The 60,948-nt window shown below is 41.5% G+C and overlaps 1 protein-coding gene across 1 annotated transcript; it reads right to left on the reverse strand.

Annotated features, from left to right (window-relative positions):
• Positions 1-19,719: 19,719 nt before the first annotated feature.
• Positions 19,720-51,959, reverse strand: TBX19 (T-box 19). The gene is made up of 8 exons (XM_025403566.1): positions 51,729-51,959; positions 41,561-41,825; positions 40,025-40,159; positions 35,341-35,402; positions 32,724-32,785; positions 28,397-28,585; positions 24,713-24,848; positions 19,720-20,917 (listed from the first exon to the last, which is right to left on the reverse strand). The coding sequence occupies exons 1-8, from the start codon at positions 51,929-51,931 to the stop codon at positions 20,623-20,625; spliced, it is 1,347 nt and encodes a 448-aa protein (XP_025259351.1). The 5' UTR covers positions 51,932-51,959; the 3' UTR covers positions 19,720-20,622.
• Between the last annotated feature and the right edge of the window lie 8,989 nt (positions 51,960-60,948).

The raw sequence follows: 60,948 nt of genomic DNA on the forward strand, positions 1-60,948 counted from the left end.
AGGGTAGGAAAGTATCTAAGTGAAAAATTTTTCAGAGTAAGAGAGAAGGATAAAAAGAAAATAAGAGTAGTGAGAGTTGTCAGGCAAGATATTATTTTTTCTGTTTCATCGAGTAGTTGCTTAAGCTTTTCATTTACCTTTTGTAAGGATTTTTTTGGAGGGGCAATTTTTGATTCATATGCCAATTTAAAAAAAGCATCCCATTGTTTCTGAGGAATTTTGAATCCTTTATTTTCTAATGTATCTCACAAGTGAACAATTTTAACTAGGTTAAAAATTCTTCAGTGTGGCCATTGTAACTCTTAAGTTGCCTTTGGTAAGGTCTATCCATTTTCCCTAGAAAAGCACAGGGCCTGAGTCCATAGTCCTCATACATGAGATTGGCTAGGGTTCCAGATGATGGAGTTCTAGACTCCTCGGATCCAGATGAACCCATGAGTCCCTGTCTCCTCATATTTTACCTACTAGAGGCCTCTCTTCTGGAACCAGTTTGGTTTTTATCATGACTTCCAGACCCAGCCCAGATTTAAAATGTTCAAATGAACTCAGAGAACTTGACAACAGTTGCAGAGCTTGTATACAAGAGCAATCTCCAAATGCACAGCAAGAAGCAGTGAGCACAAAGGGTTCAGTGAGGTACCTATGCCTGTTTACTCATTGCTCCCAGGAGTCATCATGGGCGGTGAGGGTAAACTCCTTCAGATTCTAGTTCTGACACCAAAACTGTTAAAAGAAAAACTTTAGACAAAATGAATTTTCAAAAATCTATTAAAGCAAAGAACAATTCATGAATTGGGCAGCACTCAGAACCAGTAGTTCGGAGAGCTCCACTGCAGCAGCATGGGCAGAAAGTTTTTATAGGCTGAATACAGAAGGAAGACAAAGAAAATATATTTGGCCGGGTATGGTGGTTCACACATAATCTCAGCACTTTGAGAGGCCAGAACTGGGGGATTACTTGAGGCCAAGAGTTTGAGACCAGTCTGGGCAAGATAGTGAGACCCCCATCTCTATTTAATAATAGAATATATTTAAATATTGTTGCAAATATTGAAATTGACATTTTAATATAAACATATAAATATATTTATATTTGAATATATTAAATATATATTATTGTATATTCATATATGATGTAAATAATATAATAAATATTAAATATATTTTATATTATAAATATTAAATATATTAAATATATTATATATAATATATATGGTTTTTGTTTTCGTTTTTGGCAATTTCTGATTGTTAAATTCTCTGGTTCTGTCTTACTGTTTACATGGGGCTTTGATTTGCTCAGTAGGAACAGAAAGCCCTGGAGCCACTCCAGCTTAATAGCCTCCCAACTTTAAAAAAATTTAACAGAACTTCCTAACAGAGTTGTTCAAGTCTACATTGCAAGAAAGTAGTGGGCCCACCATAGAGTTCATAAGGTCTAACACTGTAAGATGTCATAGAAATAATTCCTATCATGGGTTAGAGATTGGCCTAGAACACGCACATACACACACACACACACACACACACACACACACACACCCCTATAACATCTCTTTTTGGCTCAGCTACTTACCAGCTGTGTGACCTTAAGCAAGTTTCTTAACCTCTCTAAGCTTCTGTTTCCTTCTCTATAAGAAAGTAATGGAGCCTATGTCATGGAATGGTTGTAAGAACTAGACAGATAATACATGTACAGCATTTCATGCCTGGCACATTAGTAAATATTCAACAGATGTTAGATCTTACACTAACTCTCAGAGTTAATGATCTTAAGTTCCCCATAAGTTACAGAGAGGTGAACATAACACAGTAGGAAGGAGCATAGACTCTGGAGCCAGACTGCCTGGATTTCAAGCGCAGCTCTACCATGTAAATAATTTAACTTCTCTGTTTCTTGATTTTCTCATCTGTAAAATGGATATTATAATAATCCTTACTTCAAAGCTTGTTGTGAGGAGTAAATGAGCTAATATATGTCAAGTGCTTAGAAGTGTGCTTACTATATGTAAGTACAGTCATGCATCACTGAGAACAAGAATATATTCTGAGAAATGTGTTTTTAGGAGACTTTGTTGTGTGAACATCGTAGAGTATACTTACACAAACCTAGAGGCTATAGCCTACTACACACCTAAGCAATATGGTACAGCCTATGGCTTCTAGGCTACAAACCTACAACATGTTACTGTACCGAATACTGTATGCAATTATAACACGATGGTATTTGTGTATGGTTAGATATAACCATAGAAAAAATAGTAAAAATACCATGTAAAAAATAAAAAATGGTACACCTGTTTATGACATTTACCGTGAATAGAGTTTGCAGGACAGGAAGTTGCTCTGGACGAGTCAATGAGTGAGTGTGAGTGAACGTGAAGGCCTAGGACATTACTGTACACTCCTGTAGACTTAATCAACACTGTACACTTAACCTACACTAAATTCATTTTTAAAAGTATTTTTCTTTCTTTGATAATAAATTAATCTTAGCTTACTGTAACTTTTTTACTTTATAAACTTTGTAATGTTTTCAAATTTTTTTACTTTTATAAGAACAACTTAAGACACAAACACATTGTATATTTACACAAAATTATTTTCTTTCTCTCCATATTCTACAAGTTTTCCTATTTTAAAATTTTTATTTTATTTTTTACTTTTTACACATTTTTGTTAAAACCTAAAACAAACATACACGTTACCTAGGCCTACACAGGGTCAGGATCATCCATGTCACTGTCTTCCATCTGCACATCTTATCCCACTGGAAGGTCTTCAGGGGGATTAACATGAAGCTGTCATCTCCTATGATAACAATGCCTTCTTCTGGAATACCTCCTAATGGACCTGCCTGAGGCTGTCTTACAATTAACTTCTTCTTATTACGTATAAGGAGTACTGGGCACAGTGGCTCATGCCTGTAATCCCAGCACTTTGGGAGGCTGAGACGGGTGGATCACCTGAGGTCAGGAGTTCAAGACCAGCCTACCCAAAATGGTGAAACCTCGTCTCTACTAAAAATACAAAACATTAGCCGGGGCCTGTAATCGCAGCTACTTGGGAGGCTGAGGCAGGAGAACTGCTTGAACCCAGGAGGCAGAGCTTGCAGTGAGCTGAGCTCTGGCCACTGCACTCCAGCCTGGGCGACAGAGCGAGACTCCGTCTCAAAAAAAAAAAAAACTTCAGAAAAATTAAGTATAAGGAGTACACTTTAAAATAATGATAAATAGTACAGTAAATACATAAACCAGTAACCATAGTCATTTATTATCAAGTATTATGTACTATACATGATTGTATCTGCTATAATTTTATGTGCTGGCAGTACCCATAGGTCTGTTTATGCCAGCATCACCACAAACACATGAGTAATACATAGATGATTGATGGATAGATGACTGATAGATAGATAGATAGATAGATAGATAGATAGATAGATAGATAGATNATGGATAGATGATAGATAGATAGATAGATAGATAGATAGATAGATAGATAGATAGATAGATTTATTACAGGTATATGACCTTATGCAACTGGGGGAGATGGCTAAGCAGTTTCTGTAAAATTGTTGTCTTCATGTCTGGTGCTGGAACTTGAAGTCCTCAGGGCAAGCAGTTGGGAAGGGAAGGTGAGTGTACAGTGGAGAACAAGAATAAGCTAGAACCCATACACATGAGCCAAAACCCACACAGATAAATAAGTAATGTCAGTTCTTGTTGCCTCAACATGGATAGTATGAGCGTCCTACAGAAACCAGGTCCATCATCATTGGAACTAAACAGACACACCTGGCCCAGGAGTCAGAGAAGCTGAAGGAGGAGTCAGATAGGCTGGAGCAATTGCAGGCCCAGCCACTGCCTTGCTCCAATGGATAAGCGAGAACTTGTATGAGCTGAAAAGTGGATGGTGCTTCACTTCCCATAAGACTCTCTCTGGGGGATCCCCTAAGTGGCAATATATAAGAAAGAGATTCTGGGGAAATACAGTTCAGCCTAGCAAAATTCACACATGACAAAGCTACTACATTGAATCAGAGAATGCAGCTAAGACCTGAAGTCAAAATGAGGCTCTTGTCTCAACTCAGACCTTAGGCCAGGCCTGTGGCAATTGATCTGACCTAGAGAACAACAGAAAAGGGTGTGCAGCCTCCCTGCACACCGGAGGATGGCAGAGTATAAACAGGGGATTCGGTGGCTTTACCAGCGTGGTAGCACCAGAGACAGGATTATTACTAAGCTAAGGAGGTTTAAGTATCAGAGCTCTTACTTGCAAAGATCTGTCCAAGACGTTAGGGGGACACTATCAAATCAATAGTCATAATTTTTGCATTTCCAAAATTGTTCAATTTAAGTATGACATGACCTCGGTCCCTCCCTCAATCTCTGCTTAACGTGGACCAGTGGGCATCAGATTGTCGCTGAGTTCCCTATATGTTATTTCTTCTACCATGGAAGAAAGCAAGAGAAATGGAGAGGTGGCAGAATTTTTTGTCCCCAAAACTTCTTCTAGGGGAGAGAATCTCCTAAAGAGAAAGTTATATTGCCTAGAGTGTCTTTCTTTAAGGGTTGATAATGGAACGATGGGAAAAGAGGCAAATTATCACAATCTATAAAGAAACCAACCAGCTGGTCACCAAACTCATTTCCTCTTCTTCATGGGCACAGGCCTAGACATTTCCCACCCTCTCTCGTGGCCTGTGACAGATTTCTAATGGAATACGAAAGGAAGCAACAGGCACTGTTTCCAGCTTTGGCTGATGAGAATCATCCATATACAATTTGTCCATGTACTTTCTCCTGCTGGGTGAGGTAAAAGAGAGAAGACATCCACCACCACTACCACCAAGGGAAACCTGAGAGCTTGTGTTAAAAATGGAAGAGCCACGAAATGGCTTCTTCCATCCAGAAGCCGTGTCAGAATGTCACATAAGTAAAAACTGAAGTCTTACTGTGTGAATTCACTGAGATTCAGGGTTCTAATCTATTGCAGAAGCTAGGATCCTGTACAAAGACACATACCTATATAATTGTTTGTTTTTGGTTTTTGGGGGGTATTTTTGTTTTTGTTTTTGTTTTTGTTTGAGATGGAGTCTTGCTTTGCCGCCCAGGCTGGAGTGCAATGGCACAATCTCGGCTCACTGCAACCTCCACCTCCCGGAATCAAGCGATTCTCCTGCTTCAGCCTCCCAAGTAGCTGGGATTACAGGTGCACACCACTATGCCTGGCTAATTTTTGTATTTTTAGTAGAGACGGGGTCTCACCATATTGGTCAGGATGGCCTTGAACTCCTGACCTTGTGATCTGTCCACCTTGGCCTCCCAAAGTGCTGGGATTACAGATGTGAGCCACCGCACCTGGCCCAAATTAGCCATTTTCTTAAATCAAAAATAAGTATCATATGAACAATGAGGTAAAGAAACTTAAAGAGAGAAAGATCTGTTTTGTCAGCCATGAGAGCTCCATAGGGTAGATGGATCGTGTATTGGGCCTTCAAAGTTAAATGCGGTTTAATAGGAAAATATTAAAGAAAGCAGTTCCACATGGAGAAACAGTAAGAGCCAAAACTAAGATGTGGAAAGGATAATAGTAGATTGGCTAGAACATAAGTTTTATGTAAAAGAATAATGGGCAATTAAACTGGAATGGCATGTTGAGGTCAGTTTTGGAAGGTTTTCCATGGCAAGCTAAGGAAATTGGCTTTTACACTTATATTTCTAGTAGTGAGTCGTTGAAGATTCTTGAGCAGAGTGGTGACACAACCCAAATGGAACTTTAGGAAGATAGTGCTCATAGCAATTGTAAGATGGCCTAAAGACAGAGAGGGGAAACCACAGCCATAATCCAAAAATATGAGAATAAGAACCTGAATGAGAGCAGTGTTGTGAGACAGTTCCTTATGGACCTCTCACAGCTTAGTTGTCCAAATAATGTCAAAATGTATTGTAAGCTCTAAAGCATAATATAAATATCAATTATTATTTTTATTACCATTAACATTATTAAAGGAAAAGGAAGGGGATGAAATTTGGAGCCAATGTTTGCTGCTTAAACAAGCAATCCTCAATAAAGTTGGAGGTGGGAGACGACAGATTAAACTAATGGTTAAAGTGGGTTTTGGGAATTATTTGTAATTGTCAGTTTTTAAAATTCTCTCATTCTCCCCATTAATGTGGAAACTTCAGAGTCAATCATATCAGAACCAATGGGAAACATCTGATGAGGGATAGGAGAGAGACACAGAAAGATTATGCTGGGAATTGTTAAGAAGAAGATTCTTCCATGAATAATGGTAAGTTTCTCTTTAGTGATCATAAAATTTTTATTTAAAATGCATTTCTGTGTTGCTTATTTCTCCTAACTTCATTCATCTTCCACTCTTCATTTTTTGTATCCACAAGTCACACCAGCTTTGCTGAAGTGATAACTGATAGCACTCAGCCAGGATTGAGACTAAGCATAGCACATTATTGGAGGTTTCAGCCTTTTCACAGGACTTGCAATGTCAATAGAGCATACATTGATGGGAGGGAAGATGAAATTCGTACTTGCTTTTGTATTTGGATAGAAACAAGAATGTAAGCATCACTCCGTGGGGACCAGTATAGGGGAGATGCTCTTCTACCCTGGTACCTTTTAAGTGCATTACACTGAAATATTTATGCTTGTTGCATTGCAAATAAAAGGAATCCAATAAATGCTAAACTCATAACATTATTAATTTATTGGACATCTATGGTCCTGTACCTCCAGTAATCACAGGAAGTCTTCAAACAGCAAACAATTCTTTAAAAAGACAAAATAATGAGGTCAGCAGGAATAAATGGATACTCGTTAAAGGTCAGAAACGTGACATCAGAATAAAGGAAAGAGAGTTTCGTTCAGTTCAGAACCGCTCACTGAGCCCCTGCGATGTAATGGGCGTTTGTGTAAGTTGCCAGAAATACAAAGATGAAGGACACAGGGCTCGTCCTTGGGGAGCTTCAGCCAGTGAAGGAGAAAGAGGCCTAAAAATATAAAACTGAGGCAATTATAAAAATCAAGACCTTCAGATGTCTACATTGTCAATAAAAGATTGGACTTGGCAAAGTCCACCAACCGATACAAGAAGAATTATGTGGAAGGTTCTCCATTTTTGCCTAGGCTCTAGGAGGAAGAAAAATTTTTCCTTGATAGTTTAAAATCTCACACTGAGATCTCGAATTTAGGGGTGGATAGTTTAAAATCTTGAACTTGAGACTCTGGATTTAGGGTTGGTTCACCATGTGGAGACAAGAAAACCCCAAAGTAAGAAATTAACATTAAAATTGCTCCTGAACTGATCTGGTAGATTGTTTTGTTTGTTTTTTTCAAAAATGGCCATAAGAACATTTCCCATGCCACGTGCTCTTCTTACAAAATCCCTTTGACATACCGGCTATCAAAAGGTAGAGTCCACTTTCCCTCCCCCTTGAATCTGAGTGAGCCGCAACCATGACAGAAGTGATACCCTATGCTTTCCAAGGCTAGGTAATAAAAGGCAGGACAGCTTTTTTCTGGCTGTCTTCTGGATGCTCACTGTTAGAATCCAGCCCCATGCCATGAGCCCAGTCACTTCAAGAGGACACATGTAGGCTGTAGGCAATCCAGCCAACAGTTCCAGCTGAGGTCCCCGATAACATTCAGCATCAACCACCAGACATGTGAATGAAAGAGGCTTTATATGACTCAGTCCCCAGCCTTTGATTCTTCTCAGCTAAGGTCCCAGGTACCATGGAGCAGAGACCAGACATCCCCACTGTGCCCTTTTTGAAGTTTTGTCCAATAGACTCCATGAACTAATTAAATGGTGGTAGTTGTTTTGTGTCACTACACTTGAGGGGTTAGTTTTGCAGCAACAGCAACTAGAACAAATGGTGATATGTCAGAGGCACAGCATGAAAGCAAATATAAGCCTTCTTGAAAAAACACTCATGACTCAAATCACAGACAATGGGAGAGACAAAGACAGAGAGAGAAAGCCTCCAAAGAAGATGAGCTACCCATCAAAAATACAAATGTACAAAAAGAAATCATTCATGAGTGTGAGTCAATAGACACAATAAGCTGCAGAATTAGATCCCAAGAACTTGGAATAATAGTGTGATAATCAGACAAGCATATAAAATAAGTATATTTAAAATGATGTACATTTTTACAAAACAAAAGCCATTGTAAAACTTAGGAATAGTTTCACTGGTGCAAATAACACAAAACCCAAAATAATTTACTTACGATAGAAGGTTATTTTGTCTTATGTAAACAAACCCAGAAGTAAGAAGTCTAGCGCTGATATGATAGCTCAAAGAGTATGGTGAACTCATAGTCCTTCTATCCTATCTTGTGACTTCTACCTCATAGTTAACGATAATTTGGTTCTCAAATTATGGCTTCTACCTCATGGTCCAATATAACTACTCAAGCTCTAATTATTACATCTGCATTCTAGCCAACAAGCAAAGGGAATCCGGGCTAAGAAGTTCTCATCCCTGCCTTTAAGAACACTTCCCGGAAGTCACACCGTATTGGAGCGCATTATTTGTGGCTTCAGCCTTTTCACAGGACTTTCAATGTCTATAGAAGATAAATGTGAGGGAGGGAGGAAGGATAGAATTTGTATGCTCTTTTGTCTTTGCATAAAAACAAGAATGTAAATATCACCCCATGGAGGCACAGAACTGGGAAGATGCTTTTCTACCCTGGTACATTTTAAGTGCATTACACTGAATTATTTACATGGACAGTTTGCTTAAACTCTGTACTGGGTTGAATAGTGGCCCCCAAAATTCATATCCACCCAGAAACTCAGAATTTGACCTTTCTGGAAATAACATATTTGCAGGTATAATTAGTTAAAATGAGATCATACTGGATTAAGATGGGCCCTAATCCCGTGACTAGTGTCTTTATAAAAAGAGGAAACAGACAGACACACAGGGAGAATGCCATGTGGCAATGGAGGCAGAGATTGGAGTATGGTATCTACAAGCCATGGAATGCCAAAATTGCCAGCAGCCATCATCATAAGGTAGGAAAAGGCATGGAAGTAGCCCTCCCCTAGAATCTCACAAGCATGACCCTGCCAACACCTCGATTTGGGACTTCTGGCCTCCAGAACTGTGAAATAATGAATTTCTGTTGTTTTAAAACACACAGTTTGTCACAGCCCTAGGAAACTAATATATCCCCTACTGGCCAGAATTTAATTACATGGGCACACACATCTGTAGGAGAGATTGGGAGGTGCCTTGATTCTATGCTGCCAGAAATGACATAACAATTACATTCATTTAGTACCAATGTTTGTTAGCTATATATTCTGATTGCCTCATCATACAATGATTTTTGTAATATTATTTTCCATAGAGAAACTAGAAAACTAATTTAGTCTATCTCTAACATGACTAATCAAGATTTAGTGTGGTGGGATTTGGGGGGTATTAATATCTTAGAACAATTTCTTTCCACTTCACAAACAGTTGTTGCTAATTTCATGTATATTTCTAAAATTGTCAAATTTAGGGAAACTTGTATTAAATTTCCTTTATATCTGAGACATTACAAGTGTGTTTGTTGCTTATGGTGTTGCTAAGGGTTTCTGCCTTACAAACACAGGACTTCTAATACATACATTTTTAGAACCCCAATCAAAAAGAGAAATAAAGTATGGTATATTACCGGACATGGTGGCTCATACCTGTAATCCCTTTGGATTACTTTGGGAGGCCGAGGTGAAAGAAACACTTAATTAAGCCCAGGAGTTTGAGACCAGCCTGGTCAACATCATGAGGCCCTCGTCTCTACAAAAATAAAAAAGATTTGTTGGGCGTGGTGGGACACATCTGTGTTCTTAACTACTAGGGAGGATGAGGCAGGAGAATCGCTTAAGCCCTGGAGGTCAAGGCTGTAGTAAGCCGAGATCATGCCCCTGCACTCCACCCTGGATGACAGAGTAGGGCCCTGTCTCATTAAAAAAAAAAAAAAAAAAAAAAAGGCATGATGCATTTATGGTTGTATCTGTTTATTCCTGGCAGGAGATAACTTCCATTTTGACTAGATGTCACTGATTACTAAGTTCTCCACTTACAGATCTACATGTCTGACGACCGCATCAAATAAAATTTCACAGAGCAGCTTCTGGTTCTACACACTCCAATCTTGCTTCTCTTCCATTACCTGGACTCTTCTGATGCCATGTGCCACAGGACATGTTTATATGACAGTGCAACCTCTGGTACTTTATTTTCACATCACGAGCAGCAGGGGTATCCCTGGAAGACATTTCTTCAGTGGGAGAGCCAGAAATAACATGAAAAATGACTCAGAATCCCATAAATATATTTTATTAAATCCAAACTAAATGTATTCCCAACTGGGTTTTCCTTCAGTTTGATTCCAAAATGCCCAGCATCACCCTGCACAAAGAGAGATGTTATAGAAGGGAAGTAGGAGTGGAAAGAAAATTGGTCTTAACCAAACAGTGTTAAAATAGTTTATTTTTGCAAATTAAATACATATATATGATTGTGTAAACATATTGTGATGTCCCTTCCCAGGGCACTGAAAGAAGCCTGTCCAAGCAAGGGGCCCTAAAGCTAAGTTTCTTTAGCTTTACAGTAGATTCGCCTCTGCTAAAAAGAGATACCATCCAGAACCTGTTAAAAAAAAAAAAAAAAAGACAAATTAATGATAACAATTATGGGCATAAGAAATGAAAACACTTTTCATAAAAGAGAGAACACAAATGGCCATAAAACTATGAAAAGACATTCAACCTCACCTAAGATGAAAATTAAAATAGCCATTCCAACTAAAAAATATTAATAGCTTTGTAACACAGGGTGATGGCAAGATTGGAAACTTACTTATTACTGTTTACATTGCAAATTGATGCAACCAGTTTGGAGAACAATTGAACAATACCTGCAAAAGTTGAGCTACACATATTCTAAGTCTGGGATTCTACTTTGAGGTATCTACCCTGCAGACACTCTCATATATGTTCACCAGAGAAATGTACAAGGATGTTCATTGCAGCACTGTTATGTTAGATAGGAGGAATAAGTTCTAAAGCACTAGAGCACTGTCCGATGACTATAGTGAACAGTATTATATAGTTTCAAATAGCTAAAAGGAGGATATTGAACATTCCCAACACAAAGGAATTATAAATGTCTGAGATGATGAATATGCTAATTATTCTGATTTCATCATTTTACATTGTATGTATCAAAACATCACTGTGTATCCCATACATATGTACAATTATTATTCATCATGTAGAAAATAAAATTTAAAAATAAATAAATCTCTACTCACCCAGGCCCTTACACATTGGCATTTCCAGAACCTTATTTCATTTTGCCAGTGGAGTCTCCATTCCAGGCTTCCTCTTTTTGGCTCCAAAACTCACAAAGGAGCCTAAAGTTGGTCTTTGGATGCACAAAAGATTCACCTGTATTTCAAAATAAACTCTAACTTATTTTGTTAGAAATAAGTGAACAGCTGTCTAAGGTATTTTAAGGTATTATATATTAGTATCTCTGCAAGACAGTACTTTGGTAAGTTATAAGAGGTGGTTGTTTTTCAATCTGCTAGAACTTTAGGCTATTGTGACCTAAAGTATTTTCTCAGTTGGGGTGCAAGGCTTATTACTGTGATTTTCATTTCTGGGTAAATGGGGGAAGTAGCAGTTGAGACTGAGAGAAGGAAGTGGTAGGGTTAAATTGAAAAGTATTTCTGAGGTAGCAGAGACCAGGCTTAGTGGCTAATCAGATGTGGCAAATGAAAGAAAGAGACTTTAGTACCTGGGCAAATGGTGATGTCATTCATCTAAATGGGTAATATAGAAAAAGAAGCCATTATTGAGTCTTAGGTGTGTTGACATTGAGGCAGCCATAGGAATAGAGTGGAAATGTTCTGTAGGCGGTAGTATAGTATACATGGAATCCAGAATCAAGAGAAGAGGTCTAGCTGAAGAATATTTATAAGCTGTTAGCACTTACATAGAAACTTGAAGTTATGGGCTTCAAGTATGGGCATCATTCAATGAGCATATAGAGCAGTAGATTTTAATTTTGGGGGGCGTGATGGATCCCACTGGAAATCTAATAAAAGCTATGGATCCCTTCCCCTCACTTTGTCTCTTCACCTCCCAGAAATCATCCTATGTGCACATAAAATTCTGTCTATACCAAAGACCTTACTTATGAAGTTGCTGATGTCCCAGGTTTATGTACAACTCTGAGAACATTCAAGAAAGTGCTCCCTGGCTCACGCCTGTAATCCCAGCATTTTGGGATGCCAAGGCAAGAAAATCTTAAAATCGCATGCCAAAAAAAAAAAAAAAAATGAGAGAGAGATCACATGCTATTTTCCTAGGTCTCAGATCATAGCCAAGTATTTGGGGGGTACATTTCATAGGGCTAGGAGAGATAAACAAGATTGTCTACGGTGAAATAAAACAGCTGCTTTTACTGCATCCAATGCTTCTAGCTGCTCTACATAACAGTTTGCCTCCTGTAAATAATTGTGCTAAACAATAGACCCACCTACAGGATGCTAAGAAAAGTGCAACCCTAGGAATTTAAGGCCATCTGTTAGCTGTTCTACTCTCTCTGCTCATCTCTGCCCTATCTCTTTTCAGAAAAATATTCATTCTCCATGTGGTCAACACAGCAGGATTCTGGACTCTTGCTTGTCATCCCACAAGTTCGTGTCCAATGTTATAGGTTGACCAACTCATCCTGAGCAAATCCAAGCTGTCTCCATTTTAAATCGAAATGGAAATTTTATTGGAAATAAATGGAAATTAATGGAAAATTTATCCATTTAAATTGAAATTTTAAATTCAAATGCCCATATCCCAGGAAGCCCCTCAGTCTAAGGCACTGACAAGAAAGTATCAGTGGTCCCTGTATCTTATCCTCTCTGCAGAACAAGAAATTTATGGCATCATCTTGCTGGTAACTGACTTGGCAGCAGGCTGACCAAACAGTAGTATAACTTACACATATGGGTTCCCAATTCAAAGTCTAATCATCATAAGGATCACAAAGTCCTTCTCCCTTTCATCACCTTTGTGAACTTTAAAACCGCAAAGTTGAGTCTTGGATTTCTGAATGCTTTGGCTACAGCACACTTTTGTTTTGGTGTCAATAAGTGCACTTTTTAAAATGTCTATCCTGAAATCAATCACCTCAATACCAATCAATATTTGCCAGGCTTCATTAGATTTTGAGATCACATTGCTCTTAATCGAATTATAATGTACTCATACCCACATTCTCCTGCTCCAGGAAATTCAGTCTTTCACCAGAATCTGCACCAAAGCGTTTCCGGAAATGCCCTAGAGATGCTTCCCTGCTAGCCAGTCCTTGGAAGACCAGCAGTCTGCCATCAGGCCCCAATGGTCCCTGGCCCATGAAGCCCTGCTCATTCCACAATCTCCCTGTCTCCTGCTTTCCCACTCCCTACGCCCAGCCTCCTCCCAAGAGTGAACACAGACTCTTTTCCCTAATCGCCACTGCAGCCCTGGGAACCTGATGTAAATGTAACAGGACACCAAGGGGAAGTGCCAGCTGAGTAACGTTAACTGCTCCTGCCTGGGACAATTCTCAGGACAGGGTGACATCGAGTTGTGAATGGGAGCAAGAACTTCACCGTCGGGTAGGTCTGAGTTCTACCCTAGTAGTTGTGTTATGCTGAAAACCCCATCTACGTTCTCTGAGCTGGCTCCCTCCATCTGTAAGATGAAGAAAATGATAAATAGTATCTATCCCACACGAAAACTCATACATGAATGTTGACAAAGTTGAACCATCCCAAATGCCCATCGGCTGATGAATGGATAAACAAAATGTGGCTGTATTTATCAATGGAATATTCTTTGGCAGAAAAAGGAATGAAGTACTGATATACGGTACAGCATCAAGGAACCCGTAAGTGAAAGAAGCCAGTCACAAAAGACCATACATCATACGACTCCAGCCAAATGCAGTGTCCAGAATGGGAAATCTATAGAGAAATAAAGGAGATCAGTGACGGCCTAGGGCAAGGGGTGGAGGTGAGTAGGAAGGAAATGGGCAGTGACTATTAATGGGCATAAGCTTTCTTTGTAGGATGACAAAATGTTCTAAAATTAGATTATGGTGATGGGCACAGAACACTAAATACACTAGAAAAATCCAATGAATTATATATTTTAAATAGGCTGTGTAAATTATATATCAATGAAGCTATTAAAAATAATAATCCGGCTGGGCACGGTGGCCCACGCCTGTAATCCCAGCACACTGGGAGTCCGAGGTGTGTGGATCACCTGAGGTCAGGAGTTTGAGACCAGCCTGACCAACATAGTGAAACCTCTCTCTACAAAAACACACAAAAAAATTTGCCCAGGCATGATGGTGGGCGTCTGTAATCCCAGCTACTCTCCTGGAAGGCTGAGGCAGGAGAATCGCTTGAACCTGGGAGGCAGAGGTTGCAGCGATCCGAGATCATGCCACTGCAGCCTGGGCAACAGAGTGAGACTCTGTCTCAAAAAACAAAACAAAATAAAAAAGCAGAAAAAAAAAAAACTTTTCCAAAGAGATACGATCTTACAAAGACGTAACTTTGACAAAAAATATACAAAGAACTTTTTGTCAAACCAAACACGTTTCCCCATCTAAAATTTCCAAGCACTGGTAAGGATTATTTCTAAAAATTCTGGATTAATACCTGTGGGGTGCCTACCATGTACCTACCAGGCACAAGTGCAAGGTGTTGGAGGTACAGCAATGGAAGACAGTTCTTGTCCTCAGGTATAACCAAGACAGTCATCCACCCTGTAACAGCACGATTAGCCATTTCTCTAATTTAAATTTCTAACTCTAGTGACCATCAACACACCTACCTGCTCAAGTTAATAGAAATCCTCACTCTCTCATGACTTCCTATTATTACAACCCTGGACACTTTCCCCCAACATATCCCACTTAGCAACTTTAGCCCAGGCCTCAAGTGTTAAAGCCAAGGATCAACTTTTTTAACTCACACACCAGCCATTTTCTCAAGGCATACCAGTGTCCAGGTGGCTGCATGAGTCGACACTGGGTCCAGAAGCATCTCTTACCTCCAGTTGCTCTTGTGTGGAAACCAGTGATCCATTCAAACTACTCCTCCCACTGTGATAATATAATTTTGTCTTAGAGGAAATATACTTTTCCTGCTGCCCAACCTTGGTCATATTGGCTAACCCAAGCCATCCAATATATTTCACTACATTTTAACCACAAATAGAAAAGGTCTTTCCTTCTAAGAGGTTACTATGTTCCCACCTAAATATGTCTGATTCCTCCTCAGCAACCTCCAAGCTCCAAGCCCTCCCCATCTAATAGGTATGTAGGAGGGATACCACAGCTCCAACCTCCAGAACCAGCCCTGGTTAACCCAAAACTCCTTGTTACACTCTTCTCCAAACTCCACTCCCCAAAAAGTGCTCTTTCAGAACAAAGTGAGTCTGTCCCAAAGGTTTATTTACTTATTCTCGAGGGACAGGAAACTCATCACTAAATAGACATACTTGTGCATATACACACACATGCATGAACACACACACAGTGACTCCTACAAGGTGCTCCAAATCAGAGTGGTCATGATCAGAAAATGTGAAATTCCGATGTTTCCATGTTGAGAATGAGAGTTTGATCAACTTCTCACTCCCAACCAGTTGAGTTCTAAGTCGTCACACAGGCCTGACCAGTTGCTCTGGCCTCCAGGTTTCCCAGACTCCGGTTTTATTTCAATAGCCTGGGTACTTTGGCAGGGAGGGGGCTGGAGAACTGAAACAATTGATTGGCTGGAGATGAAATCACAGGGACACCTAAAACTGTCTTCATGTGGCTGAGTCAGTTCCTGGAAGGGGGCCTCAGGACCAGGTGGCATCTCTTGTTCTGTTAAAATGCTGAATCTGGCCGGGCGCAGTGGCTCAAGCCTGTAATCCCAGCACTTTGGGAGGCCGAGACGGGCGGATCACGAGGTCAGGAGATCGAGACCATCCTGGCTAACACGGTGAAACCCCGTCTCTACTAAAAAATACAAAAAACTAGCCGGGCGAGGTGGCGGGCGTCTGTAGTCCCAGCTACTCAGGAGGCTGAGGCAGGAGAATGGCGTAAACCCGGGAGGCAGAGCTTACAGTGAGCTGAGATCCGGCCACTGCACTCCAGCCTGGGCGACAGAGTGAGACTCCGTCTCAAAAAAAAAAAAAAAAAAAATGTTGAATCTGAAAAATATCTCAAAGACCAGTTCTTTAGGTTTCACAATAGCGATGTTATCTACAGGAGTAGATGGGGGAGTTATAAATAATGTGACCCCCAGTTTTGTGATTCTGGGGCGGTAAACAACTTATAGAAAAACAAACTAAGCAATGGTAGGTCATTGTTTAACTATGCCTATTCTATAGCGAAGGTCAAGGCCCTGCCACAATTTTAGCCTTGTCTTATGAATGCAGCTTCAGTCCACAAAAAAGGAGTGGGGGGCAATTTTCCTTGCCTCACAGTTTAACTATGAACTAAATTTCTCTCATACTTATCTTGGCTTCCATGCTAGAAAAAGCAAAAAAGTAACTTAGCCTGTGAGGTTAGAAGCAAGATGGAGTCAGTCACGTTAGACTTCTCTCATTACTTATTCCGAAAAAGCAATTTCACCAAGAGTTTGAGGGTTCTAATCCTAGAAGGGTGGGGGGTTGCACAGACAACACCATAGATGTGTCTATAATGATGATGATGGAAAAGTTTTGGTGTCTTCAGACCACAAAGGCTGTTCCTTTATATCTTTTTTGGTACCACATATCCCTACCTTAACCTCTGTTCCAGGATGCCCATATTCTCTCTGTTCACCAACCTGGCCAGTAGCCAACAATTGGCTCAGTAAAGTGGGAATGGGTGGAGAAAATAAACAGGAAGGAGTTGAAAGAAGTACCACCTGAATGCGTCAGTTGCCATCCCCTACTTTGACCCACGATTTCCACAAAACAGAATTCATATTCTTCACAAATGTGATATTTTAAGTTGCTGATATTCACTCAAATCTATTCTAGTCTTGGAGAAAGTGGCGAAGACCTGCCAAGCTTCAAATATCCTTTACTGAGTTTTTTTCTTAATAACTTAGGTGATGAAAACATTCCTTCCCTGATTTGACCACCTTTCAGTTCTGGGGAGTGTCCACCAAGTGGCACGAAGGGAATCAGCAGTTTGCCATAAGCATTTGGCTCAGCATGGTGGGCAGAGGTGGTTGGTAATGACGCTGGTTCATCCAGGGAAGGGAGGGCTGGTGAGTGGGTGTGTGTTTAAGAATCACAGCAGGTTCCAAGCTGAGCATCCTACAAGACTAAGAGACATGATCACCCCAAATTCAGCTAATGCTCATGTTATCACGCTGCAGAGGACCCCATTCACCTGAGCAATATAATTGAAAATATAATGGAGGTTACGAGCTTCTTTCTGTTCTGTGCCCCTGGGCCCAAGGTCTTCTGTCTGCTGCAGGCTAGGGGAGGTGCAGGAAGGGTGAGACTCATGGTGGGTTTTTATTCCCTGATTACACTTGCTGAGTTCTTGGTACAGGACATGCGAAGGACTTGGTGCCAGGACTTGCTGCAGTGACTGGTGAAGAGGCCTTGGACAGACCTGCTGGGGCAATTACAGGCCACAACAGCCTAAAGTTCTAGCAAATTGAGAAATAACCACCTGTTATAACTTACCAAAATACTGTCTTGCAGAGATATGAATATATTCACACCTCAGTGAGCTCTAATGGTATTGTAAAGGGACTGGGACACAGGAACAATGCTGCCTTGGGGCATGCTGACCAGACAGCTTTCCAAATGCCTGGATGCATTGTGCCTTGGCCACTCACACGCCAACTAGTGGCCCAGAGCTCTGGCCAGGCAACCTGAAGTCAGGTAATGTGTCTTCCCTGGACACCACGTAGCTGGAGTAGTATTGTTTCCTGAGACGCAAAAAAACAGAACAGCACAGAAATATTGGGCAGTGACACCAGCTGTGACACCATAGCATGTTAAAGGGCCTTTTGCTGTCGAAAGAGCCAACAACTCAACAGTGCCATGTTTGGACCCCTCAGACTAAGCCTTGGAGTGTGCTGGGTTTGCACAGGGTGAGCTGGTGGAACAGTGGTGGAAGCAGCTGAGCCAATGCTAGGCTCCAAGTGGAATCTTAGACTCCTCAAGTGGCGGCCCTGATAAGGGCTGCTCAGTCAGTGCAGTCTAAAGTCGATGTTTGGAGAGCTGCTCATCACCCAGGTCTGGAAACCTCACTCCCAGGGTTATTAGCACATCCAGTAGTAGGTAGAAAAAGAAGAGGAAGACTCATGAAACTGATTCTGCTCACTGGTTACAGCAATGACCTTGGCTTGGGCAGAGGTAAAAACTCATCTGAAATAAGGTTCCTGGAGTATTTATCATTCTATTTCTCTCTTCTAGGCAAGGAGTTTCCAAACCTAGCCCAGGGCCAATGCCTGGAGCTCTTGTTTGAAATGCAGATTCCTGAACACCAGCCCCAAAGATTCTGATCCAACAGGGGTAGGGTATACTCAGGAATCTGTATGTGTATCAAGGGCCCTGTTCCAGGTGATCCTGACTTAGGGGATCCAAGGACCAGCATTTGGGAATAACCACTCTAACACACCCCGTCTCCATATATTATGTTATTCACTGAGAATTGGTGGTGCCTCAGACGAGGAGCCAGTATAACAAACAGCCAGCATGTTCCTACACTCCCGCACGGACGCACCTATGTGTCATGGGGCATGCGTCTCTGAGATCTGCCTCCCAGCCACTTCATACCATCCTTGTGGCACACATGCACATTACACCAATTCAGTTCAGCAAATGTTTATTGGGTACCTACAATAGGCAAGGCACAGTACCAGCTGCTGTGGGCTACAAAGACAAGAAGGCTAGGCCTCACCCTCGAGAGGCTTACAGTCTAATAGGGAGAGATACACTCACAGTAACAAAAATACAAGGCAAAATGAGGTGAGCTCTATGGCAGAGGCAAAAACAACGGGAGAACAGCGAGCAGGGACATATCAGACATATCTCAGCCGATCAGATGTTGGATGCAGGGAGTGGTGTTTCCCAGGCCCCGGGAGGTGGGTCGGGTTCACACAGGTGAACTGGAAAAAGAAGCACACTCAGGCACAGGCAACGTATAGAGGTGGGAAAGTGCAATGAAATGCTCAGAGAACAGAGATGCCTGCCTTGACCAAAACACAGGAGGCCAACAGGATAACAGAGGACCTAAGCTGGAGAAGTGGTTTCAGGCCAGATGGTGGGATCGCTCGTAGTAGGATTTCATTCTTTTTTTTCTTTTCTTTTCTTTTTTTTTTTTTTTGAGATGGAGTCTCACTATGTTGCCCACGTTGGAGTGCAGTGGCACGATCTCAGCTCACTGCAAGCTCTGCCTCCCAGGTTCACGCCACTCTCCTGCCTCAGCCTCCTAAGTAGCTGGGACTACAGGCGCCCGCCACCACACCCGGCTAATTTTTTTGTATTTTTAGTAGAGATGGGGTTTCACTGTGTTGGCCAGGATGGTCTTGATCTCCTGACCTCGTGATCCGCCCGCCTTGGCCTTCCAAAGTGCTGGGATTACAGGCGTGAGCCACCCTGCCCGTAATTTTTTTTTTTTTTTTTTTAATGAGACAAAGTCTTGATCTACCGCCCAGGCTGGAGTGCAATGCCACAATCATAGTTCACTAGAGCCTCAGCCTCCTGAGATCAAGTGATCCTCCTCCAAGTAGCTGGGACTACAGGCACATGCCACCACACCCAGCTAATTTTGTGTGCATGTGTGTTTTTTGTAGACAGGCTCTCACTTTGTTGCACAGGCTGGTCTCAGACTCCTGACCTCACACGATCCTCCTACCTTGGCCTCCAAAAGGGCTGAGATTATAGGCTTAAGCTACCACACCCAGCTATAGTGAGGAGATCTGACTTCATTCCATTGGTAATGGTGAACCATTGAAGGTTTGTGAGCAGAGGAGTGACATGACTTCATTTCCACAAGTCTGGGCACACTGCTGTGAGTAATACATGATTAGCTTTATTCTTTTTGTTAACTTTACTCTATGGCTTACACTCATGCCTGGTCTCAAAGCAGAAGTGCAAACCTGAGCCCCGTAACCACACATACTTTCCAGGCTGCACAAAGCAGGAAGCAGTGGCCTTAGCTAGGTAAACTTTGGGCTCATTTAACAGCTTTGCACCTTCTCCACAGAAAAGGAAGTGAGGCTTTCCAGAACGATTTGAGAGTAACGGGCAGAGCACAAGGAAGGTACTTCACAAACTTCTGTCACCTAAGCATGGCAAGAATAAGCTGCAAAGAAAATGGGAGTGCAGAAGAAAATGGTGGAGAGATGCAATTGACATAACTAGCATCATCCAAACTGAACCCTTTCCCAGTATGACTTCTGTAATAACTCACCTCCGCCTCCAGCTAGTGGGAAGGGAAATTCCACAGTCTGACTCACTAGATCAGTAGATGGGGTTTCTAAGCGCTCTACACATAGAAGGATCTCTGTGGATAGAGGCTCCTAGGATCCTGCTTAACCATCCAATGAGGAAGGAGAATGGTGCCCACCCGCTCCTGGGCCACCCCAGCCCGCAAAGGGATGCGAGGCCACTGCTGTCCAGGTGGACACAGCAATGCTGGTTAGCGAGGGCTCCCCCAGAACCTCCACACCAGCCGAAGTGGGTGCTTGGGTGGAAAGCACAGAGGGGGGTGAAGTCACAGCTGGGTTTCCGAGGAGAAATGCTCCTGGGGCGCTGGCATGCACCTCCGGGCCTGGCCCAGTGGGGCCTCCGGCACTATTGCTGATGGTCCACAGGCACGGATAGGGGCTGCAGAGACAGAGAAAGAGGGGAAGGGAATGTTCAATGGCACTCCAGGGAAGGAGTGCCGCCTGACAAGCACACACATAGCACTGAGAAGTTACAAGAGGGCTTCTGGCCATGGCTTTATTTGTAGCTGTGACACAGATTAGTCCTGTTTCTGCAGAAAAGCTAAGAGAAACAGCAAAGTATGGTGGAATGATGATAACATTAAGTATTCTGGTACTGGCCCTGCCACCAGTGAGTTATTTGGTTTTAGACACAGAATTTCATTTGTCTGGGCTCCCTTGCAGCCTATGTAAAATTGGCAGGGCAGTAGAAAAAAGGTATTAAAACTGTATGATTGCTGCATCTGATCTCTCCCTGGCCAATGTGGCATAATAACCAGGAAACATCACTGTCAGAAGACTTGACTTTAAATCCCAGCTGTACCACTTATTAGCTCTGTGGCCTTGGCTAAATTATTTAACATCTCTGAGTGTCAGTTTTCTCATCTTCAAGATGTGGTGTCATAATTTTACCTACCTTACAGAGATTGCTACAAGGATTAAATAGGAGAAGAATATGGTCCTTAGCATGTAGTACTCAGTAAATGGTGGTTGTTATCATTATTTCTTCCATTCCTGGTCTCCACCTGTGATCTCTGGTGCCTGGCAGAAAGGCTGAGAGCTAGAACACTCTCTTTGCCTTCTCTAGTTCTATAGCACTGGTTCACACACATGGTTGCACATTCGGCACATTGGAATCACTCAGGGAGTTTTTAAAAGTAATATTGCTGCCTGGGTCCCACTCTCACCCCACTCCCTTGCCCCAGAGATTCTGATTGAACTGATCTGGCATGCAGCCTGAGTATGAGGATTTTTTTAAGTTTCCCAGGTGATTGTAATGTACAGCCAAGCTTGCACCTTAATATAGATGCAGTTGGAACAGGTGCAATGATCCCAATGTTTTCAGCCTTTAGTCATCACTACATTTCTTACATTTCAGAGTTTCTGCATTGCCCAATAATATTGCTTGAGAATGGGCTTATTATCCAAAGGCAATATTGAATACATTTGTTTTGTTTTGTTTCTAACAAAATATTTATGGAGTCAGGAATTAGTTAAACACACCAACAGGAAAGCCAGAGTTGGCAATGCCATCATTCACCTGGTGCCATTTTTCAGTGCTACAGGACTCCTTGGACCATATGAAACCTGCAGTAGCCCATCCTCTGAGCTCTCTCTGAGCTAGCTCAGCTTATAGGGATTCTGGCCCTAATCTTCAGAAGATGCTCTTCTACATTATCTCTTACAGACCCTTTCTGATGCCGCCTGGGCCAGTGGGAGAACCATGGGCTCTGAGCTGTACTGCTTACTGCTCATAGTTGTCTTTGAGTACTACAGATGACTTATATATGGATGACTTATATATATGTAAGTATCCAGTATACAACTTGGCACATGATTATTTAATATCTTCAGGAACCCTCATCTTCATTTTCTTTTTCACTTTCTACCACAGCCCAAATCAATCCTTTTCCCTCAGATCCTCTAGATCAGTGTCAAATACAAATGATGCTCTAGATCAGTGTCAAAATGCAAACCATAAATGTCAGCTGCATATGTAAGTTTAAATTCTCTAGTAGCCACATTTAGAAAAATATTAATAAATTTATTAACATTTTATTTAACCAAAATATTCCAAATATTATCATTTCAACATGCATTTGATGTAAATATATATATTATATATGTATATATTTATATCACAATATTAACATAACATCTATATTTACATATACTATTATATTTTTATATATTTATATATGTTTATATTTTAAATATAATATATATTAAAATATATATTATATATATAAATTATAAATATATATTAAAAAATATAGTATATATTTTATATATGACATATATAAAATATAAATGGTGTTTTTTATATATAATATATAAAACATATACTATATATTTGAATATATTCAACATATATTAATATACATACTATATATTTAAAATATGAAAATATATAAAAATATATAATATAGTAGTATATATTGTGTATATATAAAAAATTGGGATATTTATTCTTTGTTTCACACTAAATCTTCAAAATCCTGTGGGTATTACACTCACAATGTATCTCAACTTGGACTAGCTGCATTTCAAGTGTTTGACAACCACAGGTGGCCACTGCACTGGACAGCACAGCTTTATACCCTGCTATATCAGCAACACCCAGGAACTTGGTAGAAATGTAGAATCTCAGGCCCCCACCCAGACCTACCAATCAGATTCTGCATTTTAACAACAACCCCAGGTGATTCTAAGCCATCACATTCTCCTTATTCTAGACTTACAAATCATAAGTCGTCTGATGTCTTCCCAAATCCAATCCTTTTTTTTTTTTTTTTTTGAGACAGAGTTTCACTCTTGTTGCCCAAGCTGGAGTGCAGTGACTCAGCTTACTGCAACCTCTGCCTCCTGGGTTCAAGTGATTCTCCTGCCTTAGCCTCCCAAGTAGCTGGGATTATAGGCATGCACCATCAAACCGGCTAATTTTTGTATATTTAGTAGAGACGGGATTTTACCATGTTGGTCAGGCTGGTCTCAAATCAGGGGATTCACCTGCCTTGGCCTCCGAAAGGGCTGGGATTACAGGTGTGAGCCACTGCACCCAGCCAAGTCTCATCTTTTAATTTTGATTCCACTTTGGACCTTCTCAAAATTCTGCATAACCATATTGAACATAATAGCTGACATTTACACAGAATGTTACTGCTTACAAAGCATGTTAATGCATTTTCTAATTTCTGCATTTGATGCTCATGGTAACTCTACAAAGTAGGTCACATTATTTCCATGAAAGAAATAAGAAAGCTGAAGCTCAGTAAGGTTAAGAAAATTGCCCAAAGCCACAAAGTCACTACTGAGGTAGAACTGGGACTCAAACCCCTGCCTGTCAGACTCAACGGGGCCTTCTCTTCCCACTTCACCACTCAGATTTCTAGAAGTCAGAACTTAATGCCGGTCGCTGGTGTGAGGACTAAACCATGGGGTCCTCCATGCTACACTTAGCCCTCTTATCAGGGTTGTGAGACCAGGCATCCACAATATGTCCCCCTTTTAGGATGGGTGACTCACGGGAAAGTGGACAATAGTGGTTCTTGACTTCTCAGTGTATGTTTATACTTTTCCTCTTCAATTCCTCTACAGTCAGTATCTATTTGCTACCACCATAGTTTAAAGTGTTTCTGACTGGTTTAAGACAAATGATCCCAGGCCATAATGTCTATCCCTTTTTTTTTTTTTCTTTTTGAGACGGAGTTTCACTCTTGTTGCACAAGCTGGAGTGCAATGGCGCGATCTCAGCTCACTGCAACCTCCGCCTCCTAGGTTCAAGCGATTCTCCCGCCTCAGCCTTCCGAGTAGCTAGGATTACAGGCACACGCCACCATGCCCAGCTAATTTTTGTATTTTTAGTAGAGACGGGGTTTCACTATGTTGGCCAGGCTGGTCTCAAACTGCTGACCTCAGGTGATCCAACTGCCTCGGCCTCCCAAAGTGCTGAGATTACAGGCATGAGCCACCATGCCCTGGCTATCCTTTTAAATATAAGAAACAGGATATGACTGAGCTGTTTCTCCAGTTATGAAAGAACTCCATCCTGTTGCCACCTTGACTTCTTAGTGGTTTAGAAGTCAAGACAATAGGTTAGACCAACCCACCCTAGGAAATAGAATGAACTTGAGTCCCCAGTGCTAAAGTAAACCCCTAAGACCACCAATGAGCGAGCTGATGGTGTTGGTCTTACCTGGGACCTGGATTGATTGGTCCGTTGGTGTGGGGTACAGACAGGATGCTGGCATGAGGTGTGGAGGATAAGGATGTCCAGCTGTCAGGTCCCGAGAAAACTTGCAGATTATTGCTTGAGCTTTCTATCAAATTCACTTTGGGGAAATAACAACAGTTGAATTGATAGCAAATGTAGAAAACATAAAGATGGTGACCAGTGACATTATCCTAAGGCAAAATATAACCATGGCTTGCACCACAGGCACCAACAGTTTGTTAGTTCTTTCTCAGGGAAATAGAAAATAAAAAGAAACGTAGGTTTCTTGAAGGTCGACCATATGCCAGGTGTCATTCATAGTTTAATCTTCATACCAGTGACTCCTTAACTCCATCTTATAGATAAGCCTCAGGGTGGTAGGATTATTTGCCCTGGGTATCACCGATCTGTCTAACTCATTTCACCGCAGTCACTCTCTTTTAAGAAGGGGCCATACCAGCCTCCCCTCAAGCTAAGCCTAAGGGCCACCAGTGCCTCAGATGAGATTTCTGAGGTCCAGGAACTTATTCTTCTCAACCATCCCCTAGAAGGTTTAAACATCTCAAGCACAGTGCCTTTTGACCAGGTGTGGTGCTCACACCTGTAATCCTGGCACTTTGGGAGTCCAAGGCAGGGGGATCCCTTGAGCCAGGAATTTGAGAACTTTCTGGGCAACACAGAGAGACACCATCTCTACAATTAAAAAAAAGAAAAAAACCATACCTTTTTATAAAAAGAAGTAGATTGTATGATCCCACTTATATGTGGACTCTAAGATTAAAGTTGAATACATAAAAGCAGAGAGTACAGCAGTGGTTACCAGGGGTGGGAAGCTGGGGAAATGAGATACTGGTCAAAGGATGTAAAATTGCATTTATGTAGGATGAGTAAGTCTAGAGATCTAACTTACAATCTGAAGACTATAGTTAGCAATACTGTACTGTGTACTGGAAATTTGCTAAGAGAGTAGATTTCAGGTGCTTTCATCATGAAAAACAGTAACTATGTGAGGAGATGAACATGTTAATTTGCCTGACAGCAGTAATCACTTCACTATGCATATTATATCAAAACATCATGTTGTACACCTTAAATATACACAGTTTTTATAGAGGAGAAAAAGAAGAATGTCTTCCATTTCTTTGAATCTCTATTTGCATAAATAGTGTATATATAAGAGAGAGGAAGAAGGCAGAGGGAGGGAGGAAGGAAGGGAAAAGGGGGAGAAAGGAGAGAGAGGAGGAAGATTCCAATGTCTATCTCTGGTGCTATGGTTTGAATGTGTCCCCCAACGTTCATGTGTTGGGAACTTAACTCCCAATGCAACAGTGTTGAGAGGTGGGGCCTTTAAGAGGTGATTAGGCCGTGGGGGCTCTACCCTCGTGAATGGGTTAATGCCAATATTGCAGGAGTGGGTTTCTGATAAAAGGATGGGTTTAGCCTCCTGCCCTCTCCCCTTCTCTTTCCCTGACTATCCATGTGATGCCTTCTGCAACATTATAATACAGCCAGAAGACCCTTACCATACGCTGGCACCTTAATCTTCAACTCCCCAGCCTCCAGGACTATGAGAAAATAAATTTCCACAGCTTATAAATTACCCTATCTCAAGTGTTTTCTTATAGCACCACAAAGGGGACTAGGACACCTGCCCATGTCTCTTCTTTTTACGATCTGGCACTTGCAAGCTCTCCAGCCCTAACTCTTGCATTTTCCATCTGTCCGCACTCCCCCTACATTCTGCTCCAAAGCTATTCCCAGACAACCTAGGGTCTCTCCCCTTTCTGTGTCTTTGCTCAGCCCACTCTCTCTACCTGGAATGTCCTGCGCCTCTGCCTGTGGCACATGCCATCCTCCACCTTCTACCCCTGCCCACTCTCACTCTGTCCTTTTCTATTCATCTTTCAAGGCTCAATTTAAATGTTAACCCCTCTGGGCAGCCTTTGCTGCCCCACCAGGCATATCCAGCTGCTCTTTTTCCTTCATTCCCATGGCACCCTGACTTGTGTGTTTTGTTGGCTGTTTCTCAAACTCTAGAGCACTTATGAATCCCCTGGAGATCTTGTTAAAATGCAGACCCTGATTCAGGAGTAGAGCCTGAAAGTCTACATTTCTGACAAGTTCCCAGGTGATGCTTCTGCATTATATTAGGATTCGTTATTTACATATTTGTGCAACCCCGAGCTCCTCCAGGGAAGAAGCTATGTCTTTTTTTTTTTTTTTTTTTTTTGAGATGGCATCTTGCTCTTGTTGCCCAGGCTGGAGTACAGTGGCACGATCTTGGCTCACTGCAGCCTCCACCTCCCAGATTCAAGCGATTCTCCTGCCTCAGCCTCCCAAGTAGCTGGGATTACAGGTGCCCGCCACCACGCCTGGCTAATTTTTGTATTTTTAGTACAGACGGGGTTTCGCCATGTTAGCCAGGCTGGTCTCGAACTCCTGACCTTGTGACCTGCCCGCCTCGGCCTCCTAAAGTGCTAGGATTACAGGCGTGAGCCACCACACCCGGCCCTGAAGCTATGTCTTAATCACTTTCCTATCCCACTGCCTAGAAGAACATGGTACGCAGTAGGTGCTCAGAAGATGTGATTTGATGCTGACCGCAGGAAAGAACAAGGAGGTAGAGCGAGCCACAGATCAGTTTCTGCTACTGATAAGCTACATAATCCCCCCTCCTGGCAGCAATGGTTGAGGTTGCCAAAGGTAGCAGGCTAAGGGACACAGGGACAGGTAGCTGGTGACCAGGAGGACCCTCTACAAATGCAGAGCTCAGGGTGTCACCGAGGAAGGAAGGAGGCTGGAATCCAAGTACTCTCCACTATCTCCCATGCCATGAACTTTGCTTGTTTTATTGAGTGTCAATCTCTTCATATTAGTATAGAATCTCCAAACGGGCAGGGCATGTGTCCATTTCATTCCTGTACTTGAAACAGAGCCTGGCATATAGTCGATCCTCAATAAATATTTGTTGCATGAATAATTTAATGAAAAAGTAACCATTGTTTTCATTTCTCCCTTCTTTCTACAAATCTAATAACCAGGCAAGGACTGGGTCTACATAAGACAAAGGTGGAAAAGGCAGTAGTCAATGAGAAAAAAGCACACAAACAATACTGCTAACTTAAAAAAACAGTCGGACAGCAAAAATTATTTTAAAATATTAAGGTTGGGTTTGCATGTCTCCAGCTGAATCCATCTAAGGCCTGAACAACAGGCCTTAGATGGATCCAGCTCCCCAGAGACCTTCCTAGTAGCTCCCTAACACTAGACCCAGTATTCCCTGAACTGAGCCATGAATGCAACCATAGAGAGGAGCCACGTGAAGGTGAGTGTTTCAGACCCACACAACTTGACGTGGCTTTTAGAGATCTGCCTGAACTGCTCAGAACACCAGTGTCCTGGCCTTTCATGCCCATTAGAAACCAGAAGACTGTGGGTTTTATGAAATAACTTAAAAAAAAAAAAACTAAGATTGTTATACCTAGTTAATCAAATATTTGTACATAAAATAACAAAAAAACCCATAAAAACAATAATATCATAGATGTATATTAGATGAAAAGGGTTCCATCTTTAGCTACTCCTTTTCCTAGCTGTTTATCCATTTCTCCCGGCTGCCCCGGCCCCAGCTCATACCCCAAGAGTTTAATCAGCAGAGTCACAGACCTGAGGGAGAATGGTTTCTATGCATGTATGCAGAAGGGTAGGGAGCCTGCCGGTGTCCTCGGAGGCCTGAATAGTGCTCACAGCCATGGTGGGTGTGGGGAGCAGGCAGAGGCAGAGGAGCGGCATACTGGTAATTGGAGTTTCCTGCTGTGCACACTCCTTCTGGATTGGAAAAGATCCAGCCTCCCACTAAAATAGACAAGAGGAAGACACCAAGACTGAGTCTGTGAACTCCCACACCAAAAATCAGGTGACCAGCTACTTTATACAACTACAATTCTTGTAAATGACACTGATGCCAGCTTGTGTGTTGGTACCATCCCCCGGCTGCCACTGCCCTTGCCCATGAGCAGGTAACTTGGCTTCTCTGGAAATGCATGACCAGTCCTGAAACTGTCTTTGCAAAAATTGTATCAGTGAGAAAATTATGGCAGTAAGAGAGATCCGATCTACCCAATCTCCCTCTTGCCTTTAGCCTTCAAGCTGCCAAGCTAGCTTTGGAAGACATTTAGCTTATAGTTTAAATAATAGTAACCCTTCTCTAAAACTCAACTGCCTTTGTAAAGCAAATGAAAGACTACCAGGTTAGGAGCACAGAGGAGCCTGAATTCTGCTAATGTGTAGACACATATGATTGCCAGCTATTATTCCAGACTTCACAAGACAGGCAACTTTCCCAATTACTCCTGCAGATTACATCACTATTGTAGAACCTCAGATAGGCCTTCAGAGATATCTTTTCAGGTTTTTGGCATATCTGACAGCAGTGGCTCCACCTGGACCCACCAACCCTACCTGTGGCCCCACCCAGAAGTGACTCAGCACCAGAGGACAGCTTCAATTCCCTGTGATTTCATCTCCGATCCAACCAGTCAGCAGCAAGCACCTATTGCCTACATACCCCCACTTCTTCCCTGAAATTACCTTTGAAAAAGGTAACCTAACCTATAAGTTTTTGATGAGATTGATTTGAGTGAGAGCTCTGTCCCCCACATGGCATGGCCAGACTCATGTCTATTAAACTCTTTCTTTATTGAATGCTGCGGTCTTTGTGTCAGAGGTGTTTGAACCAGAGTGACTCCAACTTGAATAGGGGCTGGGTAAAGTGAGGCTGAGACCTACTGGGCTGCATTCCCAGGTGGTTAGGAATTCTTAGTCACAGGATAAAATAGGAGGTGAGGACAACATACAGCAAACACCTTGCTGATAAAACAGGGATGCGGTGAAGAAGCCGGCCAAAACCCACCAAAACCAAGATGGCAATGAAAGTGACCTCTGGTCATCCTCACTGCTCTTTATATGCGAATCATAATGCATTAGAATGCGAAAAGACACTCCTGTGAGTGCCAGGACAGTTTACAAATGCCATGGCAGTGTCAGGAAGTTACCCTATATGGTCTAAAAAGGGGAGGAACCAACCCTCAGCTATGGGAATTGCCCACCCCTTTCCTGAAAAACTCATGAATAATCCACCCCCTTTATAGCAATAAAAACAAGAAGTAACTATAAATATACTCAGTTGAGCAGCCCATGCCTCCGTTCATTCTATGAAGTAGCCATTCTTTTATTCCTTTACTTTCTTAATAAACTTGCTTTCACTTTACTCTGTGGACTCGCCCCGATTTCTTTCTCGCCTGAGGTCCAAGAACCCTCTGTTGGCGTCTGGATCAGGACCCCTTCCCAGTAACATCTTTTTGTGCAACCAGCAGGAAGAACCTATCGGGTGGTTACAGTCCTATCAAAGGACTCCATCGAAGGGTAGAAAACCTCTGAAGCAACACTGGAATATAGCTATACGAAACACGATCTGAATGCAGAAGTTAATAGAAATGCAAACTTAAGGTGCTTCTGGCTTAATTAAAGTAAAAGTCAGTCTAGGAGGCATTACACATATATGTAACTCATGGACCTACAGCTACCAGGGAATGTAGGGAATGATTAATGTGGTTACCCAGGAAGAGTGAAAGCCTCTCTATTTCTGCCAAGTGGGAAGGTGCTTTCAGTTCTTACTCTAAGCAAGAGGAATCATGATGCCTCCCAACCCCACCCCACAAACAGAATTCTGGCAGCACAGAAAGGGGGAGCTGGTCTAGCACATCTTGACAGCAAGCATTTTGGTTTGTGTTTGGTTTTTTTCCCCCCTTTTTTCTTCTTTTTCATTCCACTTATTTACTGACAGGCAGCAAGCATTTTGCAGAATATTTTGGACAACTGCAAAATGTTTTGTAGAAAGATTCTGAACAGAAGACCATTTCGAGTGAGTTCATGGGCAAAGACTGAGACTTCGTAATGCAGGTCCCGAAACAAGAAGCATGTTCTCCCGCGGACGGTGCCTCAGCTGAGGGATCAACGGATAGAGATTCAGATCGGACCAGAGCTGTTCCTTAAGAACATTGACGAAGGATTGTCACCTGGGCTTCAGCAATGAGGAAATGGAGCTTGATATTAGAACCCACTGTCTTTGCTTAATACTTTTTAAATACAAGGAAACAAATTGTACAGAGTTCCTATTACAATCATTCCCAACAAATCCTTTTGTCATCTTCATTCTCCCAGAGTTGCACAAACTTATGACCCAAGGGGTCCCTATCTGACTAACAGAATCGAGATGCAGGCACCCAGTGGGCAAGCCCCTCAGAACCGCTAACTTTGCCACATATGACGTACACACGTCAAGAAGTTTGCTGAGAAGATTGGAACACATGAACTTTGAACTCCAGTGGTTCTGCACATGGCCCTAACCTACACAACAAGGTTTTTATTCCAGTTCATTCCGCCTAAAGGAAAAAACTGAGGGGGAAATGATAAATGAAAACTAGCTCAGAGCAGTCTGAGTTACGTGAGGCATGCAAAATGTATCAGGCCCAAAGGGATGTGAGTGTGAGGAGCACCTTCAGTCAAGGGCACCCCCTGCACCCATGCCCAGGGGCGATTCTTTAAGGGCATTTTTGTTCCTGACTAGCTGCCTCACCCATTATCTTCATGTTCCTGGAATGTGTGATACAAAGAACAATGTATAACCAATCAATAGCTCATGTTACGGTAAACAGTTTGTGAATCATCTCTTCTTTTTCCTTTAAAAACCCACTTGTAACTGCTGCTAATCCAAGCATATATTCAGGGGTACTTGAATCTGCTCCCAAGTTGTAGTCCTCAAACTTGGCCCAAATAAACTTTCTACTTACATTAATGTTGCCTCAGTTTTTTCATTTAGGTTGACAGTCACTTTTAAAGAGTGCTTTTCGGCCGGGCGCAGTGACTCACGCCTGTAATCCCAGCACTTTGGGAGGCTGCAGCAGGCGGATCACAAGGTCAGGAGTTCGAGACCAGCCTGGCCAATGTGGTGAAACCCCGTCTCTACTCAAAATACAAAAATTAGCCAGGCGTGGTGGCGTGTGCCTGTGGTCCCAGCTGCTCAGGAGGCTGAGACAGAGGAGTCGCTTCAACCCCGGAGGCAGAGGTTGCGGTGAGCTGAGATTGCGCCATTGCACTCTAGCCTGGGCAACAGTGAGAGTCTGTCTCAAAAAAAAAAAAAAAGAGTGCTTTTCTGAGAGCTGCTTCTCTTTATGCAGCTATACTCCCAGGTCTGGTATGGAAGGTGCACTAAGATTGAAGGGAAGGAAGAAGTAAAGAACTCCGCAGCTGGCAAACTGCATAAGGGTTCTTTGCAAGCCAATATAATCCGAATTAAAGAGGGTTTCAGACACCAGGGTTAACTTTCCTACTCTGATGTCACTGACCGTGGGTTGCATTGCAGCTGCAGAGGATTCCCTCCGCCATCCTGGGACATGGACAAGGTAACACGCTGATGGGAACATTCAACACTCCCTGCAGAATCCCAGTGATATGACTTCACCTCTTCCTACAGCCTTCCAGCCCTCAAATAAAGACTCTTCCCCACGGAGGCTACAGCCTGCGTGACACATTGCTATGGGGACCAACTCCAAAATTAGCAAACACTAAGAACAGCAGAACTCCAAAACACCAGAGTGGCGAGCATAAAGTTAGGAGGCAAGCTAAGGACACACTGTTGAGGCTTCAGCGCCTCACTGACATGAAAACCAGAGTCTAAGAAATTCATCATTTTCATTCTTATCTCCTGCCTAAGATTTTTTCAAGACCCTTAAGCCTAAGACCGTTGGCTGTCTCTCTGGAAATTCTGGAAAGGGCATAAATTTGTCCTTAATAGAATAAACAGTGTGTTGAGTTTTGATTTGGAAGAGACCTTAAGCAGTCCTGACAGGCAAAGAGTCTGAGTGTGGAGGGAATTGGCTCCAAGTACAGCCCTAAGTACAAGAACCTCCCGCCTCGTGTACACCAAACTCACAGTGAGAACAGGTCACATGCTGGCTTTCAGAGAGAGCCTCCGGTACGTCTCTTAGGTGATTTCTGAAAGAGGAAAGAAAATGCACCACAGTTGTCCAACTTTTTATGTGTGTCCACCATAAAGCATACCCAAAATTCTCCTTGAAGAGCAATCAATTTCTTAGAATAAGAAAACCAAACACCTTTTTCCCTACGCTCCTGTCCTTCCCCATTCTCCTTCCTTCAGGGTGCTGTCTCTACTTGTGCAATTGCTCTTGGAGTTCCAGTTTTACTGTTTACCCCTCTTTACCATATTAACAGCTATCCCTGTTTTTTGTTTCTTGGTTTTTGTTTTTATCTGAATAATTTGGGGATATTGTTCCTGACTGACAAGATTCAAGCAATAATAACAGCACAATTCCAGGGCACAATTACATATGTGATATGCTAGATCCACCAATGACCCTGTGAGGGAAATATTAACATATTTTTCTAATTTTGTAGATTAGAAAAGTGGATCTCGAGGAGGTAAACTGACTTATGCAAGAAGAAACAGCCAGTAAATTACAGAGCAAGGATTCAGTCAGGATCTCTTACTCAAAGTCCCAAATTCTTTGTATTATACCATGCTACTGTCACTTTGAATCTAGATTCTGTCATGTCACATGTCAGTTTATCCTTTAGGCCTTTTGTTAACTGAAAATGTTATAAGCGTGTCTTGTATATCATCATAATTTATTCCAATATTGGAGCTAGGCACAGTAACTCACTCCTGTAATCTCAGCAACTAAAGAGGCTGTGGCAGGAGGATCACTTGAGGCCAGGAGTTTGAGATTGTCTGGTCAACATACTGAGACCCCCGTCTCTTAAAAACAAACAAACAAACAAACGAAAAACAAAACCACATAGCCAGGCATGGTGGCACATGCCTGTAGTCCCCACTACTTCGGAGGCTGAGGCAGGAGGATAGCTTGAGCCCAGGAATTTAAGGCTGCAGTGAGCTATATCACACCACTGTACTCCAGCCTGCATGACAGAGCAAGACCCCATCTCTAAAATAATAATAATAACGTATTCAAATATTGGACAGGACAGGGTCCTGTGATGCATCATTATGAACATCCGTCCATTCATGTAGAGCCTTATCAGAGCCTTTAAGGTGAACAGGAAAGATTAGACAGTTTTTAAACTATTTAAAAGATTTGAAACTCAAGCAATAAAATCTGAACATTAAAAAGATAATCATATTTATACTGTAGGGTTTGTCAATTAAAAAGTCAATGATGAGCACCATAATCTTCTTTTTCCTGGGATGGAAAACACACAGAGGCTGAACATGGTGGCTCAAGCCTATAATCTCAGCAATTTGGGAGGCCGAGGCGGGTGGATCTCCTGAGGTCAGGAATTCAAGACAAGCCTGGCCAACATGGTGAAACCCTGTCTCCACTGAAAACAAAAAATAAAAAATTAGCTGGGCGTGGTGGTGGGCACCTGTAATCGCAGCTACTAGGGAGGCTGAGACACGAGAATCACTTGAACCCAGGAAGCAGAAGTTGCAGTAAGCAGAGATAGTGTCACTGCACTCCAGCCTGACTCTGTCTCCAAAAAAAGAAAGAAGGAAGGAACGAAGGAAGGAAGGAAGGGAGGGAGGGAGGGAGGGAGGGAGGGAGGGAGGGAGGAAGGAAGGAAGGAAGGAAGGAAGGAAGGAAGGAAGGAAGGAAGGAAGGAAGGAAGGAAGGAAGGAAAGGGAAAGGAAGGAAAGGAAGGAAAGGAAGGAAGGAAGGAAAGGAAAAAAGAAAGAAAAGATATAGAGATGGCAGGTCGCTGACCCAAAGTAGCAGAACCATCACTCATACCCCTAGAAGTCTCTGACTCCTTTTCTCAGCACAGGAAATGTGAACCTCTCCCCATTTTTCACTTTTCCTAGGCTAAGTGTAGTTTTTAAAAAGCAATGTATTAAGCCATGCTACTCAGAAGTAATTAGGAAAAAGGCAGAGTGAATTATTATAAATCTAAATCATTTAATTTTTTTAATGTGATTGTGCTACTTTCAAAAATCTGTAGTAAAACAGGTCTTAAAAAAAAAAAAAAAAAACACATTGTTAGTTAACAGTTCTCCTGGACCCCTATTATAAGGAATAGATAATTATGATTTGAATTTTCTAGATGTTGTTGAATATTGAATTGAATATTGGAAGCATATTTCTACATTCTTTTTTTTTTTTTTGAGACAGAGTCTGGCTCTGTCACCCAGGCTGGAGTGCAGGGGCACGATCTCGGCTCACTGCAAGCTCTGCCTCCTGGGTTCATGCCATTCTCCTGCCTCGGCCTCCCGAGTAGCTGGGCCTACAGGCGCCCGCCACCACACCCGGCTAATTTTTTGTATTTTGAGTAGAGACGGGGTTTCACTGTGTTAGCCAGGATGGTCTCGATCTCCTGACCTCCTGATCCACCCACCTCGGCCTCCCAAAGTGCTGGGATTACAGGCGTGAGCCACCACGCCCGGCCAAGGAAACATATTTCTATCAAAGGTAATGCAAGTGCTACTCGTCTAGTTCCTTTCAAGATAATCATAAATTCCACATTTGTATTTGCATAAACCATTCATTAGAAGATTTCACTAAAATTTCTCTACTTACCTTTCCTTGGCATCCAAGAAGGCTTTGGCAAAAGGATTGTACTTGATTTTGAGAGCTGTTATCTTGCATTTACAAAGACAAGAAGTGTTAGTAAGAGTAGGATACACATAGGCAGACAGAACCCTTTGTCTTCTGTAAAACCAGGTTAATTCCCTCTCTTTTCCTTCCCTTTCCTGCCAGGCATGGTGGCTTATGCCTGTAGTCCCAGCACTCTGAGAGGCAGAGGCCCTTTGCACCTTTGCTTACTCCAGCACTTAATCACCATTGCACTGTCTCTGGCAAAGGACATTTTATCATTGCATGTGGTGAAAATGCTAATGCCATGTAAAGTGAGAAAAGAAAGGGCAAAGCACTGGAAATAAGCAAAGCCCTGATGTGTGAAGCCCAGCATTCATTTCTTACTCATTTATTTATTTTTTTCAACAATCCTTGATCCCCTACTACATGTGATTTACTTATCTAGTCACTTGGAACACAGTGGAGAGAAGCACAGGTGTGATCCTGCCCCTCTGGGAGAGTGCCATCTAGCATCGAGTCCCTTATTCATAAATAACAGCTTACACATGGGGCTGTGTCAATGCAAAAAGCAAACTATCACCCCCATTCACTATCACTCTCTTTATCTGCCTTAGCCTGAGCCTGTTTCATTTCTCATTAGAGACATCTGACATATAGATAGACAGTCATCGTGATCGAGATAAAAGAGATAGAAACAGAGAAATATTTATTTTTCATCTCTCCCCACTGGGATATAAGTGCCTTGAAGACAGGGTATTCATCTGTTTTATTCATTGCAGTATTTCCAGCATTTAGAACAATATCCAGCATGTATTAAAGCCCAGCAAATATTTGTTGAGTAAATAAATATTTAGAGAATAGATATATATTATATATATATATTTAGATATATATATATATATATATATATTTTTTTTTTTTTTTTTTTTGGAGACAGGAGTCTTGCTCTCAGGCTGCAGTGCAGTAGCTCCATCTTGGCTCACTTCAACCTCCACCACCTGGGTTCAAGTGATTCTCCTGCCTCAGCCTCCCGAGTAGCTGGGATTAGAGGTGCACACCACTATGCCTGGCTGATTTTTATATTTTTAGTAGAGACAGGGTTTTGCCATTTTGGCCAGGTTGGTCTTGAATTCCTGACCTCAGGTGATCTGCCTGCCTCAGCCTCCCAAAGTGCTGGGATTACAGACATGAGCCACCATACCCAGTATACAGAATATTTATATCAGCAAGGATCTGAGACTTGATGGAAGAAGGAAAGCAAAGTAAGACCCAGATATGGTTTGGCTATGTCCCCACCCAAATTTCATCTTGAATTGTAGCTCCCATAATTCTCACATGTTGTGGGATGGACCGGGTGGGAGATAATTGAATCATGAGGGCAGTTTCCCCATATTGTTCTCATGGTAGTGAATAAGTCTCACAAGATCTGATGGTTTTATAAGGGGTTTCCCCTTTCTCTTGGCTCTCATTCTCTTTGCCTGCCACCATGTAAGATGTGTCTTTTGCCTTCTACCATGATTGAGAGGCCTCCCCAGCCATGTGGAACTGTGAGTCCATTAAACCTCTTTTTCTTTATAAATTACCCAGTCTCAGGTATGTCTTTATTAGCAGCAGGAAAATGAACTAATACAGCGCCCAACTCCTTTTGGCCCAGAACTTGTGAGAAGAAATCAGGAGAAAGAAGAAAAGGAGGTATGGGGTCAGATAGGTACAACCTAGTCTTTCTCTTGGCTTAAACCTGGAGAGGTAGAAAAGCATACATGAAGCTAGCAGGGGGTGCAGAGGAGACATTGGCCTCCTTCACCCACCCCCACGCCCACTCGCCACCTGGGATGCGTCTGCGTGGACTTGGCAGGGAAGCTTTGTTGACAGAGGGAGGTGCTGGGGCTAGGCTTTCCAGAGCTTGATTGCCATGGGGCATGTTCAAGACCCAGAAGTAACAAGTCAGGCTGAGAGATTGCTGGATGGGTCAAAAACGACCAGTCAGGTGGTTCAGAGAGAACTGTCCCGCACCTGCAGCCAGGGAAAGCTTCTGAGGGTTCACCAAGTCAGCAGCCAAATGACAAGTTCCGCACACCACCAGCTAAGCCAACAGCACACAAGTGGGCAGGGGCCTTGCCTGAAGACCAGAGGAGGTTAGGACATAGTCTCCAACTCCACATGCACCCCCGACCACCCACTTCCCAGAGTTACAAAGACCCAGTTACAAAGACCCACTTCCCCTCATAGGCCCAGACTCCAGCCCAGGGAGAAAAGTTGGGAGAGAGGGCTATCTGCAAAATGGATTTACTTTATCATCAAAAGACTGGTCACCAGTTGAGGGACTGTTTACATTATTAGCTAGTTCATTTCTGTTCCCATTGGCCAGCTGCAGGGGCTCTGCCAAGAGGCCCGTTTACTTATAGAAATGACATTTTCTCTGCACATCTGTGATGTGAGTTAAATCTGCAACTTCATTTCACCTGTAGGCACTAAGACAGTAGTTTCCAAACCTGGATGCTCAATAGAATCCTCTGGGGAGAGTTTAAAATCTACAGATTCTGAGCATCATCCTTGGAGATTCTGACTCAGTTGGCTGGGTGGGTGTCAGGCCAAAATCTGTCTGTAAAGCTTCCAAATAAATACAGATGGAAGCAACAACAAGATCTTCTCTTTTTTTCTTTTTTCTGAGACCGAGTCTTGCTCTGTCACCCACGATGGAATGCAGTGGCACAATCTCAGCTCACCGCAACCTCCACCTCCCAGGTTCAAGCAATTCTCTTGCCTCAGCCTCCTGAGTAGGTGGGATTACAGGTGCCCGCCACTGTGCCCAGCTAATTTTTGTATTGTTAGTGGAGACGGGGTTTCACCAGGTTGGCCAAGCTGATCTGGAACTCTTGATCTCATGATCTGCCCACCTTGGACTCCCAAAGTGCTGGGATTACAGAAATGAGCCACCACACTCGGCCAAGATCTTATTTTTTTTAACCTATCAGAGTGTCAAAGATGACAAAGATTGATAATAGTGTTGATCATGGTGTGGGGGCTATAAATAGAGATGCCGTTTTGAGGGAAGCAATTTGGCCACATCTATCCATTTCTAGGTATTCACCCATGCAAGCAAATGACAAATGCACCAGGATATTCATTGCATCATTATTTATAATAGAAAATAAAGGGTTAGGTGCGGTGGTTCACACCTGTAATCCCAACACTTTGGGAAGCCGAGGCGGACGGATCACCTGAGCTCAGGAGTTCAAGACCTGCCTGGCCAACATAGTGAAACCCCGTCTCTACTAAAAATACAAAAATTAACCAGGCGTGGTGGTGCACGCCTGTAGTCCCAGCTACTTGGGAGGCTAAGGCAGGAGAATCGCTTGAACCTGGGAAGCGGAGGTTGCAGTGAGCCAAGATCACACCACTGCACTCCAGCCTAAGTGACAGAGCAAGACTCTGACTCAAAAAAAAAAAAAAAATTAGCCAGGCGTGGTGACAGGTGCCTGTAATCCTAGCTACTCAGGAGGCTGAGGCAGGAGAATCGCTTGAACCCAGAAGGCAGAGGTTGCAGTGAGCTGAGATCACACCGCACAACAAGAGTGAAACTCTGTCTCAAAAAAAAAGAAAAAGAAAAAAAGAAAAGAAAACAGTTGGAAACAACTTAAATGTCCATTGGCGGGGGGCTGATTACGTGAAATAGTGTATTCATACAACAAAATATTCTGCAGGCATTACAGAAAAGGAGATATATGTAGGTATAATTACATAGAAAGGTAATCATAATACACTGTTAAACTGGAGAAAAAGAAATTTGCAGATTAATAATATATACAACATGAGCCAATTTATGTGAGGAAATCTACATTCACAAATATATTTACAAATACATAGAAAATTTGTCAAAAAAACACACTCTAAGTTATTCTTCATCATGTCCATGGGGAGTGAGATTCCAAAACTGAAGAAAACAGTACAGCTTTACCTTATGGTCTTCATGTTTACTTTATATACTTCTGTGCTGTCAGTTTATTATGTGTTGTTAAATAAATAAATATTATCTTTAAAGAACATTTTTAAAGTTTAATCAAAAAGAATTCAACCCTCTCTGGGTTCTTCTGATAAACATCAAAGCATGTGAACGGACCCAAAGCAGCTCACAGACAGGCCAGGCGCTAACCACTCAGCCCTCACAGCCAGGCGGCTCAAGTCACTGGGCAGCAGCAGACTGAACTGTGCTCAGATATTGAACATTAACAAGCAGGATTGATAGCATAACAAAACCCAAGGGAGGGTGCACGTTTGGATCACTTGCTACAGACTTGCTTCTAGAGCAGGAGATCCGACAGCCCCTGCCCAGTTGTACCCACTCAAGACGCACTCAACTCTGCACAGGCCAAGGGCACACAGGGGCCTAACAACAAAGACTCCAGAGTTTCAATAGAACTCAGGCGTTTCATGACAATACACAGCTGTGCCTTGTTGGCATCAGGAGAGCACATGCTGGTGAGCCTTTAGCAAACAGGCAAGAGGGAGGGAGAGCAGCTACTCCATTGTTTAACTTCATGTCTGCTGAGTGTATCCAAATCCTGGAAACACTACCTTTCATCTAAAAGGACTCCCCCACCTCCCATCTTGCCATGATCTCCCAGGTGACAGTTACACACACACACACACACACACACACTCTTACCTCCTCATTCTGATAGGCAGTCACGGCTATGAACTGGGTTTCAGGGAAGGAGCAGTTCATTACCATTCGATGGGCACTTCCAACACGCACTATGTGAACCTGGGGTTCATACTTATGCAGAGAATTCAACATTATCTGTTGAGGCAGGAGAAGAGAAAGAGGAGAAAAGCAAAGCCCCATGTATCGCAAGTGATAAACGACCCAGCATCTCCAGTTGGTCCCAAGCTCAGCACCACCCCAGTTAGGGACACACATTTCAAATCCTAGGCCACCTGAGCTGCCACCACACCTCTAAGAAACAAATGAAGGGAATTTTCCAGAAGCTCCAGGAAGCATAACATTGAAGCCTTTACAAGGGTGAGGGGTGGGTTGTCAGAGAGGAGTTATTCTTAAGAGTTTTCCGTTTTCTGACACAATATTGGCTTCCTTTTTTCCTTCCCCTATTTTCACACAACAATGTGGATTTCAATCTATCAAAATATATTGTTTGCCTTTTTTTTCATTTGAGGAATCCTAATAACTCAAAATGCTGACAATGGGTGTATTTTCCAAGCGACGAAAGAATAGTGAAATCTGACATCTGATGGTTACACTCTCTCTGAGTCAAATGAAAGGTGTAACGACAGTCTCCTGCTGTGAAATCTGGTAGGCAGTAACAATTCACTGTTCAATTTCCCGTTTTAATAAGGAACTGGAAGCTTCTGAGTACCACACAGACTCAGGTAGTGTTACCTCTGGACACATGAACTCCTATGGTCCCTGCCATCTAAGCACAGAGATCAGAGAAGGGCCACATGGGCACAGGGTGGGAGGCTAAGGGAAAATCAAACACGCAGGTGGGGAAGAGAAGAATCCAGACCCTTTCCTCCCATCTGTGTCTCCAATCCCCAGAAACCGCCTACATTATAGAAAGTAACTAACAACCTTCCATGGCAGACTAGTATTCACAATCCTAACACAGAAAACAAGACGAAAAAGCCCCAGATGCTTGTTTACTCTAATTGGAGACCTGAAATAAAACCTTCCTTGTTTAAGAAAGGTTTGTTTTGATTTTTTTTTCTGAAAAACCAAAGCTGATTCAATATTCTATTGATAATTATCATAATGCCCAAGTGGAGGTAGTAATTATTTCATTTAGGAGCAGCTTTTTATGAAGGTATTTGTCTATTGCCAGCATGCCACTTATACTAAAAAAGGGGAGAGGGACTAACAAAACCCTAGTACCCACAAACATCTCCCTCTCAGAGCTGGGTAAAAAGCACAGCACACAAGACAAAACTCTGAAAAGGGCCCCAGTGATTAAGTAAACCACTGCTCTCTCACTCTCTTAACATCAGGAAGTCCATTAAAAACTGAAAGCACCAATTAAGAGCTGTTTATTCTTGTTTACATTTGGACTCCAGGGAATAATTGGCTTCTGTGGGAGAAGAGGCTGGTGAGGACACCTCTAATTGCCTAAATGCACCCTTGATATTTCTTGATTGGTGTTGTGGGGAGGCTGGAGCGGGTGGCCAGGCCTGCCCGCCTCATTCATACCTGCCCGCCTCCATTGAGCTTGTTGGTCAGCTTCACTTTGCTGAAGGAGATGGGAGCTTTCATCCAGTGGGCCCCAAAGTTGGGGGAGTCCGGGTGAATGTAGACGCAGCTGTGGCTGGAGACCTCTGGCTTGCCAGCGGGCACCCATTCCCCATTGACATACTTCCAGCGGTGACTGTCCGTAGGGACAAAGTCCAGCAGGAGGGAGTACATGGCATTGGGATCCAACCCTGTGACACTAATCTTGAGGACTGGAAACATCCGTCTAAAAGGAAAGGGAGAAATTTAGCCACAGGAGGGACGTTAGAGGAACTCTCACCTTGTCCTGGGGCCTCTCAATACTGAGGCCTTCCATGGAATGCCCTGTGAGGAGGCCAAACAAACAGGGCCCAAGTCCACAATCCCAATGCTACTGGAGCTTCATTTTATAAATGAATTTAATACTAAGATTTCACTTTAAAACATGCTCCATTTTAAAGTCTGAAAACCACTGATGGAGTCATTTGACACAACAGGAACCTGAAGCCCAAGATGTATCAAAGGCCACATCCCCACATAAAGTTTTCTTCAAAGATTTCCCACTGGCACACTGATGCCACTGACCAGCCCTTCCCAACCTCATAAAGAACACTATTCCTAAATAATAGTAATCACATTTATAGCAAAACATGCCAGCCTGGGCAACATAGTGAGACACCCCCATCTCAAAAAAAAAAAAAAATTAGCTGGGCATGGTAGTCCCAGTTATTCGGGAGGCTGAGGTGGGAGGATCGCTTGAGCACAGGAGTTGGAGGCTGCAGTGAGCTGTGATGGTGCCACTGCACTCCAGCCTGGGTGACAGAGTGAGATCCTGTCTCAAAAAAACAAAAACAGGGTTACATGGTAAAGTAACTGAGAGGAACTCTTAACTGTACAAAGTGAGACCAGTTCTTTCCTCCAGGATGCCTCAGGGCCTTTAACATCCCCTTGTACACCATGAGACTTTGAAGAAAGCGTGGGAATGTGCACACCCTAAACGTATGTGACAGTGGGATTATCATTTAGCTAAGCATTTTATGAGAATTTGTGTCCAAAGAACACACTTTGAGACATGCAGATCTAGATTCATCGATCCTTCTTCTACATGCTAGAATAATACAAGTTTAATAGTTTCATACAAGAACAATACAAGTTTACTCTCACAAATATTTGGAGAAACTATCCAAGTAGCTGGCTTATAAGTCTAGAACATTTTCATCATCCCAAAAAGAAACCCCATGGCCATTAGCAGTTACTCTCTATTCCACTTAGACTTCTTTTTTTTTTTTTTTTTTTTCAGACGGAGTCTCTGCTTCCTGGGTTCAAGTGATTCTCTTGCCTCAGCCTCCAGGAGAGTAGCTGGGATTACAGACATGCGCCACCATGCCTGGCTAATTTCTGTGTTTTTAGTAGAGACAGGGTTTCACCATGTTGGCCAGGCTGGTCTCAAACTCTCAACCTCAGGCAATCCACCCGCCTCAGACTCCCAAAGTGCTGGGATTACAGGTGTGAGCCACCACACCTGGCCTCTATTTAGACTTCCTATCACCAGAAAAAAAAGCAGAGAGAAGTAGTTTCTGCCTGCTAGGCAGGAGAGAGGCAGAGTTGACGTCCTTTGTGCTTCCAACTCTAAAGTCACTGCCTAAGGTAAGATTCTGGAGCCAAAGCAAAGCCAGGCCAGCCGAAGGGCTTGGGTGTAATGGTGATACAGCCAACAGTTACAGAGCACTCACTAGGTGCCAGTGGGAATAAGCACTTTACATGAACTAACTCAGTGAGTTCTTCACAACAACTTTATGAGGCTGTGTTGGTGTGTTCAAGGAGAGAAAATTAATTTAAATGGGAGGCTAGGACAAGTATATAAATTAAGTAAAATTTCTAGGGAGAAAAATGCATCAGATGATGCATTCCAAATCCAGGTCTTCACTGAGAACTTCATTATCCACCTCAACACTCCTCGTCCCTTAATGAGATGATTGCACTTTTACATTAACTAAAATGATACGCCTCCTCTAGGGAGGCTGCCTGTGTGATGTAAAATCTTTATGTTGCATTTTCTTTTGTTCTTTCTTCAATAGAAGGATTATTGTCTTATTTTCTACTACTATCAGATTAAACAATTCCCTTTTACGATATATTTTAATGTTTTCAGTTATCTTAATAATATTGGCCAAGTGTAGAAAACAGAAGGATCCTGAGAACACAAATGCCATTTGCAAAGAATCATAAAAGTGAGTATCAGAAATGATGCTAGGGATTCTATAGGGTTATTCTGACAGCCAGCAGTCAGACCTGTTTATATGAGGTATACGGAGACACGGTCTCTGTGTTCTGATCCAGTGCTTCTTCTGAAGTACTAAAGTTCACTTTTTATTTTATTTTAAAGAAAACACAAGAGTGGCACGTGTATAATTGTCATTTTGCATACTAAAGTTAAAACGTACCAAAGGAGTTTAAGACCAGCCTGGGCAACATGGCAAAACCCCATCTCTATAAAAAATACAAAATTTAGCCAGGCATGGTGGTGCACATCTGTAGTTCCAGCTATTGGAGAGGCTGAAGCAGGAGGATCATTTGAGCATGGGAGGTCGAGGCTGCAGTGAGCTATTGTCACACCACTGTACTCCAGCTTGGGTGACAGAGTGAGACTGTGTCTCAAAAAAAAAAAAAAAAAAAAGTACCAAAACTTTTCTCAATAAGACTATATGGTACACATAAAAGTAAGAGAAAAAACATATAATGTATTACTCATGCACTAAACTGCCAGAATAATGATGCAATTGTTCAAGCATGAGAGCATGGCTGGTGTCTTCATGATAAGAAATGTCAGGATGTTTCATAAAGTTCTGACTTATGATTTAAGAAATTACTTAATGCAAGACACTTTCATTTGTTTTATTTTTATTTAAAAAGTTTCTGACTGTGTTGCCCAGATTGCTTTCAAATTCCTGGGCTCAACTCCTCCCTCAGCCTCCTAAAGTGCTGGGACTACAGGTGTAAGCCACAGTGCCTAACTGCAAGATTGTTTTTCTAGTGATAATAGTTATCATGTACAGTCAGGCCTCCGCATTCCCACGGTCTGCATCTGTAGATTCAACCAAATGCAAATTGAAAAATTTGAAAAGAAATAATACAGCAATAAAACATAATACAAATAAAAACAATACAGCATAACTATTTACATAACATTAACATTGTATTAGGTATTATAAATAATCCAGAAATAACTTAAGCATATGGGAGGATGTGCATAGGTTATACGCAAAATATTCTAGTTCATTTTATGTAAGGAACTTCAGCATCCTCAGATTTTGATATTTGCAGGGGCCTGGAACCAATCCTCTGTGGATGCCAAGGGATGGCTGTACTGAGTTTTACTCTGCACCTAGGACTTTGCGTAGGTGAATATTTCACTTAAGTGAAATATAACTTAAGTCTTACTTCACCCACAAGGAGGTTATTATGCCAGTTTTATAGATGAGGAAACTGGAACTTAGAAAGCACACGTTACGTTACATTCACCACTCCTTTTTTTTGTTTTGTTTTTAACTCTGTTTTCCTTTCTTATTAGCTTCTCAAAGGCTAACATGGTTGAGCCACAGTGAAAGGAAAAGTCCTCCTCAATGTTTTCCCAAATCTTAATACCTAATTAGAGATTTATCTGCCCATTTGACAAATGGTTTTTTAGTACCTGCTCTATGCCAGGAACTGTTCTAGGTGGGGATTCAATGACAAAAATTGCAGACCCAGTATCTTCTTGCTCATGAAGCTTACATTCTAACAAAGAAGTCAGGCAACAAAAATGTCAATAAATTTTTGTTGTTTCTTTAATGTATAAGATCATTTGGGGCTGGGTGTGGTGGCTCATGCCAATAATCCCAGCACTTTGAGAGGCCAAGATGGGAGGATCATTTGAGGCCCAGAGTTCGAGACCAGTCCGGTCAATTTAGCAAGATTCCTATCTCTATTTAAAAAAAAAAAAAAAGATCATTTTAAATTGCAAGAGTGCCACAAAGGAACTAAAATGCATTATGTCACAGAAGGAGACTAAAGGATGAGAAGCTACTTTAGCCAGATCTGAACAGGAAGTGACATTTGAGCTAAGACCTAAATAATGAGAAGGAATGACTCATGCAAAATGTTAGAGGAGGTGCACTTAGAGGCAAAAGAAATAGCAAGTACTGTGGCCCTTAGATTTAAATAGCCCCACTCTATTCAGAAACTAAAAGAGAAGACCAAAGTGGCTGAGGCAAAGTGAAGGGAAAATTCCAATTATTAGCCTCACTGCTAATAGGTTAGAGTGCCCTCTTCTTAACTCTCTCAACTATATTATGTGAGGTCTCATAAAGAGCGTAGCATGACTTTTCATTCCAGAATAAGAAAATGTGTAATGGCTTTCCATCTTTCGTGCTATGGTCAGAGCTGTACCTGATATTTCAAAGAAGCCATGATCAATGAAAAGATGGTTAACATCATTAGCCATCAGAGAAATGCAAAACCCAAACTACAGTGAGATGCCACTTCATGGCCACTAGGATGACTGCAATACGAAAGGCAGACAATAAAAAGCATTGGTGAAGATGTAGAGAAATTGGAATCCTCATACGTTGCTGACAGGAATATAAAATGATGCCGCCACTTTGGAAAATAGTCTGGCAGTTCCTCACCTGGCTAAATATACAGTTTCTCAATAATCCAGCAATTCCACTCCTAGGTATATACACAAGAAAAAATGAAAACATCGTTCCACGCAAACATTTGTACACAGAGGTACATAGCAGCATTATGCATAATAGCCAAAATGTACAAAAACCCAAATGTCCATGGAGTGATGAAGGATAAATAAAATGTGTTATATCCATATAATGGAGTATTTGTCAATAAAAAAGATGAAGTGCTGACACATGCTACAACATTGATGAACCTTGACAACATTACACTAAGTAAAAGAAGTTGTTCACAAAGGACCACGTATTGTATGATTCCCAGGATATCAAATGTCCATGATATGAAATAGGTAACTCTATAGAAACAGAAAGTAGATTAGTGACTGCCAGGGGCTGAGGAGGTGATGGCTAAGGGTGCAGCGCTTCCTTTTGAAGTAATAAAAATGTTCTAAAATTAATTGTGGAGATGGATGCACAACTCTGTGAATTACTGAGAACCACTAAACTATATACTTCAAATGGATGAGCTGTATGGCATGTGAATTATATCATCATAAAGTTGTTAATAAAAACAAAGAAGTCGCGGTGTCTTGTCTCTTAGAAGGAGGACATATCTGGGAAATGGTAGAATGATTAATTGCTCTATTTTCTTTAGTATTCCATTTGCCAAGAACTTTATAATTTTTTTGTTTTTATCACTACATAAATAAACTGAGAAAAGACATGTATTTTTAATCCATTCCCTATTTTAATACATTTTTTAATACATTCCCTATTATGGCAATGAGGAATAAATAAAAGTCAGTCAACTTGCCTAAGGTCTTGTAACTGGGACTGGAACTAACCCTGCCTCCAAGCCAATTTCCCCTCCTCCCACCCCACTTTCCCCTCTTTTGTCTCACAATGACAGGGATGCATTATCTAGGGATCCAGTAACTAACTGATCTGTGATTACCACTCATGATCAGGCTTTATTTTCAGGAATGAACTGCACTTCCCATCAAGGTGATTTTTTCCCCATTTTTTTTTCCTAGATGTAACTAACATAGAGAAACCCAGAGTCTGAGGGATAAGAAATATGTAAATCAGTCCCTAAGTAACAGCATAACTTCACTTAATCCACCCTGGAGAGAAAGCCTCCTTGGAGATAAAGAGAGGAAAATGTGGCAGGGTAAATAAGCACTCCTCAAGAAAACGACACCTGAAGAACCACAGGTGGTTGGGCTTTGCCCATAAACTGTTTGGCTTTTATTATGGGACCAGCTTTCCAGTTTTATTTCACTGACAGGGAATCTCCAGAAGCCAGTGCTGCTGGAGCAGGCTATGAGAAGTGAGGTTTGCAGGAAGAAAGGGGGGCAGAGATGAGGCAGATTTTACAGGTGGGGGAACAGCAGAGATGGTTAAAAGCAAATTCAAAAAGTTAAACTTGTAAACACTTTCCTCCATCTCTCCACAAAACTCTACTATTTATCAAATACTCATCAGAACTTTCAGAGGGGTGTGTGTGTGTGTGTGTGTGTGAGAGAGAGAGACAGAGACACACATGGTGCATGGATGCTGACATTTATATGAAGGTGAGCAGGCATAAAAATAGCAACAGGTGTCAATTAAAGATAAATAAACAAAGGGAAAAAAGAACAGCATTAGGGAAGCAAGGTGGCCCGGTTAGCGGCAGATTACATAAATGCATATGATCTTCTTGAGTTGTAATTTTAAAGTTCAGAGAAAAATACTCATGGGCTATAGGGACATGGAAATATATTGGCCTGATGTGCAACCTTACTTTTCTCCTCTCTTGTACTGCCCTTACTGGAGACTATGACCATCAACTCAGTGGCACTGCACCAATACCCCTTAATCACTGAAAATTTAAACTTAGTAATTCCCACTTCTTATTTTATGATAACAAGAAATATAGCATTTTCGCCTTACGTGAAAATGTTACAAGTAAAGAAAACAAAAACAAGAGATTTGATTTTTTTTTTTTTTTTTTTTGAGACACAGTCTCACTCTGTTGCCCAGGCTCGAGTGCAATGGTGTGATCACTGCAACCTTGACTTCCCCAGGGTCGGGTGATCTCCCACCTCAGCCTCCCAAGTAGCTGGGACTACAGGTAGGTGTCACCATGCCCAGCTAATTTTTTGTATGTTTTGGAGAGACAGGGTTTCTTCATGTTGCCCAGGCTGTTCTAAAACTTCTGAGCTCAAGTGATCCACCTACCTGGGCCTCCTGGCTAATTGTTTAAATTTTCTGTAGAGAAGAGGTCTCCCCACATTGCCCAGTCTGGTCTCAAACTCCTGGGCTCAAGCAATCTTCCCACTTCAGCCTCCCAAAGTGCTGGGATTACAGACATGAGCTGCCATGCTAGCAAGCAATTTAATTTATTTACCTCTGAAGTCTGAAATGAATTCTTTCTGCAAACTAAAGTATAAGTTTCCAGCTCAAAGGATGGACATGAAAGGAAATACTGGCTGGATACACTAGAGATGACTCAAATGAGCTCTAAGGAGGTCTTATACTTATTACTGTTATATCTAAAGGACTATTAACTACGAATAACTAAAAGTTTTCCATTTTAAAAAGAGAGGGAGGAAGAAAAGGAGGAAAGGGAAAAGAAGTAGTAGAATGGGGGAGGGGAGAGAGAGAAAGAAAAGGAGGAAGGGAGAGAGAGAAAGGAAGGAAAGTAAGGAAAGAAAGGAGGCCAACATCAGGATCCCAGTTTCTGGAGATAATTCCATGTTTTTCAGGGAAAAGCTTTTCTCTTTACAGCTTCTGATCAATGTCAGAGGCAAGCTTCCTATTTATATATATGAAAGTAGATCTCCACTTGACAATGAGTCTTTTCACTCTTTCATCAGCCCATCTTATGCTATTGCAAGATTTGCTATTTTAATGCAGAACAATGACACCTCAAGTGTACAGGAGTTATCACCCCAAACGATGCTTTTTTAAAAAGTCAAGGTGAAAATGTCAATGAAAAAGGGCCCAGGTCACAATGTGAATGAAAAAGGCTAGGACTGGGTAATCATACCAGGAACATTCTTCTCCAGAGGGAAGGGCCACAAATCTACCTGCACCAGGCGTGGGAGTCGATGTGGAGGGCAAGGATCTGAAGGAGACACAGAGAGTCTATAGATATAGGAGAATGAGTAGAAAGGAGGCATTGAGGAATAAATGATTAGGGAGAAAAGAAAGAAGGAAGAAGGGAGTAAAGAAGATGAAGCAAGAAAGATGTCTATATTCACAAAGGTTAAGTGTGACTAATGGTTTAATCTGAGAAACTAAGAAGTTGGGAGTAATTTCAGACCAAGTTCATTCATTATTAAGTACATCAATTTCTTATGGACTTGTCTTCCCTTCTTTAATCAAAGTATAAAGGGAACTTTCTATCTCCTGGCAAAATCTTGACCCTAAAGGGCTCAGAGAACTTAGGAGAATTTAAGAAAAAGTTTTCATTTACAGGAAGAGGGGGAACACAGCAGGACATCCATAGATAAGAACAACCAAGTTCACCACAATTAGACTTCATTAAACTTCTTCTACAAAGAATATTGTTCATGTAGCTAATATTAAATGACTTTAAAGATGAAGGATTTTGTTTTGCTTTTTAAAGACAGCGTCTCACCATGTTGCCCAGACTGCTCCTAGGCTCAAGGATCCCTTGCCTCAGCCTCCTGCGTAGCTGGGACAACAGGAGCAGACCACCACGCTGGGTTAATGTGAAGTATATTACATTTTAAATATAGTGGAAAATTATATAGGCAATAAAAGGCAAGATAAAATTTTTCTTAAATGGTAAAAGTGCATTCCAATGTAACATATTAAATTGGAATTTATAATGGTTTCAGAAACTTTTATTATTTATTCCTTATTGAAATAGATGAACCATATATTTACTTGGTGATTGTACTTATTTTTACCATAATATATGGCCAATTTGACAGCCAAATCAATAGCATGAGGCTAGGTATTAGTGTAATTAGTATCCAGTAATACAAAGAATAATAAGCAGAATGTTCTACCTATTGTCAGATAAAATAAACTTTTTACAGTTGCATCTTTGCCCATCTTTAAAGGGCAAAAGATTAAATCCAATTAAGAATTTGGGGTAATTCTGTGAAATTAAAAATATGTTTTAAGTTTTCTTCTATGAAAGAAGCTAAAAATAATGTGTAAATACAGGTCAAGAGAAGGAACAACTATAATTACAATAACAAATATTAAAAGCAATAAATTTATATGAAATAAGTATGGAACCCATTTTGAGAAAGAAAATATAAAAATCAAGCAAGGTTGATATTCCTGCTACCGGTATAATCGCAATTTCTTGAAATGTCCTAATTCAGGTATGGCTTTCATTTTAGAACACATTTTAATGCCATGTAACAGTTCCTGAGTTCACAACTCTCCAAGATTGACAAGAAATAGTTCATTTTCTATACTGTGCTTCATTAAAATACAGAAAACCAAGATATCAGGAATGGAAGCATTTTGCACAAGGACAAAAGCCTGACAGAAAGAAGTTCAGATGGCCTCGTCTCTTCTTTATTATCAGAATTCTTTCGAGGGTGTCATAATTAGAGTTCAGCCAAAACTAAGCCTACTGAAAATGCCTTTCAGCATTTTGTACTTTTGTGACCATGTGTATGAAAATATATGTGAACATCAGCTGAATGTTGGAGCTAGTTTGGCCAAGCTGCGAGCAGTGAGATTTTGTTTCAAAATATTTGCATCTCCTCTACGAAGTGAAATCTTCTAATATTACCTTGACAGCCCCTTAGCAGACTAGGTTTAATAGAATCTGAGAAATGCCAGCAGAGATCAGTTTCAGTTAATCCCTCAATTTGTTGCACTTAGAGGAAAGAAGGCATCTTCGCTTCTCTAAAGCAGTATAATATGTTTTCATTCACTATTACTGCAACAGCTTTCACATCATCACAAACACACACAATCTCAAATGAACACTCACCACAAACACACACGGGGAAGCAGGTGAAGTGATAGGCAATAGTTTACATTTGCCCGTTTGCTTCCACTCTTCAGCTAGTCAAACATTTCTGGCAAGTTTGCTGTACTTAGGAGGCGATCATCCAGCCTCCAAACAAAGTTGTCTTTCCCCTTATCTGGACGGAGTTGGGGCTCAGGTCTGTGATAGGGTTTGCAGCTAGTCACAAATTAATATTATTTTCTGACATCTGAGTCCATTTTCCCATCCCAGTGGAGCATGCCCCCCACTTTATGGTAATTCCCCAGAATTTCTCCATTTAAAATGCACATAAGACAGGTGGCTTCATCCTCTGATGATCTCAGAGAAATTAATTAAGTTGGCTGGAGGAAAGCCACTGGAGACAGTCGTTCCTGTAAGCATGTTTAATCAGATCCCGCCGCCTCTGAGTGAAGAGCGGCAACCTCTTCAATATTCAAGGGGTCTCATCTCTCCTGCCAAGCCCTGCCAGCCCACGCAGGGCAGCAGATAAACTCACCTGCCATTCTTGGTCACAATCATCTCATTAGTGACTTCCTTGAATCTCTGCCAGAGAGGTGCATCCTCCAGGATGATCTGAAGTTGCTTCTCCGTAGGGTCGCCTTTTTCCCTCCCTGCCTGAAGCTCGCTCTCCACCACATTGAGCAGATGAGAAACAGTGCCATCGCTGGGCTTCCGAGTGCCCAGCTCACTCATGGCCATAGGCACTTCTCGAACTTTGCCGAGAGCCGTTACCTACCTTGCCTGCTTCTAGCTTCTTCCTTCCCTCACTTGCCTGCTTTTCAAACCCACTTGAACAGGGCTTGGAGGAGTGCAGAGAAGACACCCTGGCTCTTGCCTAAGCTCCTAGGATGGCACCCCTTAAAAGTCTCCACATTATACCACCAACCTGTTAAGCTTTAGTTGGGGAGCGGGGTGGAGGGAGGGGAGAGGTAGGGAAGAAAAAGCCCTCTCTTAATTACTCATTGGATCAGGTGGGAGAGAGCCTGGCTTTCCCATTGGCTGCCGTGCACAGAGTAGACATTTAAGAAGAGTACTCCATCCAAATTATCAGGCTTTTATCTTGTTGTACCTGAAGAGGTCTAATCGGTGTATTGAGGACCATTTTCCCATTAATTAAAATTATTCCAGGCCCAGACTGCACTGTCAGGCAAATCATGTTTGTGCATAAATCATGACATGTGGCACCTATAAAGAAAAGGGTCCTGGGGAGAATCGACAAACTTGATGCCAACCCAGGCTATAAGCTACTCTCCAGCATCTTAGATGAAAGCTCTGGAGAGAAGCATATATGGAAGGTCCAAGGCACTGTGCCAAGAAACATGACTACTGCACCAGAGAATAAAGGAAGACACTCTGTGTGGCACTGCTCAAGGGTCAGGGCTGGGGAGAAAAGAAAAGAGCTCAGGACCTCTTTCTCCCAGGGTGTCCCCTACTCATCATCTCTCTCCTGAATGTCCCAGACTTGCTCACACCCCACTCATCTCAAGGGCCCTGCTCACCTCCTACAAATGGAGCTTTGAATGCTGTCCCTCCTCCCTAGAGTCTAGAACCCCAGTTTTTCGTTTCTCTCTAGCCTTTGCCAGAGGGAGAGAAAAAAAAGCAGCTAGTATCATATTAATCTCTCTAAGGAACACTCTGCCCCCAGTCAGTGAAAATAAGCTTTTTACATTATTATGCAGAACAATTTCTATCTTTGGTCCAAAAAGGCATTATTGTTTTCTCTTTTGACAATTCATCCTTATTTTGGCATTCCAGGATGAATCCCATATTCCCTGGGAAGAAACAGTAGTAGAAAGCTTTTCTTTTGCCCTCAACACACAGTGCTAATGGCGAGTGAGTGGGCAGTGGGTGGAAGGGACAAGAGCAGAGGAAGCTCTACCTCCTCTAGTCCCCAGCCTTGAGTAGAGCGAGTTTTTCTCATTTCAATACAAAGTAAGAAAACAAGAACAAAAGGAAAACGAACCCAAAAAGGTAACATAAAGTCAGGGTAAGGATGACAGAAAATGTATTCAGGGCCTGCTAGTGCTACATACCTATGAAGCATCACATACAGCAAGGAACAAACAGAAACAGCCTGTGCCTTTACAGAATTAACCATCTGATGGAGAAAACAAATGATATAAAGTAAACAACAACTAAGTAATTATCAGTAGTGACAAGTCTATGAAGACTACATAAAAGGGTGACGTGGTCGAGAAAAATTTGTGCCCAGCAGGGTAGGGAACTCCAGTTAGGTGGAGTTGTGTAGAACAGCTTCTCTGAGGAGGAGACATTTCAGATGAGACCAAAAGCTCAGCAAGGATGTAGTTGGGGAAGAGTTGGCAGAGTGCCAAGCTGAAGAATTGCATGTGAGAAGCATGGCTTGAGCCAGGTAGAAGTCTCCAGGGAGGCCAGTGTGACCAGAATGTGGTGGTAAAGAGAGTAGAATGAGATGTTCTTTTAGAGAGGGCCAGGTCAGATCACGGGGCCTTAGAAGTCATGATGAAGATTTTGGATTCTCTTCAACATGAGATAGGAAACAATTGGAGAGTATTAAAGTAGGAAAACAGCATGATTTGCTTTGTGTTTGCAAAAAATCTAATTGATTCATGGAGAATAGACTAGGAAAGGGCAAGAGCTGAAGTAAAGGAAAAATTAGAGGCTATGATAGCAGTTCAGGCAAGAGCTGGTGGTGGCTTAGCCTAGGGTAGTGGCAGTAGCCAAAAAATGAAGTGTATAGGTTCTAGATACACCTTAGAAGTCGATATGACAGAACAACATGAGGGACTGGATGTGGGGGTGAGGGAGAGCAGAGAACCGAATGTCTGATGGGAATAATTATTAGGTGGCAGGGCCATTTACTGAGATATGGAAGGTGAGGGAGGTGGAAGGGTAGGCAGAGGTACAATTTGGTTAGGAGACTAAAAAATTTCCATTTCATACAGTTAACATTGAAAATAATGTGGTAGGCTGAATAAGGACCCCCAGTAAAAGAGGCCCATTTCCGAATCCCCAGAACCTGTGAGTGTATTACCTCACATAGGAAAAATAGGCTTTTCAGATGTGATTCAGTTAAGGATCTTGAGATGGGGAGATTATCCTGGGTTATCTGGTGAGCCCAGTGCAATCACAAAAATAAGAGGGAGGCAGGAGGATCAAAGTCAGAGCAAGAAGATGTAAGGACAGATGCAGAAGTCAGAGGGGAGAGAAGATGCTACACTCCTGGCTTTGAAGATGGAAGAAGGGGCCAGAAGACATGGAATGTAAGAAGTCTCTAGAAGCTGGAAAAGATAAGGAAATAGATTATCCTCTAGAGCCTCCAGAAGGAACATAGTCCTGCCAACACCTTGGTTTTAGCCCAGTGAAACTAACTTTGGGTTTCTGATTCCCCAAACTGTAAGATAATAGGTTTACATTGTTTTAAGCCACTAAGTTTGTGGTAATTTGGTACAGCAGCAATAGGAAACTAATGCAAAGACTATTAGGTATATAAGTGGAGATTTTGAGAAGGCACTGCTTAGAACTGTGATACAATTGTGGCTCTGAGCTTCCAAGCAGCCAATGCAAAGGGGGGGAATATAATCTGGCATACATTAAACTGTGTCCCTAAAATAAAAGCAAGCCTTGACCTGTGAGAAATTTCCCCCATAGGTCTTTATAAGGAAAACACTGTGAGATACAGTGAACAATGTCTCCCCAGTCTACCAGTAAGATAAAAATCCTTCCTTCAAATAGTTTTACAATCTAGAAGGGACAGAAAGACATGCTTGAGGAATTCCAATACAGAAATGTGAAGTGTTCTGAAGCACCAGTAGGGGAGAAATGAAGAAAAAACAGAACTAAGACTGGAATATGACAAGGATGACCACTTACACTACTGTTATTCAATATAATACTAGAAGTTCTAGCTGCAGCAATCAGACAAGAGAAAGAAGTAAAAGACATCCAAATTGGAAAGGAGGAGGTCAAATTATCCTTGTTTGCAGATGATCTGATCTTACATTTGGAAAAAACTAAAGACTCTACCAAAAAACTATTAGAATTTGTAAACAAATTCAATAAGGTTGCAGGATACAAAATCAACATACAAAAATCAATATAGCACTTCTATAGGCCAACAGTGAACAATCTGAAAAAGATATCAAAAAAGTAATCCCATTGACAATAGCTGCAAATAAAATAAAATATCTAGGAATAAACTTAACCAAAGAGGTGAAAGATCCTGAAAACTATAAAACATTGATGTAAGATATAGAAAAGTACATTAAAAAGTGGGAAGAGAGTCCATGTTCATGGATTGGAAGAATCAATATTGTTAAAATGTCCATACCGCCCAAAGCAATCTACAGATTCAATGTAAGCCCAATCAAAATATCAATGACATTCTTCACAGAAATAGAAAAAAATCCTAAAAATTTATATGGAACCACGAAAGATGCAGAATAGCCAACGCCATCCTGAGCAGAAAGAAAAAAACTGAAGGAATCATATTACCAGACTTCAAATTATACTAAAGTGATATAGTAACCAAAACAGCATGGCACTGGCATAAAAACAGACACATAGACCAATGGAACAGAATAGAGAACCCAGAAATAAATCCTACAGTTAATTCATTTTCAACAGAGATGCCAAGAACGTACATTGGAGAAAGGACAGTCTCTTCAATAGATGGTGCTGACACAAACTAGAAAACCTAAAAGAAATGAATGAATTCCTGAAAACATACAACCTCCCAAGATTGAACCAGGAAGAAATTGAAAGCCTGAATAGATCAATAACAGGTTTCAAAGTTGAATTAATAAAAAAATTTGTCAACCAGGAAAAGCCCTGGGCCACATGGATTTACAGCTGATTTCTACCAGACATATAAAGAGCTGGTACCAATCCTACTGAAACTATTTCAAAAAATAGAGGAGGAGGAACTCCTCCCTAACTCATTCTATGAGGCCAGCATCATTCTGATACCAAAACTCGGCAGAAAAAAGAATCTTCAGGCCAATATCCCTGATAAACATACATGCAAAAATCCTTAACAAAATACTAGCAAACCAAATCCAATTCACCACAATCAAGAAAGCTTTATTCCTGGGATGCAAGGTTGGTTCAACATACATAAATCAATAAATGTGATTCATCAAATAAACAGAACTAAAAACAAAAACCGCATGATCATCTCAATAGATGCAGAAAAGCCTCTTGATTAAATTCGACCTCCCTTCATGTTAAAAATCCTCAACAAACTAGGCATCAAAAAGGAACACATCTCAAAATAATAGCCATCTATGACAAACCCACAGCCAACATCATACTGTTGGGCAAAAGCTGAAATCATTTCCCTTGAGAACCAGAACAAGACAAGGATGCCCACTCTTACCACTCCTATTCAACACAGTACTGGAAGTTCTAGCTGGGGTAATCAGGTGAAAGAAAAATAAAAGGTATCCAAATAGGAAGAGAGGAAGTCAAACGATCCTTCTTTGCAGACGATATGATTCTATACCTACAAAACCCCACAGTCTCTGCCCAAAGGCTCCTAGATACGATAAACAAATTCAGCAAAGTTTCAGGACACAAAATCAATGTACAAAAGTCATTAGCATTTCTATACACCAACAACATCCATGTTGACAGCCAAATTATGAATACCATTCACGATAGCCACAAAAAAAAAAAAAGACTAAAACACCTAGGAATATGGCTAACCAGGGATGTGAATAATCACAACAAGAATTACAAAACACTGCTAAAAAAAAAAAAAAAAAAAAATGATCCAAGCAAATGGAAAAACAGTATATGCTCACGAATAAGAATCAATATTGTTAAAATGGCCATACTGCCCAAAGCAATTTACAGATTCAATGCTATTCCTATAAAACTACCCTCATTTTTCACAGATTTTGAAAATATCATTTTAAAATTCATCTGGGACCAAAAAGGAGCCCAAATAGCCAAAGCAATCCTAAGCAAAAAGAACTAAGCTTTAGGCATCACACCACTTAACTTCAAACTATACTACAAGACTACAACAGTAACTACAACAGCATGGTATTGGTACAAAAGTCAACACAGAGATCACTGGTACAGGTTAGAGAACCCAAAAAAAGAAACCATATGCCTACAACTATCTGATCTTCAACATAGCTGACAATAGCAAGCAATGAAGAAAGGACTCCCTCTTCAATAAATGGTACTGAGATAACTGGCTAGTTATCTCAATCTTCTCAATATGCAGAAGATTGAAACCGGACCACTATTTATCACCAAATATAAAATTCAACTCAAGTTGGATTAAAGACTTAAAAGTAAAACCTAAAACTGTAAAAACCCTAGAAGAAAACCTAGGAAATATCATTCTGGACATTGGCCCTGTCAAAGACTTCATGATGAAGATTTCAAAAGCAATTGCAACAAAAACAAAACTTGGCCAGGTGCAGTGGCTCACACCTGTAATCCCACAACTTTAAGAGGCCAAGGCAGGTGGATCATTTGAGCCCAGGAATTCGAGACCAGCCTGGCCAACATGGTAAAACCCTATCTCTACAAAGAATACAAAAATCAGCTGGGCATGGTGGTACATGTCTGTAGTCCCAGCTGCTCAGGAGGCTCAGGTGAGAGGACTGCTTGAGCCTGGGAGGTGGAGGTTGTAGTGAGTCAAGGTCATGACACTGCACTCCAGCGTGGGTGACATAGCATGACCCTGTCTCAAAAAAAGAGCAACAACAACAACAACAAAAAAAAAGATTAAAAGTGGGACCTAATTAAACTTAAGAGCTTCTACACAGCAAAGAAACTATCAATAGAGTAAACAGGCAACCTACAGAATGGGAAAAAATAATTTGCAAACTATGCTTCTGACAAAGGTCTAATATCCAGCATCTATAAAGAACTTAAATAAATCAACAAGCAAAAAGAAAACTTTATTAAAAAATGGGCAAAGGATATGAACAGACACTTCTCAAAAGAAGACATACAAGCAGCCAACAAGCATATGAAAAAATGCTCAATATCACTAATCATTAGAGAAATGCAAATCAAAACCACAATTAGATACAATCTCACACCAGTCTGAATGGCTATGACTAAAAAGTCAAAAAGTAACAGATGCTAGTGAGTTTGTAGACCAAAGAGAATGCTTATACACTGCTGGTGGGAATTTTGTAAATTAGTGTAGCCACTGTGGAAAGCAGTCTAGAGATTTCTCAAAGAACTTAAAATAGAACTACCATTAGACCCAGCAATTTCATTACTGTGTGTATACCAAAAGAAATATAAACCATTCTCCATAAAGACACATGCGCACGAATGTTCATCACAGCACTATTCACAATAGCAAAGACATGGAATCAACCCGGGTTCCCACCAGTGGTGGACTGGATAAAGAAAATGTGGTACATAGACACCTTGGAATACTATACAGCCATAAGAAACAATGAGATCATGTCTTTTGCAGCAACACTAGATGGTCATTATCCTAAGTCAATTAATACAGAACAGAAAATCAGATTCTGCATGTTCTCACTTACAAGAGGGAGCTAAACACTGAGTACAAACAGATGCAAAGAAGAGATCAATATACACTGGGGCCTACTTGAGGCTGGAGGGTGGGAAGAGGGTGGGGCTGACAAACTACTATCAAGTATTATGCTAATTATCTAGGTGACAAAATTAGCTGTACACCAACCCCTGAAACATGCAATTTACCCACATAACAAACCTGCACATGTACCCCTTGAGCCTAAAAGTTGGAAGGAAAAAAAAATAAAAAATAAAATAAAAATTTGGGATCAACAGAAAAGAACGTTATGATAAATAACTAAATAATGCTAAGAAAACTGAATATCCTTATGCAGAAGAATGAAACTAAATCCCTCTCTCTCACCATATACAAAAATCAAATCAAAAGGGATTAAAGACTTAAATCTAAGACCTCAAACTATGAAACTATTAATACTAACAGAAAACATGGGGGAAACTCTCCAGGACATTGAGTTAGAAAAGGAAGGACTCAGCCATACGTGGTGGCTCACGCCTATAATCCTAGCACTTTGGGAGACCAAGGTGGGTGGATCACTTGAGGTCAGGAGTTCAAAACCAGCCTGGCCAACATGTTAAAACCCCATCTCTACTAAAAATACAAAAGAAAATTAACCTGGCATCATGGCAGGCACCTGTAATCCCAGCTACTTGGGAGGTTGAGGGAGGAGAATAGCTTGAACCCAGAAGTCAGAGGCTGCAGTGAGTCGAGATCATGCCACTGCAACTCCATTCTGGGTGGCAGAGCGAGACTCCATCTCAAAAAAAAAAAGGAAAGCAAAGATTTCTTGATTTCTTAAGTAATACCACAAAACCACAGACAACCAAAGCAAAAATAGACAAATGAGATCACATCAAGTTATTAAATAAAAACCTTCTGCAGAGCAAAGGAAATAATCCACAAAGTGAAGTGACAACCCACAGAATAGGAGAAAATATCTGCAAACCAGAATTATTAAGGGATGAATAGCCAGAATATATCAGGAGCTCAAAAAACTCAATTGGAAAAAAAAACTAATTATCTGATTTTAAAATAGGCAAAAGATCTGAATAGACATTTCTCAAAAGAAGACATATAAATGGCAAATGAAAAGTGTTAAGCACACCACTGATGATCAGAGAAATGAAAATGAAAACTACATGAGATATCATCTCATCGCAGTTAAAATGGCTTTTATCCAAAATACAGGCAATAGCAAATGCTGGCGAGGATGTGGAAAAAAGGGAACCCGTACACGCTGTTGGTGTGACTATAAATTAGTGCAACCACTGTGGAGAACAGTATGGAGGTTCCTCAAAAAACTAAAAATAGAATTACCATATGATCCAGCAACCTCACTTCTAGGTATGTACCCCCAAAGAAAAGAAATCAGTTTTTTTAAGACATAGCTGCACTCCCATGTTTACTGCAGCACTCTTCACAATAGCCAAGATTTGGAAGCAACCTAAGTGTCCATTAACAGACAAATGGATAAAGAAAATCTGGTACATACACACAATGGAGTACTATTCAGCCACAAAAAAAAATAATAATAATAAAACCCTGTCATCTGCAACAACATGAATGGAACTGGAGGTCATTATGTTAAGTGAACTAAGCCAGGCACAGAAAGAGAAATTTTGCATGTTCTTACTAATGTATGAGAGCTAAAAATTAAAACAATTGAACTTAGAGAGTAGAATGCTGGTTACCAAAGGCTGGGAAGCGTAGTGGGAGAGTAGTAGGAAGTAGAGATGGTTAACGGTTACAAAAATATAATTAGACAGAATGAATAAAATCTAGTTGTATTGTTGACTACAGTCAATAATAATTTATTGTAGATTTTTAAATAACTAAAGGAGTATAATTGAAATGTTTATAACCACAGAGAAATGACAAATGCTTGATTGAGGTGATGGATATCCCATTTATCCTGCTGGATCACTTGAGGTCAGGAGTTCAAAATCAGCCTGGCCAACATGGTAAAACCCCGTCTCTACTAAAAATACAAAAAAAAAAAAAATTAGCCTGGTGTCGTGGCAGGCACCTGTAATCCCAGCTGCTCGGGAGGTTGAGGGAGGAGAATAGCTTTAACCCAGGAAGCAGAGGTTGCAGTGAGCCAAGATCATGCCACTGCACTCCATTCTGAGTGGCAGAGCAAGACTCCATCTCAAAAAAAACAAAAAAGGAATGACTCCCATCCCCAATTAATCTCCATCTG

This window comes from Theropithecus gelada, chromosome 1 (assembly GCF_003255815.1).
Source record: "Theropithecus gelada isolate Dixy chromosome 1, Tgel_1.0, whole genome shotgun sequence".
Lineage (NCBI taxonomy): Eukaryota > Metazoa > Chordata > Mammalia > Primates > Cercopithecidae > Theropithecus > Theropithecus gelada.

Bases quoted from the DNA above. Each gene is read 5' to 3' on its own strand.
- TBX19 (XM_025403566.1), bottom strand. From the start codon at position 51,931: ATGGCCATGAGTGAGCTGGGCACTCGGAAGCCCAGCGATGGCACTGTT. The intron at 40,160-41,560 runs GTATGAATGAGG...CTGCCTCAACAG, and splicing joins AGCTCAATGGAGGCGGGCAG to ATAATGTTGAATTCTCTGCA. The intron at 28,586-32,723 runs GTGAGTTTGGTG...TGTCTATTTTAG, and splicing joins GCATGTGACCTGTTCTCACT to TGGGAGGCTGGATCTTTTCC.